Source organism: Anomaloglossus baeobatrachus, unplaced genomic scaffold, assembly GCF_048569485.1.
Source record: "Anomaloglossus baeobatrachus isolate aAnoBae1 unplaced genomic scaffold, aAnoBae1.hap1 Scaffold_2768, whole genome shotgun sequence".
In the NCBI taxonomy this organism is placed as follows: domain Eukaryota; kingdom Metazoa; phylum Chordata; class Amphibia; order Anura; family Aromobatidae; genus Anomaloglossus; species Anomaloglossus baeobatrachus.
The window spans coordinates 78,610-150,698 of NW_027442256.1; the positions used below are offsets into that span (position 1 = coordinate 78,610).

General features: G+C 45.8%; 1 protein-coding gene and 1 pseudogene across 1 annotated transcript; both read right to left on the reverse strand.

Annotated features, from left to right (window-relative positions):
* Positions 1-14,146: 14,146 nt before the first annotated feature.
* On the reverse strand, positions 14,147-57,884 carry LOC142265732 (uncharacterized). The gene is made up of 9 exons (XM_075332280.1): positions 57,749-57,884; positions 57,446-57,619; positions 57,241-57,364; positions 57,060-57,157; positions 56,772-56,862; positions 51,863-53,254; positions 21,412-22,190; positions 14,954-15,151; positions 14,147-14,302 (listed from the first exon to the last, which is right to left on the reverse strand). The coding sequence occupies exons 1-9, from the start codon at positions 57,824-57,826 to the stop codon at positions 14,147-14,149; spliced, it is 3,090 nt and encodes a 1,029-aa protein (XP_075188395.1). The 5' UTR covers positions 57,827-57,884.
* On the reverse strand, positions 23,560-37,597 carry LOC142265731 (hydroxyacyl-coenzyme A dehydrogenase, mitochondrial pseudogene; annotated as a pseudogene).
* Positions 57,885-72,089: the final 14,205 nt, after the last annotated feature.

A 72,089-nucleotide genomic window follows, 5' to 3' on the forward strand; every position in this document is an offset into this window, starting at 1 on the left:
CTTTTTCCCACTAAGAAATGTATTAAAACACTTATTGGAACCTGGTCCTTTAGCCCACTAGGATTTAGCTTTCTTATGTAGAACAGGCTAAATCCCAGTGGTCAGAAGTACGCAATCCATTAGATCGCGAAGTCTTGTATTAAAACACTCATTGGAACCTGGTCCTTTAGCCCACTAGGATTTAGATTTCTCATAGAGAACAGGCTAAATCCCAGTGGCCAGAAGGACCTGGTCCTTTTTCCCACTAAGAATTGTATTAAAACACTTATTAGGACCTGGTCCTCTAGCCCACTAGGACTTAGCTTTCTTATGTAGAACAGGCTAAATCCCAGTGGCCAGAAGGACCTGGCCTTTTTCCCACTAAGAATTGTATTAAAACACTTATTAGGACCTGGTCCTTTAGCCCACTAGGATTTAGCTTTTTTATGTAGAACAGGCTAAATCCCAGTGGGCAGAAGGACCTTGTCCTTTTTCCCATTAAGAATTGTATTAAAACACTTATTGGAACCTGGTCCTTTAGCCCACTAGGATTTAGATTTCTCATAGAGAACAGGCTAAATCCCAGTGGGCAGAAGGACCTGGTCCTTTTTCCCACTAAGAATTGTATTAAAACACTTATTGGAACCTGGTCCTTTAGCTCACTAGGATTTAGATTTCTCATAGAGAACAGGCTAAATCCCAGTGGGCAGAAGGACCTGGTCCTTTTTCCCACTAAGAAATGTATTAAAACACTTATTGGAACCTGGTCCTTTCGCCCACTAGGATTTAGCTTTCTTATGTAGAACAGGCTAAATCCCAGTGGTCAGAAGTACGCAATCCATTAGATCGCGAAGTCTTGTATTAAAACACTAATTGGAACCTGGTCCTTTAGCCCACTAGGATTTAGATTTCTCATAGAGAACAGGCTAAATCCCAGTGGCCAGAAGGACCTGGTCCTTTTTCCCACTAAGAATTGTATTAAAACACTTATTAGGACCTGGTCCTCTAGCCCACTAGGACTTAGCTTTCTTATGTAGAACAGGCTAAATCCCAGTGGCCAGAAGGACCTGGTCCTTCTTCCCACTAAGAATTGTATTAAAACACTTATTAGGACCTGGTCCTTTAGCCCACTAGGATTTAGCTTTTTTATGTAGAACAGGCTAAATCCCAGTGGGCAGAAGGACCTGGTCCTTTTTCCCACTAAGAATTGTATTAAAAAACTTTTTGGAACCTGGTCCTTTAGCCCACTAGGATTTAGATTTCTCATAGAGAACAGGCTAAATCCCAGTGGGCAGAAGGACCTGGTCCTTTTTCCCCACTAAGAATTGTATTAAAACACTTATTAGGACCTGGTCCTTTAGCCCACTAGGATTTAGCTTTTTTATGTAGAACAGGCTAAATCCCAGTGGGCAGAAGGACCTGGTCCTTTTTCCCACTAAGAATTGTATTAAAACACTTATTGGAACCTGGTCCTTTAGCCCACTAGGATTTAGATTTCTCATAGAGAACAGGCTAAATCCCAGTGGGCAGAAGGACCTGGTCCTTTTTCCCACTAAGAATTGTATTAAAACACTTATTAGGACCTGGTCCTTTAGCCCACTAGGATTTAGCTTTCTTATGTAGAACAGGCTAAATCCCAGTGGGCAGAAGGACCTGGTCCTTTTTCCCACTAAGAAATGTATTAAAACACTTATTGGAACCTGGTCCTTTAGCCCACTAGGATTTAGATTTCTCATAGAGAACAGGCTAAATCCCAGTGGGCAGAAGGACCTGGTCCTTTTTCCCACTAAGAATTGTATTAAAACACTTATTAGGACCTGGTCCTTTAGCCCACTAGGATTTAGCTTTCTAATAGAGAGCAGGCTAAATCTCAGTGGGCAGAAGGTCCTGGTCCCTCTGCCCACTGGCAAATAGCTGGCTCTGGATAGAGAAAGCTAAATCCCAGTGGAAGGATCCATTAGATCACTAAGTCTTGTATTAAAACACTTATTAGGACCTGGTCCTTTAGCCCACTAGGATTTAGCTTTCTTATGTAGAACAGGCTAAATCCCAGTGGACAGAAGGACCTGGTCCTTTTTCCCACTAAGAAATGTATTAAAACACTTATTGGAACCTGGTCCTTTAGCCCACTAGGATTTAGATTTCTCATAGAGAACAGGCTAAATCCCAGTGGGCAGAAGGACCTGGTCCTTTTTCCCACTAAGAATTGTATTAAAACACTTATTAGGACCTGGTCCTTTAGCCCACTAGGATTTAGCTTTCTTATGTAGAACAGGCTAAATCCCAGTGGGCAGAAGGACCTGGTCCTTTTTCCCCACTAAGAATTGTATTAACACACTTATTGGAACCTGGTCCTTTAGCCCACTAGGATTTAGATTTCTCATAGAGAACAGGCTAAATCCCAGTGGACAGAAGGACCTGGTCCTTTTTCCCACTAAGAATTGTATTAAAACACTTATTAGGACCTGGTCCTTTAGCCCACTAGGATTTAGCTTTCTAATAGAGAGCAGGCTAAATCCCAGTGGGCAGAAGGACCTGGTCCCTCTGCCCACTGGCAAATAGCTGGCTCTGGATAGAGAAAGCTAAATCCCAGTGGAAGGATCCATTAGATCACTAAGTCTTGTATTAAAACACTTATTAGGACCTGGTCCTTTAGCCCACTAGGATTTAGCTTTCTTATGTAGAACAGGCTAAATCCCAGTGGGCAGAAGGACCTGGTCCTTTTTCCCACTAAGAATTGTATTAAAACACTTATTGGAACCTGGTCCTTTAGCCCACTAGGATTTAGATTTCTCATAGAGAACAGGCTAAATCCCAGTGGACAGAAGCACCTGGTCCTTTTTCCCACTAAGAATTGTGAAGGACCTGGTCCTTTTTCCCACTAAGAATTGTATTAAAACACTTATTAGGACCTTGTCCTTTAGCCCACTAGGATTTAGCTTTCTAATAGAGAGCAAGCTAAATCCCAGTGGGCAGAAGGACCTGGTCCCTCTGCCCACTGGCAAATAGCTGGCTCTGGATAGAGAAAGCTAAATCCCAGTGGAAGGATCCATTAGATCACTAAGTCTTGTATTAAAACACTTATTAGGACCTGGTCCTTTAGCCCACTAGGATTTAGCTTTCTTATGTAGAACAGGCTAAATCCCAGTGGGCAGAAGGACCTGGTCCTTTTTCCCACTAAGAATTGTATTAAAACACTTATTGGAACCTGGTCCTTTAGCCCACTAGGATTTAGATTTCTCATAGAGAACAGGCTAAATCCCAGTGGGCAGAAGGACCTGGTCCTTTTTCCCACTAAGAAATGTATTAAAACACTTATTGGAACCTGGTCCTTTCGCCCACTAGGATTTAGCTTTCTTATGTAGAACAGGCTAAATCCCAGTGGTCAGAAGTACGCAATCCATTAGATCGCGAAGTCTTGTATTAAAACACTAATTGGAACCTGGTCCTTTAGCCCACTAGGATTTAGATTTCTCATAGAGAACAGGCTAAATCCCAGTGGCCAGAAGGACCTGGTCCTTTTTCCCACTAAGAATTGTATTAAAACACTTATTAGGACCTGGTCCTCTAGCCCACTAGGACTTAGCTTTCTTATGTAGAACAGGCTAAATCCCAGTGGCCAGAAGGACCTGGTCCTTTTTCCCACTAAGAATTGTATTAAAACACTTATTAGGACCTGGTCCTTTAGCCCACTAGGATTTAGCTTTTTTATGTAGAACAGGCTAAATCCCAGTGGGCAGAAGGACCTGGTCCTTTTTCCCACTAAGAATTGTATTAAAACACTTATTGGAACCTGGTCCTTTAGCCCACTAGGATTTAGATTTCTCATAGAGAACAGGCTAAATCCCAGTGGGCAGAAGGACCTGGTCCTTTTTCCCACTAAGAATTGTATTAAAACACTTATTAGGACCTGGTCCTTTAGCCCACTAGGATTTAGCTTTTTTATGTAGAACAGGCTAAATCCCAGTGGGCAGAAGGACCTGGTCCTTTTTCCCACTAAGAATTGTATTAAAACACTTATTGGAACCTGGTCCTTTAGCCCACTAGGATTTAGATTTCTCATAGAGAACAGGCTAAATCCCAGTGGGCAGAAGGACCTGGTCCTTTTTCCCACTAAGAATTGTATTAAAACACTTATTAGGACCTGGTCCTTTAGCCCACTAGGATTTAGCTTTCTTATGTAGAACAGGCTAAATCCCAGTGGGCAGAAGGACCTGGTCCTTTTTCCCACTAAGAAATGTATTAAAACACTTATTGGAACCTGGTCCTTTAGCCCACTAGGATTTAGATTTCTCATAGAGAACAGGCTAAATCCCAGTGGGCAGAAGGACCTGGTCCTTTTTCCCACTAAGAATTGTATTAAAACACTTATTAGGACCTGGTCCTTTAGCCCACTAGGATTTAGCTTTCTTATGTAGAACAGGCTAAATCCCAGTGGGCAGAAGGACCTGGTCCTTTTTCCCCACTAAGAATTGTATTAACACACTTATTCGAACCTGGTCCTTTAGCCCACTAGGATTTGGATTTCTCATAGAGAACAGGTTAAATCCCAGTGGACAGAAGGACCTGGTCCTTTTTCCCACTAAGAATTGTGAAGGACCTGGTCCTTTTTCCCACTAAGAATTGTATTAAAACACTTATTAGGACCTGGTCCTTTAGCCCACTAGGATTTAGCTTTCTAATAGAGAGCAGGCTAAATCCCAGTGGGCAGAAGGTCCTGGTCCCTCTGCCCACTGGCAAATAGCTGGCTCTGGATAGAGAAAGCTAAATCCCAGTGGAAGGATCCATTAGATCACTAAGTCTTGTATTAAAACACTTATTAGGACCTGGTCCTTTAGCCCACTAGGATTTAGCTTTCTTATGTAGAACAGGCTAAATCCCAGTGGACAGAAGGACCTGGTCCTTTTTCCCACTAAGAAATGTATTAAAACACTTATTGGAACCTGGTCCTTTAGCCCACTAGGATTTAGATTTCTCATAGAGAACAGGCTAAATCCCAGTGGGCAGAAGGACCTGGTCCTTTTTCCCACTAAGAATTGTATTAAAACACTTATTAGGACCTGGTCCTTTAGCCCACTAGGATTTAGCTTTCTTATGTAGAACAGGCTAAATCCCAGTGGGCAGAAGGACCTGGTCCTTTTTCCCACTAAGAATTGTATTAAAACACTTATTGGAACCTGGTCCTTTAGCCCACTAGGATTTAGATTTCTCATAGAGAACAGGCTAAATCCCAGTGGGCAGAAGGACCTGGTCCTTTTTCCCACTAAGAAATGTATTAAAACACTTATTGGAACCTGGTCCTTTAGCCCACTAGGATTTAGGATTCTTATGTAGAACAGGCTAAATCCCAGTGGTCAGAAGTACGCAATCCATTAGATCGCGAAGTCTTGTATTAAAACACTCATTGGAACCTGGTCCTTTAGCCCACTAGGATTTAGATTTCTCATAGAGAACAGGCTAAATCCCAGTGGCCAGAAGGACCTGGTCCTTTTTCCCACTAAGAATTGTATTAAAACACTTATTAGGACCTGGTCCTTTAGCCCACTAGGACTTAGCTTTCTTATGTAGAACAGGCTAAATCCCAGTGGCCAGAAGGACCTGGTCCTTTTTCCCACTAAGAATTGTATTAAAACACTTATTAGGACCTGGTCCTTTAGCCCACTAGGATTTAGCTTTTTTATGTAGAACAGGCTAAATCCCAGTGGGCAGAAGGACCTTGTCCTTTTTCCCACTAAGAATTGTATTAAAACACTTATTGGAACCTGGTCCTTTAGCCCACTAGGATTTAGATTTCTCATAGAGAACAGGCTAAATCCCAGTGGGCAGAAGGACCTGGTCCTTTTTCCCACTAAGAATTGTATTAAAACACTTATTAGGACCTGGTCCTTTAGCCCACTAGGATTTAGCTTTCTTATGTAGAACAGGCTAAATCCCAGTGGGCAGAAGGACCTGGTCCTTTTTCCCACTAAGAAATGTATTAAAACACTTATTGGAACCTGGTCCTTTAGCCCACTAGGATTTAGATTTCTCATAGAGAACAGGCTAAATCCCAGTGGGCAGAACGACCTGGTCCTTTTTCCCACTAAGAATTGTATTAAAACACTTATTAGGACCTGGTCCTTTAGCCCACTAGGATTTAGCTTTCTAATAGAGAGCAGGCTAAATCCCAGTGGGCAGAAGGACCTGGTCCTTTTTCCCACTAAGAATTGTATTAAAACACTTATTAGGACCTGGTCCTTTAGCCCACTAGGATTTAGCTTTCTAATAGAGAGCAGGCTAAATCCCAGTGGGCAGAAGGACCTGGTCCTTTTTCCCACTAAGAATTGTATTAAAACACTTATTAGGACCTGGTCCTTTAGCCCACTAGGATTTAGCTTTTTTATGTAGAACAGGCTAAATCCCAGTGGGCAGAAGGACCTTGTCCTTTTTCCCACTAAGAATTGTATTAAAACACTTATTGGAACCTGGTCCTTTAGCCCACTAGGATTTAGATTTCTCATAGAGAACAGGCTAAATCCCAGTGGGCAGAAGGACCTGGTCCTTTTTCCCACTAAGAATTGTATTAAAACACTTATTAGGACCTGGTCCTTTAGCCCACTAGGATTTAGCTTTCTTATGTAGAACAGGCTAAATCCCAGTGGGCAGAAGTACGTAATCCATTAGATCGCTAAATCTTGTATTAAAACACTCATTGGAACCTGGTCCTTTAGCCCACTAGGATTTAGATTTCTCATAGAGAACAGGCTAAATCCCAGTGGGCAGAAGGACCTGGTCCCTCTGCTCACTGGGAAATAGCCGACTTTGGATAGAGAAAGCTAAATCCCAGTGGAAGGAGGGACCAGGTCCTTTAGCCCACTGGGATTTAGCTTTCTCTCTATAGAGTCGGCTATTTCCCAGTGGGCAGAGGGACCAGGTCCTTCTAGCCACTGGGATTTAGCCACGACCCTAGATATATGGCTGCTCTGTGCTTACAGGATCTGTGATGATGTCACATGGAGGGGAGGAGTCAGGGTCACATGGTCAGCTCCTCAGTGTATGCAGGGCTCTGCTGTGCTGGGTGTCATGGTGCTGGGTGAGGGGAGGTTATGTCAGGGGGTCACAGTGAGGTAATGGAGGCTGTATGTAGACAGGACACATCCTGGAAGCCGTGGACGGACATGGAGCAGATATCCTGGAAATCCAGGGATGAGCAGTGAAGTCTGAGGGGGCAGTGGCCACAGCTGTTTCTAGATTGTTCCAGAACTATTTACCCCGGCCACAGTAAGCGAGGGTCACTGAGCTTGTGAGGGGCAGTAAAGTCTGAGGGGGCCGGGAAGTGCATAGTATAAGCGCAATATCATAGTGTGACACAAGAGCAGAGTTTGGAGTTTTCCTTACAAGTTTTCCTTTGTTTTTCTACTTTTATCTGCACTGTTCATCCCCATTAATAGCGGCTCCATGGACAATGCTACCAGGTGTGTGTCTTGTCAGATGTATGCCTGCCTTGAGCAGCCGTTGGAGGGTGAATATGTCTGCTCTCGATGTCAGTGTGTTACATATTTGGAAGCCCAGGTAACGGATCTAAATATGCAGCTCACTACACTCAGGAACAGTGCAAACCTGGAGAGGAGTTTAGAGCTCACTGAGCGGCTCTGGCTGGGGCCAGTGCTATGGAGGAGGGGAAGGTCAGGACCCAGAGGTAGGTAGCTGGGTAACAGAAGAAGAGGTAGGGGGAAAAGTGTCAGGGAGCCTAGTCCGGATCTGGCACAACCTAGTAAATATGACTGTGTGGCTGATATTAAAAAAATTGTTTAAAAGAACTGAGAGTCCTCAGTGGTTGATACCTTTAGGCCAGGACTAGGATCACTACAGCAGGACGTTGCTCCTAGCAACCAGGAAAATGGCTGCTGTAGGAAGGAGGGAAATAGGAGTACAGCAAAGGCCAGACAGATGTTGGTAGTTGGGGACTCTATAATTATGCGGACAGACAGGGTCATCTGTCACTGAGACCGTGAATGCCAAACAGTGAATTGTCTGCCGGGTGCTCGGGTTCGTCATATTGCGGATCGGGTAGACAGATTGCTGGGTGGGGCTGGGAAAAACTCAGCGGTCATAGTGCATATTGGTACTAATGACAAAGTTAGAGACAGGTGGAAGGTCCTTAATGATTACAAAGAACTAGGAGAGAAGCCGAAGTCCAGGACCTCCAAGGTGGTGTTTTCAGAAATACTAACGGTGCCACGAGCGTCACTAGAAAGACAACGGGAGCTTAGGGATATAGATACGTGGCTTAGAAATTGGTGCAGGAAGGAAGGGTTCGCGTTCATGGAGAACTGGGCCGACTTCTTAGTCAGCTACAGGTTCTACAGTAGGGACGGGCTGCACCTCAATGGGGAGGGTGCAGAAGTGCTGGGGGAGAAAATGGTCAGACGGATGGAGGAGCTTTTAAACTAGGATCTGGGGGAGAGAGGGTAGTGGAGCAAATAAGGGGATAGATAGAGCAGATAGAGATAGTGATACAGTAAGGGTATGTGCGCACTAGGCGTTTTTTCACTGCGTTTTTATGTGCGTTTTTGTCTCAAAAAACGCACCCGCGGCTAAAAAACGCGATAAAAACGCATGCGTTTTTACCGCGATTTGGTGCGTTTTTTGCTGCGTTTTTGCTCACTGCGTTTTTAATCAGTGCACAATGCCATTAAAGATTGTTGATGAAAAAAAAAAGGTCTGATGTCATTTCCTTCTTCAAAATGTTCATTGTATGCAGGAGAGCAGACAGCTGCAGAACTAGTGTATGCAGGAGAGCAGACAGCTGCAGAACTAGTTTATGCAGGAGAGCAGACAGCTGCAGAACTAGTTTATGCAGGAGAGCAGACAGCTGCAGAATTAGTGTATGCAGGAGAGCAGAGAGCTGCAGAACTAGTTTATGCAGGAGAGCAGACAGCTGCAGAACTAGTGTATGCAGGAGAGCAGACAGCAGCTGCAGAACTACAAGGCTCAGCATCCTCCATCCAGGACTGAATGCAGGAGTTTTTTGCCCCCCAAAAAAATGACGTGGGCTTCGCCATATTTTTGTATGTTAGCCGGGTACAGCAGGCAGGTACAGGCTGCCCCCAACCCCAGCTGCCTATTTGTACCCGGCTGGGAACCAAAAATATAGGGAAGCCCTTTTTTTTATATTTCATGAATTTCATGAAATAATTTAAAAAAAAAATGACGTGGGCTTCGCCCAATTTTTGAGTCCAGCCGGGTACAACTAGGCAGCTGGGGATTGGAATCCACAGTGCAGGGTGCCCATGCTTTCTGGGCACCCTCGCTGTGAATTGCAGTCCCGCAGCCACCCCAGAAAATGGCGCTTTCATAGAAGCGCCATCTTCTGGCGCTGTATCCAACTCTTCCAGCTGCCCTGATGCCGGGTGGCTCGCTGGGTAATAATGGAGTTAGGGCTAGCTGTATATTATCAGCTGGCCCTAAGCCCGAAATTCATGGTGTCACGCCAATATTAGACATGGCCACCATGAATTTCTAGTAATGATAAAAAAAACACAACACACAGAAAAATATTTTTATTAGAAATAAAACACAACACAATTAGTGACTCCATCTTTATTGAAATAAAGAACCCCCCTCCGCAGTAATCCTGGGTCAGGGTCCCGTGCCGTCCAATCCGGATCCAATATCATCTGATCGGTTTGCTGGAAGGCAAAGCGATCAGATGATGTGTCAGGTTCTAGGGGCTGAAGCACATCACACATCAGCTGATTGTATAAAAGCCGATTATACAATCAGCTGATGCATCGGTGCAAAAAAAATAAATAAATAAATAAATACTCACGTCTGTGCTGATTACCGGCAGCTCCTGGAGGGATTGGATGAGAGTCTGATCCTGTTCCATCGCTGCAGGAGAGCTGCTGGTAATCAGCTGAAGAAGTCCCCTGACGGCAGGATCAGCTGATAGCCGGCCGGGCGCGAAAAAGCCGGCGACACCGCGAGAATTACGATCAGCTGATGCGTCAGGTGACTGCATCAGGTGATCCACCGCCAGGTCCTGCAAGCTTCGTACGTGCCCCGGGGAGACTGCACACAGCCCGAGCGGCGGGCATGGCCTCGGGACCCTGCAGACAGGTGAGTATATATGACATTTTTTTTTTTTTCTACTGTTCACTTTTGTTTTTGCCGCTGCCTCCACCTCCCGCCCAGACATGGCGCCGCACAGAGCTGACATGGCACCGGGCGGGTTGTGGAAGCAGCGGTGACGGTACCGGGAGGATTCATGCTTCTGTGTTTACCAACAGAAGGAATCCTCGACTATACACGTCACTATACTGCCCACCCCTTGCGTTTATAGCTGCGTTTTTAGTCATAGAAACGCAGCTATATGCGTTTTTCATTGCGTTGTTGAACATCTCATTGAACTCAATGGGTGAAAAACGCAGTGAAAAACACAGAAATAATTGACATGCTGCATTTTTGTAGTCACCACAAAAACGCAGCTACAAAAAAAACGCTGTGTGCGGGCAGCACTTCTGAAAACCCATAGACATTGCTGGGGAAGCAATGTCACTGCGTTTTCAGCACAAAAACGCGGTAAAAACGCCGCTAAAAACGCGACAAAAACGCCTAGTGCACACAAGGCCTAAGGGTCAATGAAGGATTGGGGGGTCTGGGACATGCAAAGAAAGTAGGGAGGCTAGGGATAAGGAATGTGTTAATAGTATTAAATGTCTACTGGCAAATGCAAGAAGTCTTGCAAACAAAATGAATGAATTGGAGACTCTTATGTCATCCATGGATTATGATGTGGTGGGCATTGTTAAAGAATGAAGCCGGCGTCACACGGTACGATCTATCGTGTGATCGCACGAGCGATCGTACCCGCCCCTGTCGTTTGTGCGTCACGGGCAATTAGTTGCCCGTGGCGCAGAAAATCGTTAACCCCCTGTCACACGCACTTACCTCCCGGACGACGTCGCTGTGGGCGGCGAACATCCTCTTCCTGAAGGGGGAGGGACGTTCGGCGTCACAGCGACGTCACACAGCGGCCGGCCAATAGAAGCGGAGGGGCGTAGATGAGCGAGACGTAACATCCCGCCCACCTCCTTCCTTCCACATTGCCGGCGGGACGCAGGTAAGCTGTGTTCGTCGCTCCCAGGTTGTCAAACGGAGCGACGTGTGCTGCCTCGGGAACGATGAACAACCGGAGCACAGAAGGAAGACCGACATTTTGAAAATGAGCGACGTGTCAACGAGCAACGATAAGGTGAGTATTTTTGCTTGTTCACAGTCGCTCGTAGCTGTCACACGCTACGATATATCAAACGATGCTGGATATGCGTCAAAAACTCCGTTACCCTGCCGACATATCGCCCGATATATCGTACCGTGTGACGCCAGCTTGAATCTGGTTTACAAGATCAGATTATGATTATTATTATTAATATTATTTGCTACACCTAACATAGAATAACATCTAGACAAATGTGAAGGCCATAGTCAGTGTAATGTACCTTTATATATAAAATGATATATTAGGTACTGGTACATTTTACAATGTACCAGTCCTTATCTCTAAGAGTGTCCCCTGATACACATGGCTCTGCATGATCCATTTGAATCAGGTGGTCTTTATTTTACATGATATTCCAAATTAACCAATGAGTATAAATGATAAACAAGAGTGTAACCAATTATTATGTAATAGTGTTGGGATTGACCAATGAATGTTGGGGTGCATTGACTTATATGTTAGAGCTTTTCAATAAATGACCCCCTGGGCACTTGCTCAGATGGGGAACCACATGACTGTCATCTGTTATTGCTGACTTCTTCCCGCTGGCGAAGCATTCATTTTGCACGTGGCTTGGCTGATTGCCATAACAGTTTTTGGTGGTGAATTGTGGCCTCACAATATCTCCCCCCCCCCCTCCCCACGGGAACAGGACTAGATGTAGGGCAAACCATGATAAGTAACCCTTTGTGTTACTGACTGCCTCCTGTGCCATCCTTGTGGTTTGGGGTGTGCCGTGCAGGCATCCTGCTGCCTAGTACCCAATGAGTGTTGCTTTATATGTGCTATTGTCTGTAGGCGTATGAGTCTGTGAGTGTCTGTAATAAGTGTGGCGCCCCTGAGTTGTCAGGTGCCACAGGGTATTGCATCCAGTAACAGGTGCAGCACTAACCTCGGATTCCTGGAAGACCAATGCTGGTAAAAACCAAACAACAGCAACCAAACACACAAAACCATGCCCTTGTCCCCAGACTGGGTAACAAGCTAGAGGCGGACCTGATGGATAGCCACCTGTAGCTGGGGCTCGTCCAAACCCGCTAGTCAGAAACCAGGGAAAGGGGAGGGGCTAGAGTGTGCAGTAGGCAGTTGACAGTAGGTCTGAGGATAACATGCAGACAGACAGCAAATGTGGAGTGACTGATTGGGCAAAAAGGAGTACGGTCGCTGGGAGAGTACGGGGAGTACTTACAGGACCAGGCACCGGTGGGGTGCAGAGCCCTAGTTCAGAAAGACGCTTCAAGCTCATCTAATAAATATGCCCGGTGAGGGAATCATCACGGTTCCTCACCAACGTTAGTGTCCGGAGCACAGCAGCTAACAGGGAACCAAGGGAGCTGAGGCGGAGGCCCAACTCATGAGTGGTTAAATCTGCCTGCTATACGGGCCAAGACTGAGAGACCAGGAGGGGAGCCCCAGAACGCTTCAGGCTACAGGGACCCACCAACTACAGACGGGTGCAAGGAAGTACAGCTCACCAGGTCACAAAACCGGCACTGGGACAAAAGGAATCCTGAGGCCCAGTTTGGTGCCGACCAGCACCAGTTGGGCTGTAGCTCACATAACCCGTGAGTAAAAGACAAGTTAAACCACAGCTCTTGTGTGGCCTGAGTTCTTCTCTTACCTGTTTCACCTGTTGCCCTCATACTACACTCCCATCATTGTCCCCTGGGGCTCAGCCCTACTTGCAGAAGGCCATTACATCTAAGCTGCTAAATACCACCAGCCCCAGCAATGAGAGACTGCAGCGGCGACTTTCCTCACCTAGCCGCATACTGCAAGTGGCATCACAAAAAAAAAACCATTCTTTTATCTTCATTTTAAACCCCTTTTTAATCAACCCCCAGGGTCACGGAACCAGGCATTGGCCAGACTCGTGACATATCCCTGTAATACTGGGCCTGGGACCAAGTACCCCATAGCCCTGGGGTGGGTCATAAGCTTCTTACGAGGGAGGCTGAGAATAGTGGCCCAGTATAGAGGGGTCCAACCGTGAGGAAGTTAGGGCCCCTGCGATTCTGCGAGCTGACCCATGTGAGGCGCCTCCGGCCAGGGACTGTTACATGTTTGTTTTTGTCTATACCTAGGGACACCCGCCAAGATTGATGAGTATAGCCGTTGAAACTGAGGGTCTGAAACTCTAACATTCATGTGCAAAGACCTACCCGGACCCTGGCACGATTTGATAGACCAGGTCTGTCGCTCTTTGAGCTTGATAGACATACTCGGAGGAGACTGAGGTGAGTATAAGATCTAGATACGCATCACTATAGGCAGGGAACGGTCGTACACCATTTGAGGCTTCCGTTCAGAAGGGACGGAGCTGCTGGGTACGAGCCAGGGACTTTGTGGTTTCTCTATGTGTGGTAACCTTATAACTTTGTGTGATTGTAAAAACATTGCAATGAGTGTACTTGAAGACTGATTGCAATGTCCGTAACTGACTTTTTGACTGACTGGCAGTTTTGCTGACAGGTTGTGATTTCTTGTATGTGTGTATGTGGATGACCTGCCATTTGTGATGAGCACTGTCGGTTTGGTGAGAACACCGGTATGTTGTGTGACTTTGTAAAGAATGCTCTCACATCCTGGCTACTGACACTGACTGTCCCAGCCTCATGTCTGACAGCTGTCAAATTTGTGACTTTGAAAGCACTGAACGCTGCCGACTTTTACAGCAAGACACTGTCTCATCTCTGTGCAAGCAGACGCTGGACGTCCTGCAACTAACCTTTCTCATCTTGCAATGTCCTGCTCTTGCTCACATTCTCAGAGAATCTGACATATTATTTATAGCACATTGCGTGGACTTCATTGTGCCTGTACTACACGACCCTGATCACCTCTCACTAACACGGCAATTAATCCGCAGAAACTATATCACGCACCCTGATAATACACTGCTTGTTATAGTTTTCTCTTTAGTTCTTTTTGCTGCTCTTTTGGTGTTATGCATGGAATATCGTACATACCTCTTGTGTGAGCGCTGTTTATAATCACTATCTTTACTCTGCTGTAAGTGCGAGTCCTTTTTTTGCCATTTTTGCAAAAAGTGTACTGTCCCTTTAAGACATTGAACTTTGAATTTATGGGCTAAAAATTGTGATACAGGTCTATTTGGACACCCTGATAACATTCCCAGGGTATGATTAGCAGCTCATAGGGTTTTGGTTGTTCTGGTCCTCTCATTAGCTCCCTTTTGCTACCATCTTTGATTAATTCAGTACCTAACATCCCTCCTGATGGGGCACTGGTTATAGTCATTATCTGCCCTACAATATTTACCTGCTTTCTGTGCCATAGAAAAAAACGTTAAGTGATTTAAGGGTTTTCCAGTGTAGCCTGCTGTACAGACGCTCATGTGGAAAACCAAGGGGGGAGAAGGGCCCCATATTATTATATTACCTACTCTGTGATACTGGGATCCCAATTCTAGATATTAAGTTACTGCAGTAAAGTAGAGTGGCTGCTCGTGTGCCACAGACGTGAGGTACCGGCAGTGTAGTCACTCTTGAGTGGCTGCTCGTGTGCCACAGACGTGAGGTACCGGCAGTGCAGTCACTCTTGAGTGGCTGCTGGTGTGCCACAAAAGCGTGGTACCGGCAGTGCAATCACTCAAGTGGCAACTCGTGGGCCCCAGACGTGGGGTATCACGTAGTAGCCACTATTTACCTTGCGCAGTGTCGAGTGGTGTGGTGCAAGGTAAGGTCCTACCCTTGAAAGCAACATGGATGCAAAGACATAGTTCTCTGTAATTGTTATCATTGTCATGTGGTTGTTGTCATTCCGAGTTGTTGCAAGGATAAGAACTACACAGAGTAGATCCTCATCCAGTGAGGATGAGGATGTGGAGATATGGACTCCTGCAATTGATGTTGTACAACACATAAAAGGCGCAGAAGCTATCAAAGGCTGTAGACCAAATTGGGAAAAGGTGAATGCAGGTATGAATGGAACACTGGATGAACAAATGTGGCGCCCCTGACCTGGTCAGGCACCACTGAGTACTGCACCCAAGTCGGGTCAGTACAATACAGGTAATCCTGATGGCTGATAAGCGTGTGGACACACGGAACACTAGTAACTAGGAACACACACACAGCTAGAGGGGACCCCTGAGCAGACTCAGGGAGGGGGCGGGGCCCTCGCCTCCCAGCTAGTGGTGGGTGGCGTCACTGGGAACAAGGGAGTTGTGCAGAGGCAGCCAAAGGAGAAGGAAGTGGAGGAGTCGCGTCTGGAGGGCAGAGCAGTGAGCAGGGCCCTTACAGACACTGCACCGTTCGTGGCTGCTGGCGGGGGAGAAAGGGCTACCTGGTAGTGCCGCCCGAAAACTACCTGAGGCCGGAGTGCAGAGAGGTGGCCGAGTACGGGGACTGCCAGTAGACCCTGCCCGCACGGGGTTACAGGTCCCCAGAGCAGGGGCCCATTCAGTTGGCCTGCTAAACCTGCAGGTGGGGAGCACTCCATGCCCTTCACCAAACCAACACAGAGTCCGGAGCCACGTAGCAACGAGAGGGCCCATAAGTGGAAGAAGGCAGCAGCCAGAAACACTTGGTCCAGGCTACAGACAAAGGGCCAAAAAGGGGAGAACTGGCAGAAGCAGCTTCCCTGGGTGAGCCCCACACGACTTCAGGTCGGGGCCACCTCAAACAAAGAGGGCTAGGAAGGCGAGCTAGCAGCCACCCCGACGTCAGCCAAAGGGATACCCGGTTCCCCTCCTGGTTCATCACAGCATCGCCCCAGATACCTCACTCTTCTAACAACAAACAGTGAGTAAAACCCTGAAAGACATTACTGCTGTGTGTGTGGATTACTCTGCGACTTGCTGCACTATACACCTACACCGGGCCCTGGGGCCAGCCTCACTCTCGGGAGGCCACCACATCTGACTGCACCTACCATCAGCCCCAGGTGTCCCTTAAACTGCAGTGGCGGTCGTCCTGACCGCAATACCGAGAGTGGCGTCATGAATTTCCCATTGAAGTTAACCTACCTGTTATCCAGCACTGTGGTGTCCCCGAACAGGATCAGCGCTCCTGGGGCGTCACACAAACATGGCAGGATTTCCTGACTAAATGTAAAGGATGGCTAGAGGACCATAATAAGTTTGACCAGGCCATAATGTGGTATGAAGTAGTCCAAGAAATGACTAGGACTGAACATAAGCAGAGGCGTATCTGGGGGGGGCTGGTGTGGTATCTGCCCCGGGGGCGCAACAGTCAGTGGGGTACTGTCGGGCTGCCTGATGCGGCTGTGTGAAAGTCTGCCCGGGGGCTGCGTTTGCGGCCCCGTAGTGGGAGACGGCCATTCTCTAAGCGCAGCTGTCACACTGACAACCACACTCGTAGAAAGTGCAGCGCGCGGCTCCCAGTACTCAATTGTCCTTGTATCTGTCAGATGCGAGGACAATTGAAGCGGTGATCGCTAGTGCTGACTTACGGGTCAGAGCGACGGCTGTTATGTGATCAGGTCAGCTTATCACATTGCTGACCCGGAAGTCAGGGCCGCAGCGCGGAGGTGAAAGAGAACGCTGATAAGTGTTCCCGTGGAGCTGTGAAGACAAGAAAGAGGGTGGGGGAGGGAACTATCTGTGGACAGAATATGGTGGGAAGAGAGGATGGGGAGGGGGAAGAATCTTGGGACACAGTATAAAGAGAGAGGTGATGCATGGGGAGAGGGAGGATGAGGGGTGATGCATGGGGAGAAAGAGAATGATGGGTGATGCATGGGGAGAGAGAAGATGAGGGGTGATGCATGGGGAGAAAGATGAGGGGTGATGCATGGGGAGAGAGAAAATGAGGGGTGATATATGAGGAGAGAGAGTGTGAGGGGTTATGTATGGGGAGAGAGAGAGAGGGTGACGGGTGATGTATGGGGAGAGAGAGGATGAGGGGTGATGCATGGGGAGAGAGAGGATGTGGAGCAAACTGGAAAGACGTTTGGAGGACACAGAATACACAGGGCACCGTATAAAGACTGGGCAGTATAAGGGGACATGGTGTAAAGGACAGTGTGAAGAGTGTGCTCAGTATGGAAAGAAGTGGGCAGTGTGGAGGGCATGTACCATAAGAGGGAGAGTGTGTGGGTCATTTTTTGTGCAGAGAACACAGTGAGGGGCCATTATTTATTCTGGGGCACAGCATAGGGCAGATATTTTTAAGTAAAAGTATTATCATTCTGCTATATTTAGGGGCATCGTGTCGGGATGTGCTGCAGAAGATCGGAGAAGATGGAAATCTGCAGAAACGAGATGTGAATGTGAAAAGTAATCATGGCGTCAGGATAAGATAAAGAATAGAAAGAAACAACTCAGAGACAATCATCTATAACGTACCTGAATGTAAATGTTTATTTGTGATACTGACTATGTCTCATCATTAGGCCTCGGTCCCACTTGCGCATTGCTTCTAAAGCCCGCTTTACACGCTACAAGATATCTTACGATGTGTCAGTGGGGTCACGTCGTAGGTGACGCACATCCGGCATCGTAAAGTATGTTGTAGCGTGTGACAGCGATGTGCAATTGCGATTGAACGAAAAACCGTTCATCACATGCACGTCATTCATTCCTGACGAATTGAACGTCAAGTTGTTCATCGTACCCGGGGTAGTACACATCGCAGCGTGTGACACCCCGGGAACGATGAACTGCAGCTTACCTGCGTCCTGCAGCTCCCGGCTGGCAATGCGGAAGGAAGGAGGTGGGCGGTATGTTTACATCCCGCTCATCTCCGCCCTTCCGCTTCTATTGGCCGGCTGCCGTGTGACGTCGCTGTGACGCCGAACGTCCCTCCCACTCCAGGAAGTGGACGTTCGCCGCCCACATCGAGGTCGTATGGAAGGTAAGTATGTGTGACGGGGGTTAATCGTTTGTGCGGCACGTTCAACAAATTGAACGTGCCGCATATACGATGGGGGCGTTGCAATTCGCATACGATATCGTATGCGAAATTGCAACGTGTAAAGCAGGCTTTATGTGAGTGAAATGGGACCCCCACTGATCAGCTGTTCTTGGTGCAGGTGGCCGGAAATTCTTATTTCTGAATCTGCTCCGTCCTCTGATAAGTGTCCGCGGCCGGGTACTCCACATCCACCTCATTGATTTTAATAGTAGACTGCTGCCACTATCAGAAGACGGAGCAGATCCATAAGTGAGCACTTCCGGCCATTACCGACACGGCACCTAGAACAGGCAAATGGCTGGGGAGCCAGGTGCCAGACCCCGACCAATCAGTCATTGGTGACCTATCCTAAGGAAAGGCCTTCAATGTTAAAGTAGTGGACTATCTCTTTAATAAAGTCTTGTGCCATGGGACAAGTTAAAGGTCACTATGTTTTATTTATGTTGTTAGGAGCATTAAAGGGGTTGTCCAAGTTTGTAATGAGTCTGCAGTCACTCCATGTGTTACTCTGTGACTGCAGCCTTCTAAGTTCTCATAGTGTGCACACTGACAGTTTCCCAGAGTCATATAGTCCGCTGCTGCATTAACAGAGAACTGTCAGTTAACAACACGTTCTGCAAACCTCTGGGATTTTCCAACACTTTTGCCACTGGATTGTCCACCGGCTGTGACACCTCTGTGACATCCCCTTACTATTTTTGTGTGAAATGCCTACAGCTCTGCCTCAACTCCAGAGGTTCTGAGGCAAAATCATCACATATAAACAACAGAGAAAGACAGGCATGAAGAATATATATTTACATATGTACCACCCCTGTGTCAGCAGCCGGGCTGCTCGGATCCGGATCCACGGTGGCTCGAGGGTTCTCCGGACCCGGGTGTCGTGCGGCCACTCGAGTAAAAGGGGGTGTATTTACAGGGGATGATGTGGAAAGTTTGTGATGCCACCCACGGTGTGTGGTAAGGGGGAATACCACCACTGCTGATGGGAGTATCCGGTGGCGATGGAGTGGGCAGCCAGGTGTTTAACCCCTCCGTGGGTAGGGGGGAATGCCCCGGGACTCGGTGAAGGCGACAGGAGGGTGCCGTTGGGGGATAAGGGTCACTTGCGTACTCACTCAGTCTAATAACGCTGACACCGACAACTGTAGTAAACCAAAGTTCTGGACACCGCTGCCGCTGGGAGGGAGCACGCCTGGATCCCGTGCTTGTTGGTGTTGCCTGTTAGTCTGTGACCTTTGCCTTGGCACCTTTGTCTTCTAGTTGGTCCCTTTAGTGTAGAACTAATCGGGTCCCGCTCACCAGTATGGCTAACTGGGTGAGCTCGCTCTCAAGGTTCACGCTTGGGATTTTCTTGATCGTGTAGTGGAAAGTTCTAGCCCCCTCGTTGTGCTAGTACCCCGATTTTGGAGTGGGTGGAGAACGGATCTTAAAGGCTCCGTCCTCGTCGGGTAAATTGTCAAGACGCCTGAAGCTACTCCCTGACCTAGGGTCACGTACCTCACCGTGCCCTGGCCCCTGCCCGGAGATGGCACAAGGCCGCCGGCTGTCCTCCTTGACAGTCCGTGCCCCTTGTCACGATCCCCTGCGAGCAGGGTTCCAGCTCCTACCAGGTCCAGACCAACGTCTGTCACCTATTAGTCTCAAGGAGCCGTGCTCCTAACCTCTCCTCTCGAGAGTCACTCCACAACTGAACTGCTCCTGACACTGCTGATCCCCCCTTAACCAACCCCCCAAGTGGGCGACCCTATTCCACTCAGGCCGTCCACTGGTGTGTCTGGTGGGTGTGGTGCAGAGTGTTCCTAAGATTTTGATTAGCTTGTTCTTGGCAACACCAAAGGTTAGGGATCGGTAACCAAGGAGGTGGATACTGCACAGAAGGGCAGATTGCACAGTACCCGGTGACGTCCTGATAGGCCTGGGCATCACATTCCCCCTTGGTTAAGCGTAGCTCATCCCCGACCTACAGGACATCAGAGGTTTATTTTTTTTTTTTCAATTGGAAGAAAAAAGGGTAAAACATTTACTTACAAATACATCCCACATTAGGGAGGCTGGTTACTTAAATGTTACTAAACTTTATTAAGAGTTCATCTCCCAACGGTGGAACGCTACCAGTTTCAGTAGTAGCGGGGACTCAACCTGCTCCGTTGCAGCCCCTTCCTGCGACAGTCCAGTCCCAATGTCCCGGATCCCAATAACCCGCCACCCAAACAACCTGACCTCTGGTTACCTGTCCACGGGTCCATGACCAGGTTAAGGTCCCAGGTGTTGTGTTAGATGACTCTGGTTGGCACAGGAGGTGCAACTATGTACAATACACAAGTTCGTGTTGATCACGCCAGTCCTGTGAAAATGGTCCATTTTTACTATCTATCTATCTATATATATATATATATATATATAAACAAAGTCCATGTACCGGGTGTACACACTGTAAAGAATCTGGTTGCAAATTAGGTAACTTCTGCATTAATTTAAACCCTGATTGACTATGCACTTGTTCACTAACCTTTTCTATATGGAAAATAACAAACTGTGAAAAACAATAAACGAAAATACCAATACCTAACAGTTCTATGGCATCGTTAAACCACTGGTATTTTTCAACATTCTTAAACTACCGGGTCCCGTAGCCACGCCTCTTTACGGCCACGTACTACCAAGCTCTAAGCACGAGACACTGCTCTCTCAAATAATCCAGCACGGTCACATATTTTTTTAAGGTTTTACTGAACTGGTTAAGAAGGATGCTGCAGAGCTGGGGTCGTAGAGCTCACTCTTTCACTGTGAGAGTGATCGCTGAGGGTTGTGGGATCTCACAACCTGGAAGTTCCTTTTGGGGGACATTAGGGACACTTCAAAAAGTTTGGCACTGCATTATATTTAAAAAATTCACTAATCTGCGGCTCTTCACTGTTTTAGTAAATAATAAAAGCAGCCACAGATTTGTTATAAGCACTATTTAAGGGGAAAGTCATCAAACACATTGCACTAGAAACTGGGGGATATTACCCCTGTAAGTGTCAGCAGCAGATCCCCCATAACAGTGCGTCATGACAACATTTTTGCTTCAATTTGTTTTCCCTATTTTTCTCCTTCAAAACCTAGGTATGTCTTATGGTCCGAAAAATATGATGAGTTTGTGATTGATTTGATTTGTGTGTGATTTTTCTGATGTCTAACAAGGTGTGATTTCTGAATAAAACATTTCCCACACTCTGAACATGAAAATGGCTTCTCCCCTGTGTGATTTTTCTGATGTCTAACAAGGTTTGATTTTTGAATAAAACATTTCCCACACTCTGAATATGAAAATGGCTTCTCCCCTGTGTGTTTTTTCTGATGTCTAACAAGGTCTGATTTCTGAATAAAACATTTCCCACACTCTGAACATGAAAATGGCTTCTCCCCTGTGTGTTTTTTCTGATGTTCAACAAGTTGTGATTTCTGAATAAAACATTTCCCACACTCTGAACATGAAAATGGCTTCTCTCCTGTGTGAGATCTTTGATGCAAAATAAGATCTGATTTCCAAATAAAATATTTCCCACATTCTGAACATGAAAATGGCTTCTCCCCTGTGTGATTTTTCTGATGTCCAACAAGGTGTGATTTCTGAATAAAACATTTCCCACACTCTGAACATGAAAATGGCTTCTCCCCTGTGTGTTTTTTCTGATGTCTAACAAGGTCTGATTTCTGAATAAAACATTTCCCACACTCTGAACATGAAAATGGCTTCTCCCCTGTGTGAGATCTTTGATGCCAAACAAAATCTGATTTCCGAATAAAACATTTCCCACACTCTGAACATGAAAATGGCTTCTCCCCTGTGTGATTTTTCTGATGTCTAACAAGGTGTGATTTCCAAATAAAACATTTCCCACACTCTGAACATGAAAATGGCTTCTCCCCTGTGTGTTTTTTTTGATGTCCAACAAGCTGTGATTTCCGAATAAAACATTTCCCACACTCTGAACATGAAAATGGCTTCTCCCCTGTGTGAATTTTCTGATGTTTAACAAGGTCTGATTTCCAAATAAAACCTTTCCCACATTCTGAACATGAAAATGGCTTCTCCCCTGTGTGAATTTTCTGATGTTTAACAAGGTCTGATTTCCGAATAAAACATTTCTTACACTCTGAACATGAAAATGGTTTCTCCCTTGTAGGAGCCGTTTCATGTTCCCCATCCCTTCTGTAACTTTTATTTTGCTTACAATTCTGTGATAATTCGGAATTTTGGACTTGTTTGAAAAGATCAGATGATAAAGCTTTCCAATGAAGGACTGGAGGTACATCTGGGACAGCAGCCTGCTCTTCATATGTATTATGTGTGATAGTTTGATCATCTGTTTTAAATTTTGAAGATATTAGATGTCCATCTGAACTCCTGATACAGTCATCGGCTATAAATAAACACAATGTTATTATTTTTTAATCATATAATTTCGAAAGTAGATTTAGTTTTTTAACCATAACATCAGAAATTAAATTAGGAAAAAAATTATTCTGAATTTGTTTTCCAATTTCAAGATCTAAGAGTTACATCTTCGTTCTCTGGAATGTGCTACAGTAAATAATCTGATTGATTGTTGCAATGTGACTGTAGGATAATGAGATAATGAGGGACAGGGGGCTCCTATACTTTCCCTGATGCTAGGAGACCTTAGCTATCCCTAACCTCTGGATTACCCCTGAACGTGGAAGGAAGGGGTAGGAGTAGGATGGAAATGCAAATTAAGAAGGTTGAACTAGATGGACCTAGGTCTTTTTTCAACCTTAGTAACTATGTAACTAAGACAGACGGTAAAACCAAATTTCAGACACACCGCAAACTCAGAAATAAACAGTGAGAGACTAAGGAGAAAAGGAAGAGCAGGAAGGCAGAAATAACAAGGGTTAACACCACAACTGCTCACAGCAATAATGCACAACAACCACTAGTTTGTATCACAACACCTCACTACACTTGTATAGGTAAACTATAGCTGGCGTTAATGGAATAGTCCAGCCAGCATATACAGAAGGGGAGCGAAAGATACTGGCTCCCCTACAGCATGTGATCAAAGACATTAACAAGGAGCCCAGCAAAGAATAACTCTTGCTAGTTTTACTAAGTATGTGGTTCAACACCTGCGTCTCATTGCATTGCTCACAGACATCAGAGAAGTTAGCAGAGTGCCAGAATCTGTAATTTCCACAGATCCTGATACCGCCATGACAGTTGGCGATGTCTGCAACCATCTCGTTGTGACATTGATCCACAACATAGACAATTTCAAAAAGGGTTTTTTTCGAAGAAGACAGATGCCAAATATTTAATGGGTTTGTCCGGGAGTGTAACATTGATGGCCTATCCTTAGGCTTTGTAACCAAAGCAGTTAGCAGGGTTTTGCTGTCTGTGCAGGTAAACATTAGGTCTCCCATTCATCAAGACCGGCGATGTACAATGAAAATTGATGTCAGGGACTGGCGTAAGATTTCTGGCATAGGGAACGCTGCAGTTTGTTATGAATTAGAGAAGCGGTGGCATCACACCCTTCTTCTGGCCAAGCTCTGTCCAATTTGGCAAAGCTGGTTAAAATTGGCGTGAAACCTCCAAAAGTTGCACAATTTATTTTTTGTACATTCATTTATTATTGACTGTAGAATGGCTATGACGTATCAATGTTTGGAATCAGCGGTACAAAAGGATGTTGATGAAATAGAGAATCATGACTGTAAGGCACTAGAGTGTTAATAAGTGCTGAGAAAACCGTGCAATGTAAAACCAACAACGGTCATCGTAATCAAAGAAAACAAGAGACTATAACAATATAGCTCTGCAGTGCAGCCAGGCCAACCATCTGTCTTTATAAAATCCTTCTCCGGTCTTCTTTCCAAGCTTATTGAGCAATTCACTGGAGGCAAAAAAGGGGTTTTCTGGTTCCATCTGGTACCAACCATCAATGATGTATTTATGTATTTACTATTATCAAGACCAACATAATCCAAAAGCTCAAAACGACCCATTGGGCAACGAGCTCCCAATTTCATTGCAAAATCCATGTCTTCCTTAAATGCATGACCTCTTTGATGAAGATGCACGAATTCCATTAGGTATGGTACCAGAAGACGGTTAACAATGAAGCCTGGGTTGTGTTTACATGACACAGGCGTCTTTCCCAGTGCTTTACTGAAGTCTATGAGAGAGTCAGAAGTTGTTTGGCTAGTCATTGTTGTCTTTAATCAAATATTTTTTATTTTTCATTAAATATACAAAGCCAATGTCAAATTTTCAGCAATAATAAACATAACTACAAACTTTCCATCCTCAACAACCCCTCCCCCCTCAGCGTACATATTACTCACATCTATATAAAAGATCTCACATTTGTGCCTTTCAGTGACATATATTGGAATGTGTAGAACCAGGTATCCCTGCTCAGAGACAACATCTCCCAGCCCTAATATTTATCCATACTGCAACCACGGATTCCACAGTCTATCAAAAAGTGCAAGTTGTTTCCTTTTCCCATATATACTTCTCTCCATCCGAGCAATATGATTAACATATGCGATAAATTCCCCTCTAGTCGGTGGGTCCCCCTGCATCCAATGTTTGGCAATTACTTTCCTGGCCGCATACAGTAATCTGGCTATCGCTATTTTAAAAATGTTGTCTACTCTGATTTCCTCCACATAACCTAGGAGACATACCAAAGGTTGTTTGGGAAGTTTGCATCTATAAGCGCCTTCTATTTTGTTAAGAACAGTTATCCAGAAAGACGTCAACCTGGGGCACGTCCACATCATTTGGAAGATGCCGGCATCGTCTCCATTGCACCTAGGGCAGTCAGAGTTACTCCTCAGTCCCATTTTACACATAATTAGGGGGGATCTATACGCCCTATTCACCACATACAGATGGGACAATCTTGCTCGTTCGCTCATTGATAATTTCGGTATGTACTCCAGGATACTTTCCGACACCTCATCAGTGATCCCGTCTATCTCTGCCTCCCATTTAGTTCTAGTTCTTACTGGGTGGTTAAGCAAATATGTATGCAATAGATCCCTATATATAGTTGATATGATTCCTCTTGTGGGCACACTACTACACACATATTTCAATACTAAGTCTGCCTGAACCAGCAATGATTGTTTAACCCTCTGAGCCGCTACTGCATGTGCCATTCGTTTATAGTGGTAACACCCGGATGGAGATATCACAAATTCATCTTGTATTTGTGTAAACAGCTTCTAATGTCTCTGGTCTAGAATTTGCCACATACAGTTAGGTCCAGAAATATTTGGACAGTGACACAATTTTCGCGAGTTGGGCTTTGCATGCCACCACATTGAATTTGAAATGAAACCTCTACAACAGAATTCAAGTGCAGATTGTAACGTTTAATTTGAAGGTTTGAACAAAAATATCTGATAGAAATTGTAGGAATTGTACACATTTCTTTACAAACACTCCACATTTTAGGAGGTCAAAAGTAATTGGACAAAGAAGCCAAACCCAAAAAAAAAATTTTTATTTTCAATATTTTGTTGCGAATCCTTTGGAGGCAATCACTGCCTTAAGTCTGGAACCCATGAACATCACCAAACGCTGGGTTTCCTCCTTCTTAATGCTTTGCCAGGCCTTTACAGCCGCAGCCTTCAGGTCTTGCTTGTTTGTAGGTCTTTCCGTCTTAAGTCTGGATTTGAGCAAGTGAAATGCATGCTCAATTGGGTTAAGATCTGGTGATTGACTTGGCCATTGCAGAATGTTCCACTTTTTTGCACTCATGAACTCCTGGGTAGCTTTGGCTGTATGCTTGGGGTCATTGTCCATCTGTACTATGAAGCGCCGTCCGATCAACTTTGTGGCATTTGGCTGAATCTGGGCTGAAAGTATATCCCGGTACACTTCAGAATTCATCCGGCTACTCTTGTCTGCTGTTATGTCATCAATAAACACAAGTGACCCAGTGCCATTGAAAGCCATGCATGCCCATGCCATCACGTTGCCTCCACCATGTTTTACAGAGAATGTGGTGTGCCTTGGATCATGTGCCGTTCCCTTTCTTCTCCAAACTTTTTTCTTCCCATCATTCTGGTACAGGTTGATCGTGGTCTCATCTGTCCATAGCATACTTTTCCAGAACTGAGCTGGCTTCATGAGGTGTTTTTCAGCAAATGTAACTCTGGCCTGTCTATTTTTGGAATTGATGAATGGTTTGCATCTATATGTGAACCCTTTGTATTTACTTTCATGGAGTCTTCTCTTTACTGTTGACTTAGAGACAGATACACCTACTTCACTGAGAGTGTTCTGGACTTCAGTTGATGTTGTGAACGGGTTCTTCTTCACCAAAGAAAGTATGCGGCGATCATCCACCACTGTTGTCATCCGTGGACGGCCAGGCCTTTTTGAGTTCCCAAGCTCACCAGTCAATTCCTTTTTTCTCAGAATGTACCCGACTGTTGATTTTGCTACTCCAAGCATGTCTGCTATCTCTTTGATGGATTTTTTCTTTTTTGTCAGTCTCAGGATGTTCTGCTTCACCTCAATTGAGAGTTCCTTAGACCGCATGTTGTCTGGTCACAGCAACAGCTTCCAAATGCAAAACCACACACCTGTAATCAACCACAGACCTTTTAACTACTTCATTGATTACAGGTTAATGAGGGAGACGCCTTCAGAGTTAATTGCAGCCCTTAGAGTCCCTTGTCCAATTACTTTTGGTCCCTTGAAAAAGAGGAGGCTATGCATTACAGAGCTATGATTCCTAAACCCTTTCTCCGATTTGGATGTGAAAACTCTCATATTGCAGCTGGGAGTGTGCACTTTCAGCCCATATTATATATATATAATTGTATTTCTGAACATGTTTTTGTAAACAGCTAAAATAACAAAACTTGTGTCACTGTCCAAATATTTCTGGACCTAACTGTATACCATATACCTTTACGTGCCCATTCCTTAATTTTGCCTATCTTATATATCTCAGAGCAGTTATCATTTTCCCACACCGGAGTGAATTCAGTTATTGCCGTAACCCCCCTCATCTGCTTGATCTGTCTCCAAATTCTGTTCATCAAATTAAGTGTAGGGTTTGTTTTCCCTAGTCTCCCAAATGATCCGTCCTCCAATCCTAACATCAATGGTCGTCGATGTAAAACATGCCCCAACAATCTAGATGCTGGATCCACCGCCACTAAATTCGCCCATCCCCTGAAATGTTGACTCTGAGCTGCCAGATAATATATTCCTGGATTGGGTAACGCTAACCCTCCCTCGTCCTTTGGTCTCTGCAACCTTTCAAGTTTGAGTCTGGCTTGTTTGTTCTTCTATATTAGAGCACGGAACATAGAATCAATCTCCTTAAAGTGACTCTGAGGGATACAGATAGGAGTATTGTGTATCACGTAGAATATCATGGGCATATTACCATTTTAATAAGGTTAATCCGTCCTATTACTGATAAATAAAGCTTATTCCAAGCAGTTATCTTACTACGTAGTTGGTTCAGCAAAGGGACTAGATTAATAGTGATGTAATTCCCAATTGGTAAGGATACCTGTATGCCTAGATATCTAAACTGGTCCACAACCCGCAATCTGTTAACCTCATCACCCTAGGTCGACCAGTCTATTCCCGCGTCCACCTGGAAAAGGTTTGATTTGGTCCAATTTATAGACAGTCCAAAGATCCTTCCGAACCGTTCGATCACCTGCATGGCATGGCTCAATGATGCCCCTGGGTCTGCGAATAATAACAGAATGTTGTCTGCATAGAGGGCTATCTTTTCTTCTAGAGGGCCATATACAAATCCCTTTATGTCTCTGTTCTGCCGTATAGCAGCCGCCAGTGGTTCCCCCGCTAGAGCAAAAAGGAGAGGCGAGAGCGGGCAACCCTGACGAGTACCCCTTTGTAAGTCCACTGTGTGTGACAACATTCCATTAATTCTCACTTTAGCCACTGGTCTAGCATATAACAGCTGTATCCAAGATGTAAAGTTAGGGCCAAGTTCCATATGTCTTAGCACTTCCCATAGATACCCCCATTCCACACTGTCAAATGCCTTATGGGCATCTAACGAAGCTATCACCCTCTGTCCCGGATTGTCCACCGGTAGCTGCATGTTAAGGTATAATCTTCGTATATTTTTCGCCGTAGATCTACTAGGCATGAAACCCGACTTATCTGGGTGAATTCGAGTAGATATCACTTCGGTTAATCGATTAGAGAGTACTTTGGCCAAAATTTTAACATCAGTCGTTAAAAGTGAAATGGGCCGGTATGACTCAGGGAGTTTTGGATCCTTATCCTCTTTAAGTATTACTGTTATTATCGCCTCCCTCATAGACGCTGGCAGTGTCCCCCGCTCTCTTGCCTCCTCCAAGACATTCAACAAATTGGGTAAGAGTATTTCTTCCAGAGATTTGTACACCTCCACCGACAATCCATCCACCCCTGGGGCTTTTTCATTTGCCATGCCATGCAAAGCTCTCTCCATCTCCTCAAGTGTAATTTGGGCCTCCAGACTGTGTCTCTCTGTCTCTGCTATTTTGGGTAATGTCATTGTATCTAAGAAAATCTCTAGGTCCTGCTGTCTCGACTCCCCTCTAGTGGAGTACAATTCCTCATAAAAGGCTGCGAACGTGTCCAAAATATCTTTCCCCTCCGTGACCAAATCTCCCGCTGTGGTGCGAATGCAGTGTACAAAGGATGGTTTTCTCTGGGCTGCCGTCACCACCGACAACAGGTGTCCCACCTTTTCTCCCTCCGCATAGACGTTCTCTCTGAAAAGCCTGTTTCCTGCTGCTTTCTTCAATAGCACTTTATTAACTTCTTCCTGAGCTGCTTTTAGCTTTTGCCTATACTCTGGTGTGGGCTGTGCTACCATCTCTGCTTCTGCTCCCTTCAAAGCCTCTAAGCAATCAATTTCCCCTTGTTTACTACGAGACTTACACTGGCAAACGTCTCTAAATAAAAGGCCTCTAAGGTATGCCTCCATGGCGTCCCAAACTACCAAAGGATCCGCACTACCTCTATTTAAGGCCCTGTCACACACACACACACACACACACACACACACACACACACACACACACACACACACCCACACACCCACACACACACAGATAAACCTTTGGCAGATCTGTGGTTGCAGTGAAATCATGGCCATATTGTTCAATTTGTACACAGCCACAAACCTGGCACTGATTGTCCACAATTTCACTGCAACCACAGATTTATCTGTGTGTGTGTGACAGGGCCTTAAGGGTAAAATATTCCAGCATCTCACTAGATATACCGTCCATGTCAATACAATTTAACCAAACCGGGTGTAACTTCCATTCTCTTGTTAGCCTCTCCCCCACTCCTCGTTTTTTAATAGATACCAGGATTGGACTATGATCCGATATTACTCTAGTCAAATATTCAACATGCGCAATCCCAGAATCCATCAGATCATTTCCCAAGGCCAGGTCTATACGTGAAAGCGTACCAAGGGTCGCGGAGTGACAGGAAAAACAGGTCACCCCCAAATTTCTTATCCTCCAAACGTCTACCAACCCCAATTCTTGGATAAAGGTACCAAACCCTGTCGCTCCATCACTTCGCGTCTCCCGTGATTTTTTGCTCCTGTCCCAATATGCATCTATGACATTATTAAAGTCACCGACCAACAAGAATGGCAAATTCCCCCATTTAGCCAAGCGCTCTCTCACCTCTCTAATTTTGGCACTAGTGTAAGGAAGCGGAACATATATAGCAGTAATGCATAGTAATTGTCCATACAACTTACAGATCACCATTACATATTGTCCCTCTGTGTCTATCCATGTCTCCACTTCTTCATATTGGGCGGATCTATGAACCAACATAGAGACCCCGCTAGCATAGGTAGAGAAAGTAAAATGATATGCCTTTTGCACCCATCGTTTGTTCAGTACATTCGTCGTTTCACTTGTCAAATGCATCTCCAATAAACACATTACTGATGGTCTCTGGTCTAGCATATATTTTATCATTGCATCTCTTCTACCTCTATCTGACAGTCCCCTTACATTCCAACATAATACTTTAATCTCCTCTCCCATATTGAATCACAGGTTATCTTTGTACAGGCATTTTGTCCCTCTGTACGCTGAGTCTTTCCCTTCCCTAGCCCTTCCCTAGCCCTCCCCTTAGAACCGCCCCAACTAAACTCCCCCACCTCCGATTTACATCTTTAACTCCCTTATGGGGAATGAGGTCTATCTGTCCTAGACCGGTCAACCTCTCTCCTCTTTTTCTCCCGTACCAAACCTGTCTCATCCTAGTGAGCAGAACCCCCTAACTCACCTCCCGCCTTAACCATATTCGTTTTCATTTGCAAATTTCATATAATGTAAACAGTTAACCTGAAAATTTGAAAACTTAAATATTTATCAATCGCCGCTGAACGGCCATAAGAAAAAAGAATTATTATCGACCTCCTGTCATTGTCCAGCTTATTGTTAGTGAATTCCGCTGTCTCATCTAACACTCAGGAACAGGAGCAGAAGATTAACAATGATAACCCGGTAGAAAAAAAAACAAAAAAAAAGGAGGTACTGTCTCTACAACAAAGATGGGCCTATGAAGTTTCCTCCTCTTCTAGTGTATGCAATTGCTTATGAATAACCAGTCTTGAATCCCAGGAAAATCACGAGATTGCAATATCGCTCGTAGCTAGCTTCTATCCTTCTCCTGTTGCTTGCGGGCTTCCTTGCATTGATGTCTATCCACTTCATGACTTCTTCCGGATCAAGAAAGAAGTGAACCTTCTCCAGTGCTACTACTCGGAGTTTTGCTGGGAAAATCATGGAGTATTTAACCTCCAGCTCTCGGAGTCGTCTCTTTACCCTTGTGAATTGCATTCTTTGTTTCAGTACAGAGTAGTCAAGGTATATAGCTACTGGGTGTCCATCTATTGTCAGGGTCTCCATATCCCGTGTCTTGCGTAGAATAATATTCCGGTCTCTGTAGTTAAGAAGCTTCGCCAGCATCATACGAGGTCCCTTGCCAGGTAGCTGCGGTTGCATTGGAACCCTGTATGCCCTTTCAATAGCGTATAGCTATAATCTTCTCTTTAAGTCACATTTCTATGAAGTCAGTAGGATTTCTTCCCTCAGCTCTTTCTGGGATGCCCACCAGTCTTATATTGTTCCTCCTGGAATGGTTCTCCAAGTCGTCTGTTTTTGTGGCCATCTCAGATATCTGCTTCTGGAATATTCTCTCTGCTTTTTGTAGTGCAACTATGTGATCCTCAGCTGTCCCCACTCTTTCTTCCACAGCACTGGTTCTCATATCAGCTTTCTTCTGATCTTTTTTGAGAGTAGCTATATCTCCCTTTATTCCCAGCACCTGCTGGGTTAAAGTTGTGAGGGCCTGTTTGCAGAAGGAGACCACCTGAAATACATCCTTAATAGTGGGGTTCTTTTGTATTTCATCTGCTGCCTGCTGCTCTCCTGAATCCTCATCCTGTTTATCTTCCCCTGATTCTCCCCTTGCTCCTTCAGCCTCCTCCGGGTCTTCCTCCTCCTCCCGTTTTCTTCCACCATCTTACCAGGCTCCCCCAGAGGTTCCACCGATTGCCTTGCATACTGTGCCAGCTTTGCAGCCGCTTCCATGCGGCGCTGGCAGGCTACGTTTGCCTTCTCTGGCTCCTCTCTGACCTCGGTGCCATCTTGTAAGCCAGGCACTTTCCCGGCTCCCACTTCCTTCTGCCGCCGCTTGGTCATCTCGCTGATTCAGGAGCTGGAACTTCTTCTGCTGGGAGTCGGGTCCTTCCCTTGTCCTCCGGTGCCACTATACCCGTCGGCCATGCGGTGGTTCCGGCGGTGTCACGGTGAGTCAGCGGGAGAGTGTCTCCTCGCGTGCGCTCACATCCCGGTCCAGGCTCCGCCCCCCAGTCATTGGTGTCTTAATGACCTCCACCAGCTTCATCATTGGATTAAAGAAATGCAGCCCTCCGAACTGATCCTGCCTAGTTGTGGAGTTGGCTATGTCAGCTATGAGGAAGTGTTGCTGGCAAATATGGTGTGTTCTGGTGCAAATTTGTCCAGTGTCTTCATTAGTGCATTTTTCACTTCCATGTTTTCTATTATGACTTCTACCACCAGATCATTGCTGTGCACCACGGCTGCTGGGTCTGTGCTTGTGCTGAAGTATCAGAGGGTTTTGCTGATGAATTGTGAATCAGCCTCAGGCTTGTCCGCAAACATCTTCTTAGTGACCATTTTCAAGCTGTCTTCAATACTTTTGGCAAACTTTTTCAAGCTGTCATCAGTCTGGTCCACAAAAACAACAGTGTGTCTGTTTGCTGCAGCTACCTGCGCTATCCCGGCACCCATCAGGCCTCCTCTGATCACAGTCACGTGCTTGATAGTCAGCTTGTTCGCAGTGGCGCTGGAGGCCATACATTTTGCTATGAATTACCAGTAAGAGGAGGCCATGTCTGCTTGTACTGCTGGGAGCTGAAGGACATGCGAGTGAGGTCACCACAGTGCACTGTGATGATTTAGTCGCACAATCTTTTTTCACAACTCTGTGTTGCATAAAAAAGAGAATTTTGTTTACTTACCGTAAATTCTTTTTCTTATAGTTCCGACATGGGAGACCCAGACCATGGGTGTATAGGTTCTGCCTCCGGAGGACACACAAAGTACTACACTAAAAGTGTAGCTCCTCCCTCCGAGCATATACACCCCCTGGATGACAAATCTAACCAGTTTAGTGCAAAAGCTGAAGGAGGACATCCACCCATAAGTAGAGATAGAGTAAAACCCGGAATAACCGGAACCTCTGTCTACAACAACAGCCGGTGAAAACACACGGAACAAGAACTGCCAACAGGCAACAGGGAGGGTGCTGGGTCTCCCATGTCGGATCTATAAGAAAAAGAATTTACGGTAAGTAAACAAAATTCTCTTTTTCTTCATCGTTCCTTATGGGAGACCCAGACCATGGGACGTCTCAAAGCAGTCCATGGGTGGGAAATAAACAGAAAACTGAGAAGTAGGCAAAACCTAACTTCACAAATGGGCGACAGCCACCTGAAGGATGCGTCTGCCCAAGCTCGCATCTGCCGAAGCATGAGCATGCACTTGGTAGTGCTTCGAAAAGGTGTGCAGACTAGACCAAGTGGCAGACTGACAGACCTGCTGAGCCGTAGCCTGGTGCCTGAAAGCCCAAGAGGCACCGACAGCTCTGGTCGAGTGCGCCTTAATCCCCGGCGGGGGAGGCACCTGAGAACATTGGTAGGCATCGGATATGGCCGACCTAATCCAACGAGCCAGAGTCGGTTTAGAAGCCGAGAGACCCTTGCGCTGACCTGTGGTTAGCACAAACAGAGAGGTGCACCGCCTGAGAGCGGCGGTGCGTGACACATAGATCCGGAGCGCCCGCACCAGATCTAAAGTATGCAACGCTTTCTCAAAGCGATGCACAGGGGCCGGACAAAGGGAAGGCAATGAAATGTCCTGGTTAAGGTGGAAAGAAGACACCACCTTAGGGAGAAAGTCCGGAGTCGGACGGAGAACCACCTTGTCTTGGTGAAAAACCAAAAAGGGTGACTCCGAAGAGAGCGCAGCCAAATCAGAGACTCTCCTGAGAGAAGTTATGGCCACCAGAAAGACCACTTTCTGTGAAAGTCAAAACAAAGAAACCTCCCTAAGAGGCTCAAAGGGGGGTTTCTGTAAGGCCGTGAGGACCAGATTAAGGTCCCAGGGATCCAAAGGCCGCCGGTAAGGAGGAATGATGTGAGATGCACCCTGCATGAAGGTGCGCACCTGGGCCAGTCGGGCGATACGCCGCTGGAACAACACTGACAGAGCCGAGACCTGTCCCTTGAAGGAATTGAGGGATAGTCCTAGCTGCAGACCGGACTGTAGAAAGGACAGGATGGTCGGCAAGGAAAAAGGCCAAGGAGCATGGCCGGAAGAGCGACACCAGGACAGGAAAATTCTCCAAGTCCTCTGGTAAATCCTGGCCGAGGAAGACTTCCGAGCCTGAGTCATAGTGGAGATGACCTTTTTTTTTCTACGGTTTTTATACAAGAAAATGCCATGGCAGATGACATGACCAGTGATACCATAAATTCACCCTTGAATATTACCTGCTTAACCCAGCAGGAAGTACGCCGCCGCCTCGAAATCACTAAGGTTGACAAATCTCCGGGCCCGGATGGCATACACCCCAGAGTACTACAGGAATTGAGTTCTGTGATAGATAGACCATTATTTTTAATCTTCTCAGATTCCTTAATAACAGGGTCGGTACCGCAGGACTGGCGCATAGCAAATGTGGTGCCAATATTCAAAAAGGGGACAAAAACTGAGCCGGGAAATTATAGGCCGGTAAGTTTAACCTCTACGGTTGGTAAAATCCTTGAGGGTTTCTTGAGAGATGCTATACTGGAGTATCTCAAGAAAAATAACCTTATGACAGAGTATCAACATTGGTTTATGAGGGATCGATCCTGTCAAACTAATTTGATCAGCTTCTATGAAGAGGTAAGTTCAAGTCTGGACCAGGGAAATGCAGTGGATGTTGTGTATATGGACTTTTCAAAAGCTTTTGATACGGTGCCACACAAAAGGTTGGTACATAAAATGAGAATAATGGGGATAGGGGAAAATATGTGTAACTGGGTTAAAAACTGGCTCAGTGATAGGAAACAAAGGGTGGTTATTAATGGTATGCACTCGGACTGGGTCTCAGTTCATAGTGGGGTACCACAGGGGTCAGTATTGGGCCCGCTTCTTTTCAACATATTTATAAATGACCTTGTTGGGGGCATGCGGAGTAGAATTTCAATATTTGCAGATGATACTAAACTCTGCAGGGTAATCAATACAGAGGAGGATAATTTTATATTACAGGGAGATTTATGTAAATTGGAGGATTGGGCTGAGAAGTGGCAATTGAAGTTTAATGTAGATAAATGTAAGGTCATGCACTTGGGTAGAGGAAATAACATTTATGATTATGTACTTAATTGTAGAACACTGGGTAAAACAGACACAGAAAAAGACTTGGGTGTATGGGTGGATGGTAAACTTCACTTTAGTGGACAGTGTCAGGCAGCTGCTGCCAGGGCTAATAAAATAATGGGATGTATTAAAAGAGGTATAAGTGTTCATGAAAAAAATATAGTTCTACCTCTGTACAAGTCACTAGTGCGACCGCACTTAGAATACTGTGTACAATTCTGGTCACCGATATATAAGGACATAGCTGAACTGGAGAGGGTGCAGAGAAGAGCGACTAAGATTATTAGAGGAATGGGTGGGCTGCAATACCAAGACAGGTTATTAAACTTGGGGTTATTTAGTTTGGAAAAACGAAGGCTTAGGGGGGATCTAATCACAATGTATAAATATATGAGGGGACAGTACAGAGACCTTTCCAAAGATCTTTTTACACCTAGGCCTGCGACTGGAACACGGGGGCATCCGCTACGTCTTGAGGAAAGAAGGTTTAATCATAATCACAGACGAGGATTCTTTACTGTACGAGCAGTGAGACTATGGAACTCTCTGCCGCATGATGTTGTAATGAGTGATTCACTACTAACATTTAAGCAGAGCCTGGACGCCTTTCTTGAAAAATTTAATATTACCAGTTATGTATATTAGATTTTATGTCAGGGTATTGATCCAGGGAACTAGTCTGATTGCCGGATGTGGAGTCAGGAAGGAAATTTTTCCCCATTGGAACTTGTTTGCCACATTGGGGTTTTTTTTGCCTTCCTCTGGATCAACATGTTAGGCTACGGGTTGAACTAGATGGACTTGGAGTCTCCCTTCAACCTTAAAAACTATGATACTATGATACTATGATATGACCTCGGGAGGAATGCCTGAAGCCGTCAGGATCCAGGACTCAAGAGCCACGCCGTCAATCTGAGAGCCGCAGAATTCTGGCGGAAAAACGGACCTTGAGAGAGAAGGTCTGGGCGGTCCGGGAGATGCCACGGCACCTCTACGGACAGACGGAGCAGGTCTGGGTACCAAGCTCGCCTGGGCCAGTCTGGAGCAATGATTATGACCCGACGGCCCTCCATTCTGATCTTGCGCAGGACTCTGGGCAAGAGAGCTAGAGGGGGAAACACGTAGGCCAGACGGAACTGGGACCAATCCTGAACCAGTGCGTCCGCTGCCAAGGCCTGAGGATCGTGGGAGCGAGCCACGTAAACCTGGACCTTGTTGTTGTGCCGGGATGCCATTAGATCCACTTCCGGAGTGCCCCACTTGCGGCAGATTGACCGGAACACTGCCGGATGCAGGGCCCACTCGCCGCTGTCCACGGTTTGACGGCTGAGATAATCTGCCTCCCAGTTTTCTACGCCTGGGATGTGGACTGCGGATATGGTGGACTTGGAGTTATCCGTCCACTGAAGGATGCGTTGAACCTCCAACATCGCCAGGCGGCTGCGAGTCCCGCCCTGGTGATTGATGTAGGCAACTGCTGTCGCGTTGTCCGACTGGACTCGAATGTGCTTGTCCGCCAACAGGTGGTGAAAGGCTACGAGAGCTAGGAGCACAGCTCTGATTTCCAGCACATTGATCGAGAGGGCTGATTCGGACGGAGTCCAAGTGCCCTGTGCTCGGTGGTGGAGAAATACTGCTCCCCAGCCGGAGAGACTGGCGTCCGTGGTGAGGATCACCCAGGACGGAGACAGGAAGGAGCGTCCCTGAGACAGAGAGAGGGTGCCGAAGCCACCACTGAAGAGAGCTCCTGGTCTGTGGCGACAGAGCCACTAGCCTGTGCAAGGAAGAGGTCCACTTGTTCCAAAGGCGGAGAATGTCCAGCTGCAGAGGACGCAGATGGAACTGGGCAAAGGGAACCGCTTCCATTGACGCCACCATCTGACCCAGCACCTGCATGAGGTGCCTGATGGAATGACGGCGGGGCTTCAATAGAGAACGTGATACCAATGTGATATGACTGAAGTTTGAATGACTATTAGATAGGGATCATAATCAAAAGATAGGAGTGATCCCAGATATTATTTGACCTATCAATAATTCAGTATCAAAGAGATGTCCTTTGGATAATATTTCACTAATGATGACCAAGGAATACATGTCAACCAGGTTTTGAAGCAGTTTTAAGATAATGAGGAAGTCACATTTACAGTCCCACTTACCGGAAACTTGTGGTTGGCTTAAAGACAGGTTTAAGGAAGCTTGCATATGAAATTTACGGCTCATTGCAATATTTCACTAACACTATGGTCAAACTGTGGTCGGACAGTTGTCAACTGGCAGGATGTGCAGGAAATGTGCAGGAAGCTGCCGGTGCCCACAGCAGTTTGTGGTCAAGTTACATGAACATGACTCAGCTGTCACATGCTGGTGACCATTTAAACACAACCTACAAATTTTCCTATAAAAATACACCGGACTCGCTTAATGTAAGGGAAATCTTCCAGGACATTGAAGTGTACGCACTGCTCCTGTGATGCAAGATGCCATGATGTTGATTCCTTTATCATTAACTCGAGTTCCCTCCGATGTGAAAGGATTGCTACAACAAACGGTAATGTTGATGCATATTTCTGTTATTGTATAAGATTCTAAATGCCTATGTACCATTAACTATTCATGTGCTATTAAAATAAATAGTATCTTGCTATAAAGAATATTAGTATTCGTGCCTGATTAGGATATCAGTGAGCGCTTCGTAAGTACGGGCTTTCAGCCCCCTTTTTAGTAGAATTTAGCAAGACATAAATTGGCGTAGTCGGCAGGATTACTTCTATAAGAAGTAATTAACGAATTTTTGTAATTTAGAAATTAAAAACATATATTTGGCAAATTTCCAGATATATTTTTTCAATCTTTTTGCATAGTGTCAAAATGTTCAGAAAACGTAAGGATAATGTTAAGGAGGTTGTTGTGGAGATCCCGAGCTGGATTGAGGCTCCCTACAATCTTATAGCACATGAATTGGTCAATTGTGGATTGGCAGAACAATGGCAGAATAAGCTCAAGGGTTGTGAAGCTACTGATGTTGTGAATGTACTCAGTGGTGCCCCTGTGAAAACAGGTGATGTAGTGTCTTGTGGATTGGTAGAACAATGGCAGGACAAGCTTAAGGGTAGTGAAGCTACTGATGTTGTGAATGTACTCAGTGGTGCCCCTGTGAAAGCAGGTGATGTAGTGTCTTTAGCACGGCACAAACAATGGCAGGATAAGCTTAAGGGTAGTGAAGCTACTGATGTTGTGAATGTATTCGGTAGTGTCCCTGTGAAAGCAGGTGATGTAGTGTCTTTAGCACGGCGCAAACAATGGCAGGATAAGCTTAAGGGTAGTGAAGCTACTGATGTTGTGAATGTATTCGGTAGTGTCCCTGTGAAAGCAGGTGATGTAGTGTCTTTAGGACGGCGCATCTGGATTTTGGCAAGTGCATATAGTGTAATGCATGAGCGTAATCTAAAGATGCAGAAGAAAAGTTCCCAGATGGAACAAAAGATGATAGAATTAGGTGGCCTGAAAACAGTTCTGGAATGTAATACCAGACTGTTGAAGGATAAATTGGAACATTATCAGAATGTGGCACAAAAAGCTGCCATAAAAATTGCTCAAAATAAGTACAAGAAAAGAAGAGGAAAGGTAAGTAAAATCCAAATTGCTCAAAATAAGTACAAGAAAAGAAGAGGAAAGGTAAATAAAACCAAAGTACATAAAAGTATCGTCTCAGCTTCTATAAACTGGGATCTCGATACTTGGGATGGGGATGTGTGGGATTCATCTTCATCATCTGATGAGGAGGATTACCATAAAGGGAAGATTCAGGCTAACCTAGTAAGGAGGCGCCTAGAGAGGACAGAGAATGAGATCATCCGGGAACATGTCCGGGATGGTCAAGGGAATCTGCAATATGACGAAGATGGTAATGCCATCACAAATGAGAGAACGATTCCTCATGTAAAACATCGAGTAACCATTGAAGATTACTCTCAGGGAGAAGTTGATAGCATTTTAACACAGTTTAGACAAGAACCAGGAGAAGGAGAAATTCCCTGGTTGGTCAGGGTGCACGATCTCGGAGGAGGTGGAGTGCACTTTGACGTTGGAGACGTGGCAAAATTTGTCACCATGTCTCGGGACCCAGTAATTCAGAGATCAATAAAAAATTATTTTGTTGATCATAATGAGCATGGTACTCAAAACTTAATCATGATCTTAGCCCATGCTTTTCTTGACAAATACCCATCAGAAGCAGACTTTCCTATCAATGATAAACCTTGGTATACCTTAAAAGATGGTATGGAAAGGCTGAAGGAAGAAGCAATGAGGAATGCTCTTCCTCTTTTGGGAATGGATGATGATTATCTCCAGTACCCATTGACAGCCAGCATAAGAAATAGGCTGCTTAAACATGCTCCTCCAGCATACAAAACAGTTATTTTAACCTTAACTGTAGCGCTGACTGGAGAATCAATCGCTGTAGTTCTAGGGAGGATGAGGGAGTTACAGGATATGGGACAGTGGGATAAACCATCCCCTGGAGGCCATGTTGGTAACAGTAAGCTAAACAATCCTGATTGTAAAGAGAAATCAGTAGGGGAGGCCCCACGAGTGTCTCGCAAAGACATGTTCCAGGCTTTTCTTAAAGCCGGGATCAATAAGGAAAGGATTGATGGAAAGGAGACAGGAGAATTATGGAAGTTGTACAAACAGAAAGTTCTATCCACAAAGAAAGTGACCACTACAAATGTGGAAGGGGGTTCAAAAACCCCCAAGGTAAAGAAATCAGAGGGAAAAGGGGAAAAAACCCCAAAGAATGTGTCTTGGGAAGATTTTCAGTCAGTTTATCCATGGGAAGAACTGGCTGCAGCCGTGGCCACAAAGGTCACGGAAGGAAGGGCTAATACACAGACTGAAGTCTGTGTAAATGAAAGTTCAGAAGGAAGTGATTTACCATAGGTAGCCAGCCAAACCCCCCTATTGATAAAAAGGGACGAACGTCCCTACGTCAATCTTAGCATACATTGGAAAGGGGGAAATGTTCAAAGAGTCCCAGCTTTGATTGACACAGGGGCGGAGGCTACTTTAATTCATGGAAACCCAGAAAAAATAAAAGGACCTCGAGTAAAAATTGCTGGACTAGGTGGTCAATTGATCACCGGGGTTCAGACACAGGTAGCTTTGAAGATAGGTAATTTACCTATCAAGCAGTATACGGTGCTGGTAGTTCCTATACCAGAATATATTTTGGGAATTGATATCCTAAAATGGATGACTCTTAATCTAACCGAAGAAAAATTCTCCTTTGGGGTTATGTCTTGTCATAAGGAAATGCAGATTTCACATTATATCAATGATATAATGATACAAGGACAAGATGAGCAAAGTGTGAAAGATCAATTGACAAAACTGGTTGCTCATATGTGGAGTAAAGGATGGGAAATCAATGATGCCAAGGTTCAAGGACCGTCTCAGGTGGTAACATTTCTAGGGATTCAGTGGAACAAGGGGCACAGAGAGATCTTGCCCAATGCCAGACAGAAAATTATTAATTTTCCGGTCCCTAAATCCAAACAGGAGACTCAGTCTTATATTGGATTGTTTGATTTTTGGAGACAACATATCCCTCATTTGGGACAAATGTTGGCTCATTTGTACAAAGTAACGAGGAAAAAATATGAGTTCCACTGGGGAGAGGAACAGCAAAATGTGTTTGAGATGGTCAGGGAAGTGTGGCAAGACATTGAAGGGATTATTCAATCTACCAAGACCACTGTATTTCATTTCGATGCTCATGTCCCTACTAACTCACTTGAACGTTTGTTTAATTCAGAAGCAGATAAAGCAGCAGCCATCAGACAAGTCAGTCCAACAGTTGACAAGGCAAGGTACAGCTGTTTGGGCACACCAGAAAGAGCGACACCTTATTCAGCAGGTTTAGACCTCAGTACATTGGAAACTGTCGTGGTACCTCCAGGTAAGGTAAAACCAATTTCAACAGAATTGGGTTGCCAGATACCAAAGGATCATTATGGTCAAATAGCCACTCCTAGTTTAGTGTTAAAAGGAGCCATAGTGGTGGGAGGGGTAATAGATGCAGATTATCAGGGAGAAATCAAGGTACTGATGCTAAATTTGGGAAATGAACCTTTGATATTGATGAAACACCAGAAGGTGGCTCAGATGTTAATAATTCCAATAAACTTGTCTGAAATAAGAGAAGGAACTGCCCCGGCAGAATTAACAATACGGGGTACTAAAGGTTTTGGATACTCTAATATTACAAATGTAGGAGCAAAAATATGGATTCAAAACCTCCAAGGACCGCCCTAAGAGACAGAGGTAATAGCGGTCGGAAAAGATCGTACTCTCCTGATAATGAGACCAGGAGTGGAGAAGTGGGAATATGTCCCACAAGAAAAATGTTATTTACGAGAATAATAGTCTATCTTTATTTGCAGATGGTGTTGTAAATAAGCGGAATCCATGGTATCGGTTTCTGGGAAGAGTTCGATAGTGATGAGATGGAGAAATTCCTGTGTTTGATGTTTGCCTCTTTGGTCGTTGGATGGACAAGTCTACATCAGGAGGAACCTGTGGCGAATGAATTTCTGATGCACCATCACATTTTCAACACACAGATTGCTGGATCTGTACACATTCTTCGGTTACAGCCACCAGTATCCCTTATCTGGATGTCCCGGTATCGATGGAGGAAATCTTAAAGTAGAAAAGTTGTTCTGATCATCTTGCTGATAAAGACACTCGAAGTGTTCGTCTATAGAATGCGACAGTACCCATTTCCGTAGTGGGATGGATCAATCTTCCATGATGGCAAGGCAATTTGAATGCAACAGTCACCAATTTGCAATATCTGGCTTTTAAGGGAGGAATTTGGGTACCAAGAAATAAGACTGGACTGACTAACCTGGGATTCATCCCTATGGGGAATATAAAAATAAGTTTTGGGACAGCTATAAATACTGTAGATGCTTTTAAACCCAGCTTAGTGGAAAGGACAATTCATGATATGTTATGGCCTTATGCCAATATGTTCATAAATGGGACTAGTGAAACTTGTAGTAACATATCGGGAAATGTAATGTGTAATGATTCCTTTGAATATCGAGCAAATGCCAAAACACATGATGTTCAAGGGAGCTTTTCAGATAATATTGCTTTTAGTTTTAATATACTGTACAAAAGTAGTGAAAGTGATTATATTTGTGATTCAACGTTTATCTAAACAAACCAAGAAAACAAAATTTGTGGCAAACAATATTTCTTGGTCATGGTATGGTATATTCCGAGTGATCTTCTTCTAGTGGAATACTGATGATGGAAAATAATCCCTGGGATCAAGGACCGATTGTGATACCAATGTGATATGACTGAAAGAATGTGTGATTAGATAGGAATCATAAAAGATAGGAGTGATCCCAGATATTATTTGACCTATCAATAATTCAGTATCAAAGAGATGTCCTTTGGAGGGCCAATATGATGACCAAAGAATACATGTCTTGAAGCAGTTTTCAAGATAAAGGAAGTAACATTCACAGTTCCACTTGCCGGAAACTTGTGGTTAGCTTAAAGACAGGTTTAAGGAAGCTTGCATATGAAATTTACGGCTCATTGCAATATTTCACTAACACAATGGTCAACTGTGGTCGGCCAGTTGACCACTGGCTAAATGTGCAGGAAATGTGCAGGAAGCTACTGGTGCCCACAGCAGCTTGTGGTCAAGTTACATGAACATGACTCAGCTGTCATATGCTGGTGACCATGTAAACCCAACCTACAATATTTTCCTATAAAAAATACACCGAACTCGCTTAATGTTAAGGGAATACCTTCCAGGACATTGAAGTGTACGTACGCACTGTTCCTGTGATGCAAGATGCCATGATGTTGATTCCTTATCATTAACTCGAGTTCCCTCCGATGTGAAAGGATTGCTACAACATAACGGTAATGTTGATGCATATTTCTGTTATTGTATAAGTTTCTATGACTATAGTTCTTATGCCTATCTACCATTGATTATATTCATGTGCTATTAAAATAAATAGTATCTTGCTATAAAGAATATTAGTATTCGTGCCTGATTAGGATATCAGTGAGCGCTTCGTAAGTACGGGCTTTCAGCCCCCTTTTTAGTAGAATTTAGCAAGACAGATGGCGGTGACAAACTGGCTGGATAGTCCTCGTCCTAGGTCCTTTCCCAAAATTACAGGGGTGGGGACGCCGTCCATGAGCCCCACTTCAACCTCTCCTTGGTCAGTTCCCCAGTCCAACTGCACTCGTGCCAGAGGGATGTTCGAGCGCTGGCCCCCAGCAAGGGTAATGGTCACTTGGCGGCCAGGTAAATGATGTTCTGTGGGAACAATATCTGGGCTGACCAGGGTGATGGAAGATCCCGAGTCTCGAAGTCCCTGAGCCTGTATATCACCGACCTTGACCGTCTGGATGTGGGGATGGAGGTTAGCTGGTGTACGGTGTCCGGCCTGCCGTAGGGTGTGGACTGGATAAACCACTTCCTCAGCTATTGGTGTTTCTCGGGAGTAGCATTCCTCAGGTCTCGTTGGTTCATCTCGGCATATGTTGACTGGTAGACGGGCTCCAGGCATGTGGCCCCGGTTTTGTAGACACTCTTTGGCCAGGTGTCCAAGGCGCCCACACGTATAACAGCGCCGTGGGTTAGACAAGTCACCCACCCTGTTGGTAAACCTTTGTCTTGTTGGGGCTTCTGTGGGGTAATGAGTTAGTCCAGCACGTGAGTCTGGGGGTCGCTTGAATCCATGGTGGAGGGACCTCCTCAGATCGGTGGGCCTATTGGGCCTCCAGCTGGGTCGGTTGGCTGTAAATTCGTCAGCCAATCGCGCTGCTTGCTCTGGGGTGTCGGGCTTCCTGTCAGCTACCCATTCTCGGATTTCCGGGTCCATCTGCTCCAGCAGCTGTTCAAGCACTAGCACATCCCGGAGGGCAGCAGCGGAGTGGGCAGCCCGACCATCGAGCCAGCGATTACAGTGTCGTCGGAGTTGACTGCCAAATTTGACGTACGAGACACCCTGGCGAGACATAGTTCGGAACTTAGTGCGATGTCTCTCGGGTGTTATGGTAAAAAGGGCCAACAAAGTGTCCTTAATAATTCTGTAGTCCAAGCAGTCCTGAGGACCAAGTGATCGGACAGCCTCCTGGGCCCGGACCGGCAAGCTTGTCCACAGGTATTTGGACCACTCATCTGTGGGCACCTGGTGCATACGCATTAGCATCTCAAAGTTTTGCAAGTGTTCATCTATCTCAGTGCTGGAATCATTAAACACTGGCACATCCCTGTAGAGAAGATGACTTCCTTGGTGGTGGTCTATCCTGGAGGTAGGTGCTGATGGTGAGGAAATTGGAAATCCAAACACAAATTGCAGAACACCAGCCCTCTCTTCCCTTGAAGCTTCAGGCCCCAATGCAGTAAACAATTCCTTGACTCGGTCTGCTTGGGTTTGGTTTGTTTCCAGACTGTCACTGGATCTAGGATGAGATACAGGGTTTACCTCCTCTGATACCACAACGGCAGTGTCCTCATCGTCCTCTGCATCATTCTGGGCATCCCAACAGACTAATTTCTGGATCAAGTCTGACCGAGTGTCAGTGTTCCTGTAGTCAATCTTTCGCATCTGGCACAGATCCTGTAGCATCCATTTACTGCTGCGGTCGTAACTCCTCTCTGGTCCTTGTCCCATGGCTGGGCTGGTGGGGTTGGACATGGCAGCGTCCGAAACCTGAATGCCTCCCCTATGGCCTGCTGGGTGTGCTTATGTACCTCCCTGGTTGTTAAGCCCTGGACGGTGTCCGAAAACACCAGTCCACTGCAGCTCCCCTGGGTAAACCAGGCTGAGTAGTATCCCACTGCTGCCACCAATTGTGGAGACACGGGGCTCAGTGGGTGCTCTCGTCCACTAAAACCCGCCGCCTTTAGAAAGACAGCGTGGCTCAGGGCTCATCCCAACTGAACGCCAGCCTCCTTAACCGTGGGCGTAACACTACTCAGACAACACAGGGTGAGGGAACCACAATAATTAGACTTTATTGGATCCCCAAACAATTAACGGCACATAACACATAACCAGCAAAACACACAAATGTAACAGGCAACAGAGTCTCACCCTTCCGCTGGCTCACCAGGGATTTAGAATGTCCATGCCTCAGAGGTTCCAGGGCTATTTACTCAAATCCAGCAGCACCCCGCTTTTGGCGGGCACCCACCGAGAAAAGAATAATGCCAGATTTAGGAAGCTGGCTGAGGTCTGCAAAGTCTGTTCCAGGTGACTGAACTGTCCCAACCTGAGTGTCCTCCTTAGGTAGTCCTGGTATGATGTTACAATCCTGGCAGCCGGAGTCGAAATCCCTAGGCTGTGGATATGGTCTCCAACCGGATCCGGAGTCCCTAGATTGAAGCCATAAGATATCCTGATCCTCTAGTCAGCTCCAAAGAGCTTAGACTGGATCCATCAACCTTCATCAACCCTGGTGGCTTAAAGAAGTCCCTTTTATAGTCATAACTTTCCCTTAGGATACACTGCGTCCTCATCGATTGGTTGGACAAGATTGCTTCTCCCATTGGATGAATTTCAAGCTGCATGGATAATGTTCATTTAAATGATGTGCATAGAAAGACTGAGGGTGTACATGTAATCTGGGAGTCACCGACTAGACAATGGCTACTAAGGTAATCACATTATCAATACACAACTACAATACAATGGTTATTGGAAAAGTCTGGAGAGCAATAGCTAAGCAAACATGACTTAGCACACATAAGAACAATAGTCTGGCTGAATGTTAAGAAACTTTAACCCATGAGAGTCCATGTCGTCACATTGTTCAGTGGTTAATAAAGTGTTAAGAGGGTGCTTTTTTTGTCTTTCATTTGAGCTAAAGGATTTTTGGGGAGTTTGTGTTTATTTACTTTCACTTACAGATTACTGATGGGGTGTCTCAGTCACCTGCCTTCACTAATCTAGCACTTTGTGGTAGCTATGGGCTGATATTAACTCCGTATTACCCGATTGACACTGCACCAGGGCAATTGGGATGATTTGGCAGTCTGATATTTTTAGGCTGGGGGCACCCTAATAACCATAGGCCTCCCCAGTCTGAGAATACCAGCCCCCAGCTGTGGAAAATAGAGGTGACTGCATGCCGTTATTATTTATTTTACTGTACGATATAGACCCATCTACCGACGTCTGTAATGAGTTGCAGTCAGACAGCTGTCATTCAGGGTGGGGGTGAATCTGACTGCAACCAATCACAGCAACCAGTGGGCGACGGAAGCAGTGAATATGTATGAGTGGCCCGGGAGAAGAATGAGAGGCTGCAGGAGCAGTGTGACAGCCATGCTGGTGATCGGGGAGTATGAAGCACTTGCTCCTACCCCTTTGAGCCAGATTCTAAAGTCTATGGGGACCAGCATCCGGCCAGATACTGGGGATCAATCCCCCCCCATTGACCCTGAGTCAGGGGGGATTGATCTGCCAGTCCTCCGAAACGCAGGGACAAAATGCAGAAAGAATTGACATGCTGCATCTTTTTTCTGCAACCAAAACTGCAAGGAAAAAAAGAAGCAACGTGCACACAGCCTTTCTGAATTCTCATAGACTTTGCTGGGGAAAGCAATGCATGCAGTTTTGGGCAACAAACCACCCAAAAATGGAGCAAAAATGCAGTGTGTGCACAGGGTCTAAAGATGGAATTGCTACTAGTCAACTTGCAAGTCCTGTCACAGTGGCAGGTGCGTAATGTGTGGCAGACGGACAGGAGGTATGAGAACGGCCTCTGACCGCACCACATCCTTAGCTCTTTATTTTATTACCTGGCCGGTGTGTAATGTGTGGCAGATGGACAGGAGGTATGAGAACGGCCTCTGACCGCACCACATCCTTAGCTCTTCATTTTATTACCTGGCATAACGTTACTCACTAGTGATTGATGGGCCCCTGACGGAAGTTATGAAGCATTGAACGACCGCCCTTTCAATTGCATTTCATTGTGAAAATGAAAAGAAAACAAATTTTTACCACAAAAACGTTCTCTAAAGGGGGGCTTTACACGCTGCAATATCGTTAATGAATTATGGTCTGGGTCACGGTGTTTGTGACGCACATCCGGCGACATTAACGATATTGCAGTGTGTGACAAGTACGATTGACCTTAAATGATCGCAATCGTTTGCCGTGGAGACGTCATCCTGAAACAAAAAAATAATTTTCAGGATCTTAGCGATGTTGTTAGTCGTTCCTGTGGCACCACACATCGCTATGTGTGACACCGCAGGAACGAGGAACATCTCCTTACCTGCATCCACCAGCAAAGAGGAATCAAGGAGGTGTTCCGGACGCTCATCTCCGCCCCTCCTCTGCTATTGGACGGCTGCCGTGTGATGGCGCTGTCACGCCGCACAAACCGCCCCCTTAGAAAGGAGGCGGATCACCGGCCAGAGTGGCGTCGCAGGGCAGGTAAGTCCGTGTGACGGGGTTAAGCGAGGTTGTGCACCACGGGCAGCGATTTGCCCGTGTCGCACAACCAACGGGGGCGGGTACGATCGCTTGCGATCTCGGTAGTGAGATCGCAGCGTGTAAAGCCCGCTTTAGTCTCTATTTTTTTTATTTTCATTAGGACAACAGGATAAAATGGACCTCAAAATGTGTTGGGCAATTTCTCCTGAGTATTCTGATATTCTGATACCACACATGTGGGAGGGAACCACTCTTTAGGTGCACGGTAGGGCTCAGAAGGCAAAAACCGCCAGTTGAATTTTCAAACACAAAATTGTCTGGAATAGTTAGCAGAAGCCATGTTGCATTTTAAGAGCCTCTGACATGCCTAAACAATGGAAACCTCCCACATGTGACCCCCCCTCCAAGGAACCTAGGGATATTGTGTATGGTGTGTGGGGCATGTGAAAAAAAATAAAAAGAACTAAACTCTGTGTGTATGTGTGTTTCTGTGAATCTATTTTCCTTGAGTAGAAAAAAAACCTAGAAAGAAAAAAAGAGAAAATAGAATGGAGATTCAAATTTGGTAACATAAAAAAGAAACATACTAAACCGACGTCAATCAAAAGCAAAAAAAAAAGTTCTGCCCAAAATGGGAGCACGGATGCTGATCTGTTATGTGCATCATGGATCGGTGTTCGGCAGCTGCAGGACGCACAAACGGATGGGGTGCAAAAAGCCACGTGGGATGACAGACAAAAAAAATTATATTCACAGAACCAGGAAGATCAGTAAACAGAGGAACTCTGCAGCAGGCAGCTAGATGGACGACTGAACCTAGGACCCAGCGATGGAGGCTCCCACTGCAAGGTGAGTTCAGACAGATGAAGACCTTGGATGACCCGGCAGGAGCAAGCAGACAGCGGCGGCAGCAGGCAAGGGGATATAAGATGGGGACAGGAGAAGCCGAGGGGGGGGGGGAAAGGGGCAGGGGACAGTAGAAGCCATGGGAATGGGGGACGGGGTGGTCGGAAAGCTGGAGATATAGGAGAAGAGCGGTACTTACAGGCAGCACAGCAAAGATCGGGCAGCTCAGCGGAGATCAGGCAGGGGCGTGGAACTACAAGTCCCAGCAGGGGCATGGCGCAGACTGGCTGGGGAGGGCTCTCCAGGCAAAAAACAAGCCTTGGGAGAGACATCACCACCAGGTCAGCCGGCCCCACTGCACGCTGATTGTAGCAATTGCGCGTCATAGCACAATCGCTCCAATCAGTGCTGTGGGGAGGAGGAGGGCGTCGTGTTTGCTGACCTCCAGCCACTGATCGTTACTCCTGAAACACCGATCATAGCTGGATTCCACTATTTCAGGCATTTAGTTTATGTGAAACAGTGCGATTTCTGTGATTGGAGGTTAAGATTTGAACAGCCAATCACAACAATTGTGGATGGCGGGGTGGCGATGCCACCCCACTCCGGGGTTAAGAAAGGTCCCCAGCTGTAAGAAACAACAACAACAGAGGTCATCATTTGAAAGCCTTTGCTATGGCCACGGCAATCAGATGAATTTTAGACAGTAAAGTTACGTCCCTGATAGGTAAATCCCGTAAACATAGAATGTAATTTTACTGATCGCGTTCGTGAAGAGGTTAATTATCATCTAAAATAAAACACTTTGGAGATAAAGGCCTCACTTTTTATCTTCTTATTATATGTAAAAGGGAAAGGGACATTGGGTCATTACTGACGATCAATGGACAAGGATCCTTGAAGGTGTGAGATCTGTATCCCTAGTGGACATTGTAGACTGCCAGAACTATAAATCTTCCATAAGGGATATAGGACCCCTCTGTTCCTCCACAAGGTCGGCATACGTACCGAGGACAAAGGTGAGAAGTGCTTAGCGGAAGCTGCGGATCTTAAGGCCCCGTCACACTAAGCAACATCGCTAGCAACATCGCTGCTAACGAACAACTTTTGTGACGTTGCTAGCGATGTTGCTGTGTGTGACATCCAGCAACAACCTGGCCCCTGCTGTGAGGTCGTTGGTTGTTGCTGAATGCCCTGGACCATTTTTTAGTTGTTGCTGTCCCGCTGTGAAGCACAGATCGCTGTGTGTGACAGCGAGACAGCAACAACTAAATGTGCAGGCAGCAGGAGCCGGCTTCTGCAGAGGCTGGTAACCACAGTAAACATCGGGTAACCAAGAAGCCCTGTCCTTGGTTACTCGATATTTACCTTTGTTACCAGCCTCCGCCGCTCTCACTGTCAGTGCCGGCTCCTGCTCTGTGCACATGTAGCTGCAGGACACATCGGGTTAATTAACCCGATGTGTGCTATAGCTAGGAGAGCAGGGAGCCAGCGCTAAGCATTGTGCGCTGCTCCCTGCTCTGTGCACATTTAGCTGCAGTACACATCGGGTAATTAACCCGATGTGTGCTGTAACTAGGAGAGCAGGGAGCCAGCGCTCAGTGTGCGCTGCTCCCTGATCTCTGCACGTGTAGCTCCGTGCGCTGGTAACCAAGGTAAATATCGGGTTGGTTACCCGATATTTACCTTAGTTACCAAGCGCAGCATCTTCCACGCGGCGCTGGAGGCTGGTCACTGGTTGCTGGTGAGCTCACCAGCAACTCGTGTTGCGATGCTCCAGCGATCCCTGCCAGGTCAGGTTGCTGGTGGGATCGCTGGAGCGTCGCAGTGTGACATCTCACCAGCAACCTCCTAGCAACTTACCAGCGATCCCTATCCTTGTTGGGATCGCTGGTAAGTTGCTTAGTGTGACTGGACCTTTATACACAGGCTGCGGATTATAAATACTTATTTGGAGTAAAGTTATTACAATTGTAAAATCCTATTCAGCAGGTTTGGTTGGAGACGCCAAGGTTTTATATAAGGGAATATAGAAGAACAATTGACACTGGACACACGCGGGAAAACTGCGGTAGGACGATTATTGTTTCTTACACATAAATTGATAACATTTAGATGGATTCAGACGACCCTCCGACAAAACGTGATTAACAAAGTCATTAGTACAGGACGGTATGAGAAGGGGATTTATTCTAAAAGAAACGCTGGAGCCAAAAATGAGAGAATCTGGGCCCCGGGGCTAGAGACTTCGGGCTTCCAGCGTGTCAGTACGAGACGGGGTCTTTGTCCCTGGAGCTTCTCTACTCGGTATAATGAGACTCACTGATCTTATTCATATAAAAAGCGTCTGAGTAACATAGAAACTGCCTAACTATGAGGAGCTTGTCTGATCTATAAGTTATTGTATACAAAACTATGGAGACAGCGCTATTTTTCTGTATAACATATGTGATGTTGCTGTAGCCCTAATATTTCTGTACATGACGTCTCTGTATAGATAAACCTACACCAGCATTCCAGATTGGGGAAATATGGAAAGGGGCATTTTATTTTTTATTATTATTATTATTATTATTAAAGCAAATGGAGAAAAAAAAATAAATCAAAAACATTAGTTTAGATAATCAGACTTTATTGAAAAAATGTTTAGGGTGTCAGGTTATTGGGACAATTTAGTAAGTATTTACAGTCAAACTCCCCTTAGAACCTATAATCTGTTTATTGGGGAATAGAGAAGGGAGTCAGGTCCCAATGATGGGAAAAAAACTACTAAACTTAACGAAAAGACATTTTATAAAACTCGATCACATCAGATGTTCCCACAAAGAAGGAATGGATCATAGATGGAAATAGTAATTTGTAATATGAACATGTTTATTATTGTAGTATAGAGAAGTTAGACATTGTTCAGACATGGAGATTGTGCTCTGAAAGTAACTAATGAATGTATAAATATATAACAATGTGAAATGTTCAATGCACATGGAATATTGCTTTTTATTAGATTTTTAGAAAACAGACGTCTATTACTAACTGTATATATTATAATTCTAATATAACTTCTAACGTGCTTTCCCTTTCTTCTTTCCTTACTTGCCTTTACTTTGACTGTCTCATTTGTGTTTATTTGTTCAGTTTGTTAAATCTATATTTTCTCCCCGTTTGAGTTTTTCTTAGTGGTCAACAATTTATAATATACAGTAAGTAAAACATTTTTCACCTTCTAGGTATGATAATGCCTTCTTTCTTTGTCAGTTTTAAAAGATGCTATTTGTGTGTAAAATATTTCCCTTATTCTAAACATGTCAAGGATTTCTCCCCTGTGTGAATTCTTTGGTGTTTAGTAAGATTTGATTGAGCTGCAAAACATTTCCCACATTCTGAACATGAAAAAGGCTTTACCCCTGTGTGAGTTCTCTGATGTGTAACAAGATGTGATGTTTGGTTAAAACATTTCCCACATTCTGAACATGAATATGGCTTCTGCCCTGTGTGAGTTCTCTGATGTATAACAAAATTTGATTTGCGGTTAAAACATTTCCCACATTCTGAACATGAAAAAGGCTTTTCCCCTGTATGAGTTCTCTGATGTGTAACAAGATTTGATTTTTGGTTAAAACATTTGCCACATTCTGAACATGAATATGGCTTCTGGCCTGTGTGAGTTCTCTGATGTATAACAAAATTTGATTTTCGGGTAAAACATTTCTCACATTCTGAACATGAAAACTTCTTCTCCCCTGTGTGAGTTTTCTGATGTCTAACAAGATGTGATTTTTGGTTAAAAAATGTCCCACATTCTGAACATGAATATGGCTTCTGCCCTGTGTGAGTTCTCTGATGTATAACAAGATTTCCTTCGTGGTTAAAACATTTCCCACATTCTGAACATGAATATGGCTTCTCCCCTGTGTGAGTTCTCTGATGTGTAACAAGATGTGCTTTGTGGTTAAAACATTTCCCACATTCTGAACATGAAAAAGTCTTCTCCCCTGTGTGAGTTTTCTGATGTCTAACAAGATGTGATCTTTGGTTAAAACATTTCCCACATTCTGAACATGAATATGGCTTCTGCCCTGTGTGAGTTCTCTGATGTGTAACAAAATGGGACTGATCTGCAAAACATTTCCCACATTCTGTACATGAAAAAGGCTTCTCCCCTGTGTGAGTTCTCTGATGTGTAACAAGATGTGATTTTTGGTTAAAACATTTCCCACATTCTGAACATGAATATGGCTTCTGCCCTGTGTGAGTTCTCTGATGTGTAACAAAATTTGATTTGTGGTTAAAACATTTCCCACATTCTGAAGATGAAAATGGTTTCTCCCCTGTGTGAATTCTCTGATGTATAACAAGACTTGAATTGCGTGCAAAATATTGCCCGCATTCTGAACACGAAAAAGGCTTCTCCCCCATGTGAGTTCTCTGGTAACTAACAGACTTTGAAAAAAATCTTTTCTCCCCTGTGTTAATATTTTTTGGGATTTTTCGATATTTTGAAGTTGAAAATGGCTTCTTTCCTGTAATAACACTTCCATCTTTAATGCATTTTTTGTGACAATTATTTTCCTTAATAGTCTGTGATGAATCAGAGGGTATGACTTGTTTAATAGACTCAGATGATACATTTTTGCTGTGAAGGGACGATGGTATATCTGCAATAGTGGCATTCACTTCAGTTATATCTTGCGTGATCTCAAAGTTATCTGATTTTAAAATTGAAGATGTCAGTTGTGCCTCTAATCTCCTGGTACAGTCTTCTGCCAAGAATAAAAATTATTTTTTATAATATATTCAAATTTAAGGATATAATTTATAAATTAGCTTGTAACACCTTTACTGGCGCCCACGCACAGTCCTTCACCCTTTCCACAGCGGGAACTCCAGAACACTTACCCTTCTGGCTACCCAACGGTGTCTTCAGTGTACACGGTCCCTGTTGCTATCTCCCAGGGCCTGGAAGTGTGCTTAGGGCACTCACACCTATTCTTAAAAGGTCAGCGTGCCCTAACCATGAAGTGCCTCTCAACCTATGGCTGAGAGGCACTAGGTAGTTAAGGCATCCTCCCCCCTATGGGAGGTGCCTGGGCAACATGTTGCTAGTTGTTAGATTCATTTCCTGAGTGTTATGCTATGTGTGCGAACACATGTCTGTATCCTAGTATCCACTGTGCCCGGCGGACCTGCTGCATCTATCTATACCAGCTGCACCTACCATACCTACTGCATCTATTTATAACAGCTGTGCCAGCTAGACCTGCAGTATCCTATCCCCGACCCCTGGGGCCAGCTGTTGCAGTAACGGGACTCCCTGGAGTAGCACCAGGTGGGTATCTTCTAGCACAAGCCTATTTTCACCATTAGAGACTCTCTTGAAGACAAGTTAGTTGCTTACTTACGCCTCTCATGGATGAGTCAGTGCTGTGACCCAGTGGGTCCACTCCCGCAAACACCAGCAAGTATAACATAGCTAATCAAATTTCAAGTTCTATAAATTGTGATTATTTAATAAAACAAAAAACGTTTACAATCTAAGGCTGAGGCCACACAGGGATTACTGCGAGTGCTCGCATGACACTCAGCTCATGCTCGCAGGAATGTCATGTGACTGTGCTCCGATCAGACCACAGCTGCGGAGGGGAGGGATTTATCTCACTATCTCCTCCGTTGCTGGCTAATGCGAGAATCGCACTGCTCTCGCGTTACACCGGTGTAAAGCGAGAGCAATGCGATGTTTTTCTCGCCTTATAGACTTGAATGGGTGTTAGTGAAACAAGACTGCATTCCACCCTCAGCATGCTGCGACTGTTTTCTTGCTCCGATTAGGGCTCAGAAAACAATAACTTATGGGAGATGCCCTATAGAGTAATATTGGTCCGAGTGGAATGCAATTTTTTATAGCATTCCACAAGCTCCGTATTACTCGCCATGTGTGCTGACCCTAAGGGGTACTTTGCACGCTGCGACATCGCTACTGCGATATCGTCGGGGTCAAATCAAAAGTGACGCACATTCGGCGCCGGTAACGACGTTGCAACGTGTAAAGCCTAGATGCGCCGATGAAGGATCGTAAAAGCATCAAAAAACGGTGATCTGTGTAGCGTCGGTCATTTTCATAATGTCGTACCAATAGGAGATACGATGTTGTTCCTCGTTCCTGCGGAAGCACACATCGCTGTGTGTGAAGCCGCCGGAGCGAGGAACATCTCCTTACCTGCCTCCACCGGCTATGCGGAAGGAAGGAGGTGGGCGCGATGTTTACGTCCCGCTCATCTCCGCCCCTCCGCTTCTATTGGCCGCCTGCTGTGTGACGTTGCTGTGACGCCGCACGACCCACCCCCTTAGGAAGCAGGCGGGTCGACGGCCAGAGCGACGTCGCAGGGCAGGTAATGGCGTGTGAAGCTGCCGTAGCGATAATGTTCGCTACAGCAGCTATCACAAGAACAAGATATCGCATGTGTGACCGGGGCGGGTGCTATCGCACTCGGCATCGCTATCATCGGCTAGCGATGTTGCAGCGTGCAAAGTACCCCTAACAGTAGACCTCAGAGCAGGAACCAGTAGTCCATGACGTTCAACCCTCTATGTTCATTTTGCCTCCTGTATATTGGAATAATAAGCCACCAAATCATATTTTGTAGGCCAAAATTATTCCAAACTGCTTCTCCATCAGTGCAAAAATGGAAGTTTCCACAACGGTTGTAGCTGAAAGACTCTTGATTATAAATAGAGATATGGCTTCTGTAGAATCAAAATAGTAATTTACACTAAAGCAGAATACGGTAAATGCTATTTACTGACTATATGTTGTGGTATCACTATTTGTTTAAAGAGCATCAAATTCAATGTTTGATCACTTCTAATTCTTTTGCATTCTTGGTGAATTTCAGGGTTATTTTTGTTTTTTGTTTTAATAAATGGAAAACAAATCAACCTAACATTACAGCTAAGATAAAGTAGAATATGCCACAGAAAAAATCTCAGACACTGGGATCAGATTCAGCATTACAAAGGTGTTATCATGTAAAGTGACAGATGTCAGATTGGAGAAATGGGGCCTGGATAGGAGCAGAAAACGCTGCAGTGGAAAGCCATGAAATAAAAGCGGCTTTGGTACTAACGACTATAGAGAAAACTGTGATTATAGACAATAACACATCTACTAAAATGATCGCCCTCCACCCGACAGCCTTCACCGTCAATGATTTAGTAACTAGAGGTGCCACATCTGGAGTAATTACAGTATGTGGCTCGGGGGCTCTCGGCAATCCAAACTATTGTAGGGGCCAATATCTTCTGTCAGATGAGTTTCCTGAAGAAATATTAGACATTTATTTTCTGCCTCTCGGACTCCACAATGGACGGCTCCAGTACAAGTTCTTATATAATGGACATTTGTAGAATTCAGAGAAAATATCTTTCAGGGTCTTGAAGGTAAAAATATCAGAACTGTGTGTTAACTACTACCATTTATTTCCTAATTACATTTTGGGAATCCTGTGGGTGGGCTGCCCGGCCTCCATGAACCCACTGTGGGATAAATCTAACCCAACTCATATGTTACAGTTACCCTGTGCCCAACTTTGGATATAAACACCCCTATCAGCACATTCATCAGAAGAGAGAGAAGGAAGATCCATCAATAAGAGGCCGAGATTCTAGGAAGATGGATTCATTGCTCTCAGTGGGAGAAACAATAAAAATCTTGAAGTTATGATACTTATAAATGGCGAACAAAAATAAAATAAATCATGTTACAAAGCAAGCTTTCCAGACTACTGAGGTCTCTTCATCAACTACAAGATTATTATTTTATTTCTCCCACTGAGAGCAACCAATCTTTATTCACCTGGAGAACACGGCACCAAACTAAGAATCTAGGAGGTCACCAGCATCATTACCCTCCGCTTTCTCTTAGGGGTCCACCATACAGATTAGATTCTTCTTCCCATGATTTTCTAAGTTGTCTGCACATTCTACGTACGCTGTCATTTGGCTTTACAGATTGGAGATCTGGGCAGCTAAGGGTCAACATTTTCTAATTTCAGAGGATAGGATAGATCCTACCTGTAAGATCTGACTGATACAGATCTCACTCCAAGACAACGGCGTCCAATGCCCAAAATAAAGGGGACAGTTTTGGGTGAGGACCATGTGGTGGTCTAGCAGCAGAATGGTGACCATTTGATATGGCCGGACTACAACCCTGATAAAGCAGCCACAGCCGGTGACTGATAAGAATCTGTGACTTCTCTGCATTTAGTGGTCACTACTCACCTGGGCGGTTATCTGTAGGAATCTCCTCTTTACTCCGCTCATCACCCCTCACATATGTCTCTGTAGTATTAATATGGGGCAGATCTTCCCCCTGAAACAAATATTGTAAAAGTCACAGACAGATGGAGAAGTCCCATCTATGATCAGCTCTAATCCTGCCATCTCCACCACTCTCATTACACAAGTATAACACATATAATACTGGAGGATAAAACAAGACTGAGCACAAGACCTTCACAGCCGTCTACACATCATAGGGGGATTTCATGGCACCTTCTCTCCATCTACCTGATGATCCTGAGGAACATTGGGAGCTTCATGTTTACAGTCCAGTGGTAGAAGAGGACGGGGACATCTCTCTGGTGTTGTCCTCTTACTGGATAGAACTGGAGGAGACACATACAGGGACTGAATTCATTCCTTACATACAGATAATTATAGGCCGTGTGTATTTAGTCCTGTCTATTACCTGGTGATGTGAGGGGCTGGGGATCCTCCATCATGACGTCCTTGTACAGATCTTTGTGTCCTTCTAAATACTCCCACTCCTCCATGGAGAAATAGACGGTGACGTCCTGACACCTTACAGGAACCTGACACATACAATGATACCGTCACCCCCGATCCCTTCATAGCGTTACTGTATAATGTCCCAGCATTCCCAGCAGTGTCACCTCTCCAGTCAGCAGCTCAATCATCTTGTAGGTGAGTTCTAGGATCTTCTGGTCATTGATGTCCTCATGTATCGGGGGGTGAGGCCCCGTGATTGGGCTCAGGGGTCTTCCCCATCCCTCAGACACAGGGGCCTGACAGCGCTCACTAGAGGTCTTCTTCACTACTGTATAATCCTGGTTATGGAGAGACACAGTAATAAATCTCACTCCAGACATTTCCAGAGTCCTCACCTCTCCAGTTCTGTCCATCTGTTATTCCCATAGATAAGAATGATGTAATGTGACGTCATCAGAATCTCTCACCTCTCCAGTAAGCCGGAAGAGGATCTCTAGAGTGAGGTGTAATATCCTCTCCGCCATCTTGTCCCTGTCATTATCCATCCTGGACAGGACGTTTTCTTAAACAGAATAAAATCACTGAGAGGATCCAATATTATAATGACCTGAATGGGAAGGAGATGAGCCGATATGTAAAATTAATGGCGATAAGGGAGGTGAGATATCATTTGGGTACTAAAAATATTCAACATGAAATGTGCTATGTAAGTAGTACAACTGTAAAAGTAGTACATTATCTTTATAAAAAAAAACAATCCTTCATACGGCAATGTGAGCAGAAAAAAAAAGAGTACCGTATATGCCGGCGTATAAGACGACTGGGCGTATAAGACGACCCCCAACTTCTGCCCTAAAAATATAGAATTTGGGATATACTCACTGTATAAGACTACCCCGCTCCCAAATGAAAAAAAGTCTGCTTTGATTGCAACATGTTAATTTTAATTCCGCGAGAGCCGTACAATATGTTTTTAAAGGGCCATTGACAGATCAATCGCTCCAATGTTCACTTAGTACAGCAAGGAATGCTCCTCCCTGCTGTATAAAGCCACAACTGGACTGAAACAATGGTACTACACTCTGCTACAAACAGACACACACAACTCTGCTACAAACAGACAAACACACACAACTTTGCTACAAACAGACATACACACACAACTCTGCTACATACAGACAAACACACACACACAACTCTGCTACATACAGACAAACACATACAACTCTGCTACATACAGACAAACACATACAACTCTGCTACATACAGACAAACACATACAACTCTGCTACATACAGACAAACACATACAACTCTGCTACATACAGACAAACACACACAACTCTGCTACATACAGACAAACACATACAACTCTGCTACATACAGACAAACACATACAACTCTGCTACATACAGACAAACACATACAACTCTGCTACATACAGACAAATACACACAACTCTGCTGCTCTGTGGGGCCTGCACCCGCGGCTCGGCGGGTACAGCACCCGCGGCATCGGCGGGGGGGGGGGATTGGCAGGGCATACATCTGGGGGGTTAGAAGCAGCTCACCGGGGCCCATAATGGGGAGGCGGGGAGGGCATTTACCCGATTAGGTCACGGTGGAGAGGGGGCCCACACAGCGCCGGACAGAAGCTCGCCTCCTTCATCTGTGGGACTGAGAAGGCGGTAGCTCCGCCCACAGATGAAATTCAAAACAGAATGTCTGCGCGCCTTAAAGTGACGGCGCCGCAGATTGCTGCCGAGGACTGTGGTCCCCGGAACTCGGCCGGGGGCAGCAGAACTATAAAGGCGAGTGGGCCCCGGCCAAGGGACAGGGCCCCGGCATTTGCCCATAGACAGGTAGGAGCCCTGTCTGCGAGCCAGATACGGCCATCAAAAGAGCCATATCTGGCTCGCGAGCCATAGGTTCCCGACCCCTGCTGTATGATATATACCGTATTTTTCGCTTTATAAGACGCACCTGATTATAAGACGCACCCCCAAATTTGGTGAAGGAAAAGAGAATTTTTTTTTTAATGTTAAATGGGGTCCATCTTATAATGCCAGTGTCCCTATAACAAATCATATAGGGTATATGTCCCTCATAGCCCCCCATCCTAAAATTAGCCCCCTTAATCTGGATATGGCCCCCTTATATTGAATATAGCCCCCTTGTGATGGCACACGTTCCCCTGTGCTGCCTATGGTCCCCTATGGATTGCACACGTTCCCGTGTTAGATAACGCCCCCATGCTGCTGCCCATGGCCCCTATAGATCGCACAAGTCCCCCTGTGTTAGATATCGCCCCCATAGTGCTGCCCATGGCTCCTATATAGATCGCACAAGTCCCCCTGTGTTATATATCGCCCCCATAGTGCTGCCCATGGTCCCTATAGATCGCACAAGTCCCCCTGTGTTAGATATCGCCCCCATAGTGCTGCCCATGGCCCCTATATAGATCGCACAAGTCCCCCTGTGTTAGATATCGCCCCCATAGTGCTGCCCATGGCCCCTATAGATCGCACAAGTCCCCCTGTGTTAGATATCTCCCCCATAGTGCTGCCCATGGTCCCTATAGATCGCACAAGTCCCCCTGTGTTAGATATCGCCCCCATAGTGCTGCCCATGGCCCCTATATAGATCGCACAAGTCCCCCTGTGTTAGATATCTCCCCCATAGTGCTGCCCATGGTCCCTATAGATCGCACAAGTCCCCCTGTGTTAGATATCACCCCCATAGTGCTGCCCATGGTCCCTATAGCTCGCACAAGTCCCCCTGTGTTAGATATCGCCCCCATAGTGCTGCCCATGGCCCCTATATAGATCGCACAAGTCCCCCTGTGTTAGATATCTCCCCCATAGTGCTGCCCATGGCCCCTATAGATCGCACAAGTCCCCCTGTGTCAGATATGGCCCCTAGGCTGCTGCCCAAAGTAAAATAAAACCCTCTTTCCTTACCTCCTCCAGCGCTGAGCTCCCTCCTGTCTGGCTCCGTGCTTCTGTTCTTCCACTTCCTGGTTCTCAGTGCGGTCATGTGATCGGCACAGCAGCCTGAGATCTCTGCCTGATCACAGTGGAAGCAGGGACACGGGGAGAAACGCTGCAGGGGTAAGTAAAGCTTTTTTATTTTAGAATGAGCAGCAGCCTGGGGGCCAAATCTAACACAGGGGGGGCATGTACCATCACAGGGGCGCGCAGGCTCATATAATATGCACCGCTGCTCCAGCCCCTCACTGCGTGCGATTTCAGCACCATTGGAGATGGACAGCGGCTGTGCATATTATATGAGCGGGTGCAGGAGACAGCGTTCCCCTGTGCTCCAGAGCTGCTGCCCCCACCTCCCCTGGACGCTGCAGTGTACATATATATATACACACACACACACACACACCCCCGTATATCCGGCGTATAAGACGACCCCCCACTGTAGCCATTATTTTAAGGGGGTAAAAAGTCGTCTTATACGCCAGTATATACTATTGCTCCCGGAATAAGAGTAGGAAGATATAAAAGTGCAAAAACAAATAATTTCCCAGTTTTTCGGTTAAGAACAGGGCAATGGGATTAGGATTCGATGTTTTCATGTTTCTAACGGAAGAAGAGGGGCCACACATGGCGTACGGATCTGTGCACTCGCTGACGCGCACAATTTACCACCTGTTTCTTGTATGAATGCAGCAAAATAGTGAAAATTAACCCCATTACAAAATGTATTCTAAACTGGTTTCAGAGCTTGTAGACTTTAACCGTGGGCAGTAACATTATCTCCTAGCGGTCATAGTCTTAATCCCCTCCCGCTGCTGCCAGAAAGCAATAAAGAAATCAAGTGTATGCCGCCCCCCAGCATCGGATAATTTCTGTGGTTTCAGCTACCAAGGGTAGCTCAGACCCTGGAGATCATGATTCGGGCAGAAAAAAATGATTTATCTCCCACTTCGCATGATCAATCATGTCAGAGGGAGATAAGTTGCCTACCCCGGTCCCCCGATGTGGCCAAAGTGCCCCCCCAGGCGCATGCCCCACCTGATCATCTAAAATGGCCGGCGCACACGCTTCGCTCATCCTCCTCCTCAAAGGTCCAGCCAGGTCACCCTGTCAATCCCCAGTCTCCTGTTACCTCCTGCAGTGACGATCCCCCACGATCCCTCATCTTCCTTCTCAGAAGATCCTGGCCACATGTGCAGAGTGGCTCTCAGATAGCACCCAGCTAGTAGTGACACTGAGCTTACTGCAGCTCACACTACCATGCTGTGGACCCGGGGAGTGTGAGTGCAGTATCACTGCACCCACACTCCTCACAAGGTGGGTTTGCACTTTCAGAAAATGGGAAATACATTCTCAAAGTGTGCCACCCATATTCTGGAAGGTCCAAAGTTGTCGTATAACCTCCAAAATGGATTATGGCAGACCGGATTTTTTTTCTTTTTAATAAATTGGTGAAAGAGGGAATGTGTTGTGGAGTGTTTTTTCAAATAATTTTTTTTTGTCTTTTTTTTATTACTGACTAGGTTAGTGCTATCGGGTATCTGATAGACGCCGTGACATCATTAACCCTAACCCAAAACAACCCCATTTATTTCCCCATTTGCCACTGCACCAGGGCAATGCAAAGAGCTGGGGCGAAGCGCCAGGATTTGCGTATCTAATGGATGCGCCACTTCTGGATGGCTGTGGCCTGCTATTTTTAGGCTGGGAAGGGCCAAATAACCATGGTTCTTTCCACCCCGAGAATACCAGACCACAGCTGTCCATTTTACCTTGGCTGGAAATCCAATTTGGGGGATATCATGGTGTGATATTGTGGGTTATCTACCATTTTGTGTGTGTTCATGTTTTGGGCGTGGTGGTCTGTCTATTCGATATATTGTGTGTCCTGTTAAGTCAGGTTATATCCCCTTGAAGTGCTCCTGTGCCTAGGTCTGGGGGAGGGGGCCTGGAATCCACCTAAACTCTTTGTTTACCTGAGAGATTAGTGATTCTGGGTGAGACTGAAGGCCCAGTCACACACAACGACTTATCTGCGATCCCGAAAACGATGCGACCTGATAGGGATTGCAGGTAAGTCGCTGGGAGGTTGCAGGTGAGATGTCACACAGTCAGATCTTACCAGCAATGCAGAACAATACAGGTCGCAGTAGCGACCTGTATAGCGATCTCAGCAGTCACTGTGACCCTGTCACACAGTGTCAAACACAGCGATGTGTCCTGCCCAGCAGGACATTGCCTTTGAAGAAAATGGCCTGGACCATTCGGCAACGACTAGAGATCTCACAGCAGGGGCCTGATCGCTAGTAGGTGTCACACATAAAAAGATCGCTAACGGGATCGCTACTGCGTCACAGAAACCGTGACTCAGCTGCGATCTCGTTATGTGTGACGGTACCTTTACAAGAGAGAAGAAACAAGATTGAACCTCTGAGGGAGTCGCTGAGGCTGCGGCCAGCACCCCAGAAAGACTGTGAGAAACCCAGAATTCCCTGGAGAAGGACTGCTGGAGGAATGTGACTGAACTCCGGGACATTTATGCCGTTTCTGGACTAGTTTTACCCTCCGTGTGGTGGATTATTTGATGGTCATTCTATATTGCATGGAATAAATATGCTTTGGATTGTTTACTCATCTCTCGCTCTGTTGATTGTGTGATATGGGAGAAGGACCCATTCACAGGGGGACCCCACTTTGTTTTAATTATTTATAAATTAAAAAAAAACTGCATGGGGAGACCTTCATTTTGGAATACCAGCCAAGGTGAAGCTGCCAGCTGTGGTCTGCAGCCGTCTGCTTTACCCTAGCTGGTTTGTTTTTTGTCTTTTTTTTTTTAATTATTTAATTTTTTTTGGGGGGGGCTAAATACAAGGCTAAACACCCTTTAGTGCCACATGAAAGTTACTAAATGGTGTCAGCTTAGAATATGCAGGGGGGTGGGATATTATATATGTGTTTTACATCTATTTATCCAGCCATCTATCCATCCATCCTAGCTTATTAGGCTGTGTGCCCACGATCAGGATTTGCAGCGGTTTGGACGCAGAGTGTTTTGACTGTGATGTTGTGCAGTACAAGCGCAGTAGTGGGATGTTTAGAGATCTCCTGCCCATTGTACATTCTTTTATCTGCAGCATAAACTGCCCAGCGGCGCGGCTTCCTGAGGTTTACGCAGGCTATCAATTTATGCTGTGGAGATGAGAGTGTTCTTCGCAGGGAGAATAAAGTCGCAGTGGCCTGAACCCGGATCGTGGGCACGAGCAGCTGCATTCTCGTTTTGACAACACTGGCATATGTGCAGAAGGGCTAACACTGAGTGCTAGATGCAGTATCGCCGGATTGTGGGCACACAGCCTAAAAGTGAGACATTTGTCACTACAGCAACATTTCTGTGAACTACCTGTGGAGTCAAAATGCTCACTGTAACCCTGAATAAACTTTTTGAGTGATCTAATGTCCAAAATGGGGTCACTTGTGGGGGGTTTCTGCTGTATTAGTACCTCAGGGGCCCTGCAAATGCGACATGGTGCCAGCCATTTATTTCAACGTTTCCAAAATTCACATGGGGCTCCATCCGTTCTGAGCCCCCCCGTATGTCCAAACAGAGGTTTTTGGCCACATGTGGTACCCCAATGAGCTCATACAAATTTTGTTAACAAACTGTGGTGTGCACTTTTTGGTGTTTCCTCTTGAAAAAGTGAGAAATTTGGTGCTAAAGCAACATTTTTGTTAAAAAAAATGAAGATTTTCAATACAACGACCTAAGGTTATCAAGTTCTGTGAAGTACCTGTGGGTTCAAAATGCTCAATATACCTCTGGATAAAATCCTTGAGGGGTCTAGTTTCCAAAATAGGATCACTTGTGGGGGAGCTTCACTGTTTAGGCACCTTAGGGGCTCTCTAAACACGACAAGGCATTCGCTAATAATTCCTGCTAATTTTACAGTCAAATGGCGCTCCTTCCCTTTCGAGCCCTACCATGTGCCCAAACAGTTGATTTCCACCACATATGAGGTATCTGTGTACTCAGGAAAAAAATGCACCATAAAATGTATTGTGCAATTTCTCCTGTTATCCTTATGAATAAAAGCTATCTGGTTGAAGTAACAATTTTGTGGTAAAAATTTTATTTTTTTTATTTTCACAGCTCAATATTATAAAATTCAGTGAAGCCTCCGGGGGTTCCAGGTGCTCACCAGACATCTATATAAAATCCTTGAGGGGTCTAGTATCCAAAATCGGGTCACTTGTGAGGGGTTTCTGCTGTTTAGATACCTTAGGGGCCCTACAAATGCTACATGGTGCCCGCAATCTATTTCAGACAAATTTGTGTTCCAAGATTCACATATTGCTCCTTCTGTTCTGGCTCCTCCCATTTGTCCAAACAGAGATTTCTGACCACATGTGGCTATCACCGTGCTCATAAGAAAGTGGGTAATAAACCGTGGGGTCCACTTTTTGGCGTTACCTCTCGAAACCTGTCAAAGTGACACTGGTCAGAATTGTAAAAAATGGCCGAGTCATGAAGTACAAAACTGGCTCCGTCCTTAAGGGGTTAAACTGAATGTAAATGAGCCGGTCAGGAATAGCGGGAAACTGGTCCTGAACTGGTTAAAGTTGAAAATAATTGCGAAATGAAGGGGTTAATGATAATGATGATCCCAAATAATAGAGGCCCTGCACCTACCTCCTCCTGCAGAGCCGCACACTAGATATATAATACCCTGCACCTACCTCCACCTGCAGAGCCGCACACTAGATATATAATACCCTGCACCTACCTCCACCTGCAGAGCCGCACACTAGATATATAATACCCTGCACCTACCTCCACCTGCAGAGCCGCACACTAGATATATAATACCCTGCACCTACCTCCACCTGCAGAGCCGCACACTAGATATATAATACCCTGCACCTACCTCCACCTGCAGAGCCGCACACTGGATATATAATACCCTGCACCTACCTCCACCTGCAGAGCCGCACACTAGATATATAATACCCTGCATCTACCTCCACCTGCAGAGCCGCACACTAGATATATAATACCCTGCACCTACCTCCACCTGCAGAGCCGCACACTAGATATATAATAACCTGCACCTACCTCCACCTGCAGAGCCGCACACTAGATATATAATACCCTGCACCTACCTCCACCTGCAGAGCCGCACACTAGATATATAATACCCTGCACCTTCCTCCACCTGCAGAGCCGCACACTAGATATATAATACCCTGCACCTGCCTCCACCTGCAGAGCCGCACACTAGATATATAATACCCTGCACCTACCTCCACCTGCAGAGCCGCACACTAGATATATAATACCCTGCACCTACCTCCACCTGCAGAGCCGCACACTAGATATATAATACCCTGCACCTACCTCCACCTGCAGAGCCGCACACTAGATATATAATACCCTGCACCTACCTCCTCCTGCAGAGCCGCACACTAGATATATAATACCCTGCACCTACCTCCACCTGCAGAGCCGCACACTAGATATATAATATCCTGCACCTACCTCCACCTGCAGAGCCGCACACTAGATATATAATACCCTGCACCTACCTCCACCTGCAGAGCCGCACACTAGATATATAATACCCTGCACCTACCTCCACCTGCAGAGCCGCACACTAGATATATAATACCCTGCACCTACCTCCACCTGCAGAGCCGCACACTGGATATATAATACCCTGCACCTACCTCCACCTGCAGAGCCGCACACTAGATATATAATACCCTGCACCTACCTCCACCTGCAGAGCCGCACACTAGATATATAATACCCTGCACCTACCTCCACCTGCAGAGCCGCACACTAGATATATAATACCCTGCACCTACCTCCACCTGCAGAGCCGCACACTAGATATATAATACCCTGCACCTACCTCCACCTGCAGAGCCGCACACTAGATATATAATACCCTGCACCTACCTCCACCTGCAGAGCCGCACACTAGATATATAATACCCTGCACCTACCTCCACCTGCAGAGCCGCACACTAGATATATAATACCCTGCACCTACCTCCACCTGCAGAGCCGCACACCAGATATATAATACCCTGCACCTACCTCCACCTGCAGAGCCGCACACTAGATATATAATACCCTGCACCTACCTCCTCCTGCAGAGCCGCACACTAGATATATAATACCCTGCACCTACCTCCTCCTGCAGAGCCGCACACTAGATATATAATACCCTGCACCTACCTCCTCCTGCAGAGCCGCACACTAGATATATAATCCCCTGCACCTACCTCCACCTGCAGAGCCGCACACTAGATATATAATACCCTGCACCTACCTCCACCTGCAGAGCCGCACACTAGATATATAATACCCTGCACCTACCTCCACCTGCAGAGCCGCACACTAGATATATAATACCCTGCACCTACCTCCACCTGCAGAGCCGCACACTAGATATATAATACCCTGCACCTACCTCCACCTGCAGAGCCGCACACTAGATATATAATACCCTGCACCTACCTCCACCTGCAGAGCCGCACACTAGATATATAATACCCTGCACCTACCTCCTCCTGCAGAGCCGCACACTAGATATATAATACCCTGCACCTACCTCCACCTGCAGAGCCGCACACTAGATATATAATACCCTGCACCTACCTCCACCTGCAGAGCCGCACACTAGATATATAATACCCTGCACCTACCTCCACCTGCAGAGCCGCACACTAGATATATAATACCCTGCACCTACCTCCACCTGCAGAGCCGCACACTAGATATATAATACCCTGCACCTACCTCCACCTGCAGAGCCGCACACTAGATATATAATACCCTGCACCTACCTCCACCTGCAGAGCCGCACACTAGATATATAATACCCTGCACCTACCTCCACCTGCAGAGCCGCACACTAGATATATAATACCCTGCACCTACCTCCACCTGCAGAGCCGCACACTAGATATATAATACCCTGCACCTACCTCCACCTGCAGAGCCGCACACTAGATATATAATACCCTGCACCTACCTCCACCTGCAGAGCCGCACACCAGATATATAATACCCTGCACCTACCTCCACCTGCAGAGCCGCACACTAGATATATAATACCCTGCACCTACCTCCTCCTGCAGAGCCGCACACTAGATATATAATACCCTGCACCTACCTCCTCCTGCAGAGCCGCACACTAGATATATAATACCCTGCACCTACCTCCTCCTGCAGAGCCGCACACTAGATATATAATACCCTGCACCTACCTCCACCTGCAGAGCCGCACACTAGATATATAATACCCTGCACCTACCTCCACCTGCAGAGCCGCACACTAGATATATAATACCCTGCACCTACCTCCACCTGCAGAGCCGCACACTAGATATATAATACCCTGCACCTACCTCCACCTGCAGAGCCGCACACTAGATATATAATACCCTGCACCTACCTCCTCCTGCAGAGCCGCACACTAGATATATAATACCCTGCACCTACCTCCACCTGCAGAGCCGCACACTAGATATATAATACCCTGCACCTACCTCCACCTGCAGAGCCGCACACTAGATATATAATACCCTGCACCTACCTCCACCTGCAGAGCCGCACACTAGATATATAATACCCTGCACCTACCTCCACCTGCAGAGCCGCACACTAGATATATAATACCCTGCACCTACCTCCACCTGCAGAGCCGCACACTAGATATATAATAACCTGCACCTACCTCCACCTGCAGAGCCGCACACTAGATATATAATACCCTGCACCTACCTCCACCTGCAGAGCCGCACACTAGATATATAATACCCTGCACCTACCTCCACCTGCAGAGCCGCACACTAGATATATAATACCCTGCACCTACCTCCACCTGCAGAGCCGCACACTAGATATATAATACCCTGCACCTACCTCCACCTGCAGAGCCGCACACTAGATATATAATACCCTGCACCTACCTCCACCTGCAGAGCCGCACACTAGATATATAATACCCTGCACCTACCTCCACCTGCAGAGCCGCACACTAGATATATAATACCCTGCACCTACCTCCACCTGCAGAGCCGCACACTAGATATATAATACCCTGCACCTACCTCCACCTGCAGAGCCGCACACTAGATATATAATACCCTGCACCTACCTCCACCTGCAGAGCCGCACACTAGATATATAATACCCTGCACCTACCTCCACCTGCAGAGCCGCACACTAGATATATAATACCCTGCACCTACCTCCACCTGCAGAGCCGCACACTAGATATATAATACCCTGCACCTACCTCCACCTGCAGAGCCGCACACTAGATATATAATACCCTGCACCTACCTCCACCTGCAGAGCCGCACACTAGATATATAATACCCTGCACCTACCTCCACCTGCAGAGCCGCACACTAGATATATAATACCCTGCACCTACCTCCACCTGCAGAGCCGCACACTAGATATATAATACCCTGCACCTACCTCCACCTGCAGAGCCGCACACTAGATATATAATACCCTGCACCTACCTCCACCTGCAGAGCCGCACACTAGATATATAATACCCTGCACCTACCTCCACCTGCAGAGCCGCACACTAGATATATAATACCCTGCACCTACCTCCACCTGCAGAGCCGCACACTAGATATATAATACCCTGCACCTACCTCCACCTGCAGAGCCGCACACTAGATATATAATACCCTGCACCTACCTCCACCTGCAGAGCCGCACACTAGATATATAATACCCTGCATCTACCTCCTCCTGCAGAGCCGCACACTAGATATATAATACCCTGCACCTACCTCCTCCTGCAGAGCCGCACACTAGATATATAATACCCTGCACCTACCTCCACCTGCAGAGCCGCACACTAGATATATAATACCCTGCACCTACCTCCACCTGCAGAGCCGCACACTAGATATATAATACCCTGCACCTACCTCCACCTGCAGAGCCGCACACTAGATATATAATACCCTGCACCTACCTCCACCTGCAGAGCCGCACACTAGATATATAATACCCTGCACCTACCTCCACCTGCAGAGCCGCACACTAGATATATAATACCCTGCACCTACCTCCACCTGCAGAGCCGCACACTAGATATATAATACCCTGCACCTACCTCCACCTGCAGAGCCGCACACTAGATATATAATACCCTGCACCTACCTCCACCTGCAGAGCCGCACACTAGATATATAATACCCTGCACCTACCTCCACCTGCAGAGCCGCACACTAGATATATAATACCCTGCACCTACCTCCACCTGCAGAGCCGCACACTAGATATATAATACCCTGCACCTACCTCCACCTGCAGAGCCGCACACTAGATATATAATACCCTGCACCTACCTCCACCTGCAGAGCCGCACACTAGATATATAATACCCTGCACCTACCTCCACCTGCAGAGCCGCACACTAGATATATAATACCCTGCACCTACCTCCACCTGCAGAGCCGCACACTAGATATATAATACCCTGCACCTACCTCCACCTGCAGAGCCGCACACTAGATATATAATACCCTGCACCTACCTCCACCTGCAGAGCCGCACACTAGATATATAATACCCTGCACCTACCTCCACCTGCAGAGCCGCACACTAGATATATAATACCCTGCACCTACCTCCACCTGCAGAGCCGCACACCAGATATATGATACCCTGCACCTACCTCCACCTGCAGAGCCGCACACCAGATATATGATACCCTGCACCTACCTCCACCTGCAGAGCCGCACACTAGATATATAATACCCTGCACCTACCTCCTCCTGCAGAGCCGCACACTAGATATATGGTCGTGGCTAAATCCCAGTGGCTAGAAGGACCTGGTCCCTCTGCCCACTGGGAAATAGCCGACTCTATAGAGAGAAAGCTAAATCCTAGTGGGCTAAAGGACCAGCTCCTAATGAGTGTTTTAATACAATTCTTAGTGGGGAAAAGGACTGGGTCCTTCTGGCCACTGGGATTTAGCCTGCTCTGTATGAGAAAGCTAAATCCTAGTGGGCTAAAGGACCAGGTTCCAATGAGTGTTTTAATACAATTCTTAGTGGGAAAAAGGACCAGGTCCTTCTGGCCACTGGGATTTAGCCTGTTTTCTATGAGAAATCTAAATCCTAGTGGGCTAAAGGACCAGGTCCCAATAAGTGTTTTAATACAATTAGTGGGGAAAAAGGACCAGGTCCTTCTGCCCACTGGGATTTAGCCTGTTCTACATAAGAAAGCTAAATCCTAGTGGGCTAAAGGACCAGGTCCCAATAAGTGTTTTAATACAATTCTTAGTGGGGAAAAGGACTGGGTCCTTCTGGCCACTGGGATTTAGCCTGCTCTCTATGAGAAAGCTAATTCCTAGTGGGCTAAAGTACCAGGTCCTTATGAGTGTTTTAATACCATTTTTAGTGGGAAAAAAGGACCAGGTCCTTCTGCCCACTGGGATTTAGCCTGCTCTACATAAGAAAGCTAAATCCTAGTGGGCTAAAGGACCAGGTCCCAATAACTGTTTTAATAAAAGACTTAGTGATCTAATGGATCCTTCCACTGGGATTTAGCTTTCTCTATCCAGAGCCAGCTATTTGCCAGTGGGCAGAGGGACCAGGTCCTTCTGCCCACTGGGATTTAGCCTGCTCTCTATGAGAAAGCTAATTCCTAGTGGGCTAAAGGATCAGGTCCTAATGAGTGTTTTAATACAATTCTTAGTGGGAAAAAGGACTGGGTCCTTCTGCCCACTGGGATTTAGCTTGCTCTCTATGCGAAAGCTAAATCCTAGTGGGCTAAAGGACCAGGTCCCAATAACTGTTTTAATACAAGACTTAGTGATCTAATGGACCAGGTCCTTCTGCCCACTGGGATTTAGCCTGCTCGCTATGAAAATGCTAAACTCTAGTGGGCTAAAGGACCAGGTCCCTAGGGGCGTTTTTAAAATGGACACACTTGGCTAAAAACCATGTCATCATGCCAATTGGGCTTTATTCTACTGTATCTGTAGATTATCTGCAGTAGAATCATAGAATGTTATAGTTGGATGAGACCTCCAGGGTCATCAGGTCCAACTCCCTGCTCAAAGCAAGATTCACTATATCATCCCACACAGGTGTCTGTCCAGTCTCCTTTTTACGTCTTCCATTGAAGGGGAACGCATTACCTCTTGTGGTTCCAGTCATTGATCACCCTCACTGTCAAAAGGTTTTTATTCCAAAATCTAATCTGTGACGCTTCCCAATCAGTTTCATTCCATTGCTTCTATTCTTTCCTTGTCCTTGTCCTTGTCAACCCTAGTTCGACAGCCTTTGAGATATTTGCAGACGGCTATTAAGATTCCTCTCAGTTTTCTTTTTTTCAAGCTAAACATTCCCAAATCCTGTAACCGTTCCTCATCGGACAGTTTATAGACCGGTCACCATTCTGGCTGCTCTTCTCTGAACTTGCTCCAATTTGTTGATGTCTTTTTTTAAGACGTGGTGCTCAGAATTGCAGATGAGGTCTGACCAAAGAGGAGTAGAGGGTGATAATTACTTCACGTGATCGATGGCTGGACCATATATGACAAGCTTATCTCCCCCCATTCAATTTTTGTGTCTCTCCTATTCCTCATAGAATGTAAGCTTACGAGCAGGGCCCTCACTCCTCCTGGTATCTTAATTTTGTTATTTTGTATTCTCATATTGTCTGTACATGTCCCCTCTGAATTGTAAAGCGCTGTGGAATATGTTGGTGCTATAGAAATAAAACTTATTATTATCTGTGCTTCTGTAAATACATTGCACAATTGTGCTTGTCTT

What these genes read in the sequence shown, in the direction of transcription:
- LOC142265732 (XM_075332280.1), bottom strand. Translation starts at nt 57,826, where the DNA reads ATGGATAATGACAGGGACAAGATGGCGGAGAGGATATTACACCTCACT. An exon ending in TCCTACAGATAACCGCCCAG is followed by an intron (nt 53,255 to 56,771) that starts GTGAGTAGTGAC and finishes TATTCTTGGCAG; the next exon opens with AAGACTGTACCAGGAGATTA. An exon ending in CATCCATGTTGCTTTCAAGG is followed by an intron (nt 14,303 to 14,953) that starts GTAGGACCTTAC and finishes AATGTCTTAAAG; the next exon opens with GGACAGTACACTTTTTGCAA.